At 36.5% G+C, this 72,089-nt stretch overlaps 1 long non-coding RNA gene across 2 annotated transcripts; it reads right to left on the bottom strand.

Annotated features, from left to right (window-relative positions):
- Window positions 1–40,390: 40,390 nt before the first annotated feature.
- Window positions 40,391–59,465, bottom strand: LOC121066354. Of its 2 annotated transcripts, XR_005817703.1 has the most exons (5): window positions 59,455–59,465; window positions 56,508–56,513; window positions 43,558–43,581; window positions 42,501–42,692; window positions 40,391–42,411 (listed from the first exon to the last, which is right to left on the bottom strand). It is a non-coding gene; the product is annotated as an uncharacterized LOC121066354 (long non-coding RNA). The 2 variants fall into 2 exon arrangements; XR_005817702.1 differs by lacking the exons at window positions 56,508–56,513; window positions 59,455–59,465 and having other exon boundaries at window positions 43,558–43,653.
- Window positions 59,466–72,089: the final 12,624 nt, after the last annotated feature.

The following is a 72,089-nucleotide window of genomic DNA, read 5'->3' as shown; positions in this document are numbered from 1 at the left end:
AACAGACCTCAGAATCAGATGGTATCAGTCATGTACCTTCCAGGATTAGATAAATGATTTTATGATACATGACTTTACTACAGTAAAGTTAGTATAGGATATGTGGTAGAAGATTCAATAAACTAGATATGACCATGCTAACCCATCCACATTATACATGCAGTTATTCTTCAGAGAGGCATAACGCAAACACATGCTTTCTTCCTTGCCAGTTTCTAAGGCTTGCCTGAAATATCCTTTGCATGTGCTCACCTTCCCTCAGTTACCTCATACTGAAGAACTCTTAGGCAAAAGACATAACTCTGTAATTAAATAATGTTTATAGGCTCTTTTTAAAAAGATTTTTAAACATATCCAGTAGATGACTAATTTATGAAATTCTAAATCATTTATACAGCTTATATTACTATTCTTGCAATATTTTTGTTTGAAACTTTTCAGGCTTTGTTTGAAACTTTTTCAAGCTTTGGAAAGAAGCAACTCTTTAGTGGTTATAAAATGAGTTTGAACATGTCATGAAGCTGACTGAATTTGTCAGACCATAATAGTTAATGGGAATTAAAATAATTATTTCAGAACAAAAGAGTCTTCTGTCAGACATTTTACATAGTTGTAGTTAGCATGCAATAGTCATCCCATGACAGAAAGACAATCATTTTTCTCATCTAAAAATTCCTAAGAGCTTGCCCGTTTTGGTTGTGCTACTCTAGAGGTAGTCTGTCTTAATAAAACAGTATTTCATTGGTCTTTACACTGATTCACAGTAAACTGTAGTTGCTTTTAGTAAAGGTAACTTTGAAATCCTAGAACCGTTACATGATTCTGATTTTTCAGTTCTGATTACCAGGATTGCCTGGGAAAATATGTTATAAATAGATCTTATCTGGTTTCTACGTATCCCTCTGGGCTTTGAGTTAGTAAAAAGTTTAAGTTTTTTTTTTTTTTTTTTTTTTTTTTTAAGTAAGAAATTAAATAATGTGAGAATAAACATTACTACAGAGAAATAAACGGTAGAAAAGTGCTTTTATTGTCAGTGCCTCTTTGCAATGCTAGATTATTTCAGCAAACATTTTTGATGGGTATAAAAATATAGCCTTATTCAAAATTAATTTTGAAACACACTTCTTGAGGGTAGTTTCTCATAAATTTTTTCAATGTGGAAGGGTTCTGGTGATGTTTATATGGTGCTTCAGGTATCTGTGATGGACAGGTACTCAAATCTTACTGAAATTCTCCTGCAAGTCCTTTTGAAAAATCTCAGGTCAGGAAGGTTACTCTGGAAATTATGTTCACCTCTGCATTTTAAACTGGGAAGATTTCCAACAATTCTTAAGAATTCTTTATTAAACTTACTAAGGGGACTCTGAAGGTCACCCTTTTGGAGAGAATCTTCAAGTAGGTAGGCAAATCATGCTAACCATTAAGGTACAACAAAATGGCCTAGTTTTGGCCATTTCCTTCTTGCTTTTATTTCCTAGAAAAAGAATACACTTTCATATCAGGAAATAAAGGCAGATAGGTATGGGATCAAAATAGAGGCTGATCTGTTAAGCTGTGTAAGTGAGAACAAAAAAGGAGCCAGAAAGGGAGCCAGAGGACATCCACTGCCCCAGAATATTTCCGTGTTCATAGTCACAGGTGGAAAAATAGGCTTCTACATAGCAAAAACACCACTGAGAGCAGCAGCAGGCTGAGTGCTGAATGCTGAACCTGCTGGGTAGAGGGCATTCAAAAGAGACAGAAAAGGCAGAGGAAAGGGAAACATGGGTAATGGAGATCAGAAAAAAAAAAAAAAGGGAAATTCTAAACATATAACACCTATCAGGGTGGTATAAATAGTGAAGTTATTTAGTTGGAATGAGAATTTAAAGGATCTTTTTGTGCTGGAAGAGAAATTAAGGTGTTGAAAATAGAAATATTTAAATTCTACATTGGATATTGAAAGATTTGAAAGTTTTCTGCTCAGTCTTTGTTCATTATTGTACAATTAACAAGTAAATAACTTTGTGTTCCTGATGAGACAAGGCTTCCATACACTATCAGATTAATAAATAGGGATCTATTTCTGAAGACACCTTATTTGTAAACTTCACATTTCAGAATCTCCTATGGCTGAGTTTCACTGATGAGACATAATAAATACATATGTGTAGAAATATATATATATCCACACATGTATATACTTAAACAGTAACAGTCCTTTAGGATTGTATTTCAGTATCATTTGTGGAAGATTAGAAAAATAAAAATAAAAATCATATGGCCATCAAGAAGCTGCAAGAAGTAAACAGACCTTTCAAAGTGAAGCCATTATTGAAAGGTAAGGGATTGTGGTTTGTTTGTGAATTGTTGTATGCAGAAGTGGATAGGCACACATCTGAACTACATAAAAACACAAAACCTGTGACATTTTAGACAGCAGATGGACACATTAAGCAAACAGGATTTTTTTTTAAGAACAGAAGACAGGAGCATTTTTACCTGAGAAAGCTGCTTCAAGAAGGTAAATATACACTAGATTTCAGACAGTTTTGAAGTAAAAACTTAATTAAAAGTTACTTTTTTTTTTTTGATACAGAGTAGTCTTTTCTGTCTTTGATTTAAAATAAAACCTGTTTTGGCACTTCTACAGATATACTTCATTGATGACAAAAACACAAAATTTACCTGCTTTTATTATGTAAGTAAACGTAGCAGCTTGCTGTCTGTACTCAAATGTAAGCTGAAATGTCTGAGTATTACATAAAAAAAGAACAAGTGTGAAATTAACATTAAAGCAATCATAATTTCATACTTCAGTGGGACTTGCAAAGTATATTGAGAAGTCCAGCTGAGTTAAAGCAACACTACAATACAATCCTATAGTACTTTTCACAAAGAACCCCTGGGTGCTCTTCAGCTTAGCACCATTCAAAACACCTTTAAGTAAAATTTTTCTCAGTAGCTCTATTTTTAAGTAGTTTTCTGAAAGCTGGTAAGAAAGAGCTTTTCGTATACAAAAATTGTACTCCTTCTGCCGAACAACGATATTCAATAACAATTCTAACTTCAAAGATGCCCACGGTAATAATTAATGTTTCCTTTAACAAAAGTTAATTAATAAGATGACGGTATATTAGATTAAGTACTGGTAAGAAAACGGCATAATTTCATGAAGAGTCAACGAAAACTGAAATAAACAAACAAACAAAAACCCTGTTCCAGGAAAGACATAGAATAAGAAGTAAGTGCAGCACTGTCAGCCTTGATCTCCAAACACATTTTGTTGGAGCAAAAGAAAACAATGAGCTGCAATAAGAAACACCTGGATTGATATATTGATATAACTACTAAAAAACCCTCAAGTTACTTTTTCTCTGTTTTGTTTTGTTTTGTTTTCCACCATGGGTCCGTGATCCAAAATAGCAAATGAACCATTTTTATTTGAAAAGCTCCTGTAGCTGCTTCTCAAGCAGCCTGTAAGCAGTGGTCAGAATCATTGAGAAGACATCATTGATTGGTTCTTTCTTTCATCCCATTCATGCTCATCTTTTTTTACTCTTAGATCTTTGTACTTTCTTGCCACCTTCAGCATATTTCTACATTGTCATTAAGGTTACCTTAGATACAGGGTAATCCCTGTTCTACTTCAATTAGTACCATCACATTATCACTTCTCTTGAGAGCAGTGTCATCCAGAGGAAAAAAATGTGTATAAATACCCGCGTTTTCACCACAGTTTTCAGTTTGTTTTTACTTACAATCTCTGCTTTAGTAGTGCATTGATAACATGGGAGATGAATAACCTAACACATTTCTTCTTTTTAAAGAAGACCAGAGGAAATACAGCAAATCATAATCTGTTAATGTTCCTATAGGTAACTGATGATAAACATATCAGAAAATTAAAGTACCAAAAAAAGGTGTAAACAATAACAGTTCCCAATTGCATGTCTCAGCTTCCAAGCTGAAAGCCATACAGAAAAAGTTTGATTCTCGTTTCTCAGAAGTGTCCTTTTATGCCTGGACAAACATTACAAGGTGACATTTAAAAAATAAACAAATAAAAACAAACAAAGAACAAACTGGATTGGGTTTACGTGGCAAGGTTTTGGTAGCAGGGGGCCATAGTTGCTTGTGAGGGACCCAGGCCAAAAAGGGCTGTGGTGGTTTTACTCAGGTGGGCGGCCACAACCGCTCTCTCACTCCCCCTCCTCAGAGCGGAAGGGGGAGAAAAATACCATGCAAAGGGCTCAAGGGTTGAGATAAGGACAGGGAGATCACGCAGTAATTATCGTGATGGGCAAAACAGACCCAGCATAGGGAGATAGAAAGATTTATTGCTTATTACTAACAAGCTAGAGAAGTGAGAAACAAAGGAAATAAACCAAAAACGCCTTCCCCCTCATCCACCCTTTTCCACCTCCTCCCCCTGAGTGGCGCAGGGGAACGGGGATTATGGTCAGTCTATAGCGCTTCTTCTCTGCCGCTCCTTCTCGGTCACTCTTGTCCCCTGTGCTGTGGGGTCCCTCCCACGCGATGCCATCCTTCCTGAACTGATCCGGCATGGGTTTCCCACAGGCAGCAGCTCTTCAAGAACTGCTCGAGATATGGGTCCATACCACAGGGTCCATCCCTCAAGAGTAAACTGCTCCAACCTGGATCCCCCACAGGCAGCAGCTCCTGCCAGGTCACCTGCTCCTGCATGGTCTCCTCTCCACAGGCCACAGCTCCGGCCCGGAATCTGCTCCCGCGGGGGTCCTCCACAGGCCTCAGCCTCCGTCGGTGCAGGTCCACCTGCTCCACCGTGGTCTCCTCCATGGGCTGCAGCGTGGAACCCTGCTCCACCGTGGTACTCCATGGGCTGCAGGGGGACAGCCTGCTTCACCATGGTCCTCACCACAGGCCGCAAGGGACTTCTGCTCCGGTGCCTGGTGCACCTCTACCCCTCCTTCTTCACTGACCTTAGCACCTGCAAGGCTGTTTCTCATTCTTCTCACTCTCCCAGCTGCTGTCTGGCCCAGGGTTTTTTTGTTTGTTTGTTTGTTTGTTTGTTTTTTCCCGTGTCTTAAATATGCTCTTACAGAGGCGCAAACAACATTGCTTATTGGCTCAGCTCTGGTGGTCAGCAACTTATCTAACATGGGACAGCTTCTAGATTCTTCTCACAGAAGCCACCCCTATGGTCCCCTGCTACCAAAACCTTACCACGTAAACCCACTGTACAAACAAAGCTCAATATTTTGGAAAATTAAATGTTATATCTGTGAGGCTATCGATGAGAACATAAGGAAACAAAAGGCGTGGTTCCCATTTGGATTCCATTTCAAAAGTCTGGGGGAAAAAAAAAATAAGACTTGTTTTGCTAGCTTGGAAACAAAGAAATAAAAAAAGAAATAAAAGTTCAGCAGATGTCGACAACAACTTTGGAGAACTCTATATATTGATGGTAAACACTGCTGTCGAACTGCACTTTAGTAAAAGAATGAGTTGCACTCTTTTGTAATAGATATCAAATGCTCAAATACTTCAGAAGTAAAAAGAGTAAAAGAATACCATGTCCTTCGAAATTCCTCTAACGCAATACCTGTTTGTGGAATCAGTAATATATTTAAGGAAAATCATTATCAGAAGAAGCACGGAAATTTTGCTTTATTCCAAAAAGCAGTGAAATTATCAGAAGCATTAACAATAGCAAAAATATAAAAAACAAAGTTTAAGTTATAAAATGATGAAAGTAGATGAAAGCAATCTTAGATTCTTGCAGAACTTTTTCTAACACAAAGGTTTAATTTACAACTTTTTTTGTAAATTTAAGGTGGCAAGATGCCACTATGTAAAAGCAGATAAGCAAAGAAAGCTTTGAACAGGAGACCAGATGAACCACTCAGAAATGTTTGTGAAATATCAAAACAAGAAAAAACATTTTATCTTAATGGTGAAGGAACAGACAGTAAATTGAATCCAGCTTTCCATCTTGTATGGAAACATACATAAAGTTTACATACATAAACATACAGGAGAGGTACCTTCAGATGCCCTTATCAAAACAGTTTTTCTCAATTGCAGTTTTTGCAACACTCAGCAAAAGCTGAATACTCATTTGTATAACAGTGATCACTAATCACTACTCCTTTTGTTGAAGAGGGAAAGATTTGCTGGTTGCAAGATGCTGTTCAGCCTCAGCCTCCTAGGACATCTGTGCTTCAAGAAATGGATAACTAAAGCTATGACTGTCTTTGGAAAAGTTGTTGTGCTAGGCAGCCTGGTGTGAAACAAGAACAGTTTGAAAGAGATTTCTTGTTCATTTTTGGTGGAGTACAAGACATTTCCAAAAGAATTAGATACTTATGAAAAAAACTATCTAACCAGGGTGCCAGAGTAATTGCTATTAGTCATATCACTTGTCGTTAATTGTCAGCATTATAGATATCATAACATACAAGACATAGGAAATAAAATTCCATCCCTGAAGATTTTACAGCCTTGAAGCTAGCCACTCTGTTGCAAATAAGTAATAAATTAATTTTAAAGATATTAAGACTATATATGCATTTTAGGATAGAAGGTCCCCATATTCTTGGTGCTTTTTGTTGTTTGTTTGTTTTGCTTTCTTTTGTTTTTATTTGCTGTACTTCTGCCTTGAGGCTTCCAAGATAGAGTATGCAATACTCTGAAAGATAGAGTCTTTTTTCAACAATTTAACAATCATTTTTTTCCCCTGCATTTCCTCAGCATGCTTCAACATGAGGCTAAATATGACAGCCTGTTCTGTATGGGACTAAACAATATGGATGCTAATCTTATTTTCATTTTGTGTGAGAAAGCTGACAGCATGGTGTAGAAATAAGATGATACACAAGTATAAACACATAAAAATTCAGCAGCTAGAAGATGCAAATTATGCCATATCAGCCAGTTTCTGCTGAGATATGAGAGCATCTTTATCTATCCACTTCCTATTTTCTCACTGCTTTCTACTGATGAGCCACAGTTAAACCTTACTTTGGAAAAAGGGGAAAGATTACTTTTAGAGAGTTTGATTATATCCAAGCTAAGTCATGTTAAGCATGAACATAGTAATACTCAGCTTTGTTTACATTAGGAAAACACAAAAAAGTTTCCCCTAGAACCATTATTAAATCCCATTCTATCTATTCCTTTCTATATCCAACCACATATAGAAACAAAAATAACTACGAAACTGGAGTAATAAAGGTAAATATAAAACTGTAGAATCCACAGGAAAGGGCATTATTACTACTGTTTTGGTGCATGAGTTTCAAATTTTATTATCTACTATATGATTTTAGAGGCAGTAAAGACCGCAGACATCACCACTGCATAAAAAAAAAAAATCATTGACTGCCAGTCCATGCCATTGTTCTATTTTCTTGAAAGTAGAAAAAAAATTTAAAGAAAAGTCAATATACTTTCTGATATTAGGTGTGTGATATACTGCAAGAGTGGATAGTTAAAACTAGAAAATATTTTTGATCTTCATATGAAGTACATACTATACTACACTCTAGTAACAATACTGAGACAACCTGTCTTCCTGTTCAAAACAACAACAACAATAACAACAACAAAACTTTAACAAAGCAAAACAAATTAATAAATGGCTTTCAAACATACAAAATTTACTGCTCTGTGTGTAGCTGTTTGCAACCTCTTGCTGTTTGAAGAAACACGTAGAAAACTGGATTGCAGGGATGATGCATCATCCTTAAATTATATTTCTATCCAACAACATGGTATTGATTCCACTCACTAACAGAGAGTAGAGAGTTGATTAGAGCATGAGAAGACAATCTTTTTCACATTTCCTATGACCTTAAACATGAGAAATGAGGAAACAGGTAGCTTGTCTCAGCAACTCCCACTGATAGTCAAAAAACTCTTCATTTTGACAATTTTCTTTTAACATTAGGTTATTTTATATGGACTGTGCAAAGTGGGAAATAACTGGAAGAGAACAGAGGAAGGAAGAAATAGTTGTATTTTGGTAAAATTCAGTAAAGGCTGGTAGGAAATACTGGTACAAGTACAAGACTTTGTAGTCACAGCTCAATACTAGTTACACTGAAAAAATTTAAAACAAGCAAATGTGAAAAGAACAGGAAAAAGAACTTTCCACTTAATCTCCTTAAATATAAAATGCTTGGACAATTCAAGCATTTTTGTTGTTGTTGCTCCTGCTACTGTTGTGAGCAGTTATTACTGTCTAAAAATTCTCTCGCTGATCAAGACCAAAATGCTGAATTGAAAGATGTCTAAGGAACTCTGTTAACATGTAGAAGAGGTCTGATGGATTTGCACTTTTTAAATTAGAACAGGGACTTCTGTGCATTAAAAGCTACTTTGGGATAACATATTTTATAGGTTGACTATGCTTCACAGGTTTATATCATTTTTCTGTCCTTATTCGTGTAGAAACTACCTACCTACCTTTATGTCAAAGACAGACCCTGAACAAGGGTGAAGAGTATAGCATTTTTAAATAGTCAGAAAAAAATACAATGTAATGACATACTTGCTATGAAATGATTGATTTATGCTAATGGAATCTTTATTTGTCCATCATTCTTCTGAAAAATTATGTGACTGTATTGGGTTTACATGGCAAGGTTTTTGGCGTTGGGGGGTGGGCTGCAGGGGTGGTCTCTGTGAGAAGAGTCCAGAAGCTGACCCATGTTAGATAAGGGCCAGTTTCAGCCAGCTCCAAAAGGGACCCGCTGCTGGCCAGAGCTGAGCCAGGGGGTGATGCTGGTTGGGCCACTGGGAGAGCAGATTGAAGAAAGGGAAAAATAATAATAATAATAATAAAAAATGCTGTGCTACAGCAGCTAGAAGAGAGGAGTGAGAACCAGCCCTACAGGCCCCAAGGTCAGTGCAGGAGGGCAGGAGGGCTGTGAGCGCCAGAGCAGAAGTTCCCCTGCGGCCTGTGGAGAGGCCCCTGGTGGAGCCGACTGTCCCCCTGCAGCCCCTGGTTCCCACATGGAGCAGATCTCCATGCTGCAGCCCGTGGAGGAGCCCCCAGTGGAGCAGGTGGATGTGGCCTGGAGGAGCCTGCGGCCCATGGAGAGCCCCTGCAGGAGCAGGCACCGGGCTGGAGCTGCAGTCTGCGGAGAGGAGCCCACGCAGGAGCAGGGGAGCTGGGGGGAGCTTCTGCCCATGGGGGACCCGTGCTGGAGCAGTTTGCTCCTGATGGATGGACGTTGTGGTATGGAGCCATGTGGGAGCAGTTCTTGAAGAGCTGCTGCCTGTGGGAAGCCCACACAGGATCAGTTTGGGAAGGATGGTATTCTGTGGGTGGGACCCCAGGCAGAGCAGGGGCAGAGAGTGATCCTGAAGGAGCGGCTACAGTGAAGTGTATGGACAGATCAGAACCCCCATTCCTTGTCCCCCTGCTTTTAGTTTGCTTTTAGTTTCTCACTGCTCTAGCTTGTTAGTAATAGCTAATAAAGTATGTTAATCTCCCTATACTGAGTCTGTTTTGCCCATGACGATAATTGTTGAGTGATCACCCTGTCCTTATCTCAACCCTTGAACCTTTTCAATCATATTTTTTTCCCCCTTCCCTTTGAGGAAGGGGAGTGAGAGAGTGATTGTGGTGGAGTTCAGCTGCCCAGCTGGGTAAAACCACCACAGTGACTAAAATTTCTGATATACAAATAATAATAATAATAATAATAATAATAATAATAATAATAATAATAATAATAAATTGTAATGTAGAAGTGGCTCAGAGATGAGCTTGACAAAATGTGATTTGTTCTAAAATGATGTTATTGTCACAGGGTTTGGAGCCATGGATTTTTTTTTAATTTATTTTTTTATTTTGTTTATATATTTAAAAGAACACAAACAAAAAACCTACTATGAGCAATGCCCTCATAGTAAAGTTTTTGAGAAGCCTTGACATACTAATCAAAACCTCTTGAATCTACATAAAATTTAGGAACTAATTAGAAGAGAGAGAGACATTTATTGTTCAGAACTTCATATATCTATTTCAACTTATCCAAGTTATAATAAAATTTACATGATTTTACTCTGTATTGTATATATATATATTTCTCTTGAGTATCACAGTGAAAAAATATGACTGCATGTTTCACATCAGTATCTGTGGTCAGTTCAATAACATTACAGGACAGCTATACTGTATTACTATACAGCTAGACTTTGCTGTTGCTCATATAATTATGTTCATGTAATTGCCAATAATATATCCTTGAGATCATGTACTGTGAACAATCTCTTACAAAACTGATTTAAAACTGAAGTATTTCATTCAGGTTAAATTTATGTTACTATTTCTTAGGATTAAAACTAAGCCTGTGGAATGAACATTTTGAGATTGGACAACTGCAAAACAAAAATGCACAACTTCAGGATGCCTCTTACGGAAGATGTTAGACTGAAGACAAGTTATTCTTAATTTCACCTTCAAACAGATTAAATTTCAGGGTTTACAACAGAATTTAAATTTTAAAATAATTTTTAACATATACAGTACTAGAGCTTGAATTTAATTTTAAAACAGTGTGTTTCATAATTTAGACTTCTTACCATGGATTTTTCATAAATGGTAAAAAAAAATCTGCATTTATGTCATGTCAGTATAAGCTTTAATATTTGATCAACCTCAGAACAAGACCACAGTAACTGACATGGTTACTTTACAGTAACTTAAAGAAATGGTAATGAATTCCATGACCTTCCGCATAGTGCATCACAGTTTCTAAAAATGAGTTCTACTTGTGTGACCTCAATTACAAAGAACCTTACTATCATGAATCAAACTAAATTCATTGTCTGAATTTATAACTTCAGTTTTGTTGTCCCAGTCATCTACACAAGCAGCCTTGTCCATTTTACATGGTTACTGTTTATGTCAGTGTAAGGCAAATCGCTTATTTCCTATAAGTCCTTCTTACAATCATTGTGGTTACTTGCATTTTAATGTTAATCCCAAACTTTGATTTCTGTAAATATTTTGTGTACACTTCGGTGGTTTTACCAGAAAAAAAAACTTTTTTTCATAAATTTACTTAGCTCATCTTAAAGCGTAGAAACAGATAGCTATACAACTGAATACATATTTCAGACATTAACTGTCATTGCATGACTGAACTATAGTCTACAAATTTCACTAGACACATGATTTATGCAATTTTGTTTTTATTTCTTAACTGTTACAGCTTTGTTAGAGTTAATCTAGGATGAAAACAGAGATGAGCTGACAGGAAATAAATTTAAGTCATTGGAAATTGATGTCTTTGGTTACTAAATTTCCCTTATTAAGTCCCTTCTTCACCTCTTACATATATTATGGCTTGATATGACAACTACTTGCCAGGACATTACTTAATGACCAATGCTAGCTCGTTGCTAGGAAAAAGAAAGCCAACTTTTCCAACATTCTTCAGTGAAGAAGCTTTACAATTTCTTTGTAAAATTGTGAATCCAGAGGAGATGAAGTAATCCAGATGAGATTTCTGATGTTCACATTTGTGACTAAATGTTGATCTTAAGCTTCAAAATCCCTTCAAAATCCCTTCAAAAACATCTTTATTTAGTCAGCACTTAGAAGTGTGTTTTTAATCTTGCTTTTTTGTTTGTTTGTTTGTTTTTTCTTGACCCTTCTTGTGACAGCACAATGGTGTTCTGCCCTGCTGCTGGTCAAAAGCAATACTTTTTCTTTCAGAAAAAGAAAACAATGTAGAGAAAATACCTGCAATTACTGTCTTATTTTTAAAATGGTAATAAGAGCAGTTTAAACTTCTGCCTTTGTCCCCGATGTCTCCTTTTCAAAACAAACATGCACATTTGCATTGCTGTAATGTCTATCATACGTGTATCTTACAACACTTCATAGTTATTCCATCATAAAAGATTTACTCTACTCCTTTGACAGAGGCACAGAGGAGAGGAAAAAAAATGCTACAGCCTGATACTGAATTATAGTTGGAACAGTGCCTAAGTTTCTGTTCCTCTGTTACAGATCTCTGATCAAAAACAACTGCTACCAAGAGAAAGAATTTAGATTTCTGATATAGATTTTGGAATCAGGACCTTACCAAGTCCATATATCTTCTTTGCACCAAACATAGGAATGCTCAGCCTGAAGTTCTAACACTGAAGATCCCAAAATTGTTGCTGCCAGAGACCGTGTCTACAGTATGATGTTGGACATTATAAAACTTGAGAAATTTAAGATACAGAAAAAACTCTTTAAACAAATACATGAAACTCACAAAACTCTTCATGTCATACTGCTCAGTAATTTGTGAGCCCTCCTGTTAACCTGTGTTCTCATGTATATGTGGTTCAACAGGACTCAGAAAACAAAAACAAAAAACAAACAACAAAACAAAAAAAAAAAAGAAAGGTCTGTGATAAGCTACATGGTAGAAAATACTTGAGGAAATGGCACTGACACTGACTCCATAATGTCTGCTTTGGCATCCTTTGTGGCTGACAGAAGGGATTTTTATTGTGCTCTATGTTCAGGAATAAAGTAACTCTCAGGAGATAACAGGTGACACTCTTCTCTGGAGAAGTTCATGCTTGAGAACTATTCAATAAGAAAGTTGCCAAATAGGTTTTTCTCGAGTATCTGAAAAAGCTGCATTTGTGCAGAAAACATTAGAGTGGGAGCTTTAGGTAAACTAGATGAGAGATTATAAATTTATCTGTGAAGGTCCTTTAAATTTGCTATCCTTCTGTTTCAAAATGATTGTGAGGTTGCTACAGAATATATGGTACAGTGTTCTCAAAAGAAGGAATTTGATTTGCTAAAACTAAGCACAGTAAATATCCCGATGCTCAGTCTAAGGTATGAATATCCTTGAATCTAATGTCATGATTATTAAGAGAAAGGGAGGATTTAGCAATTATCCAGATGACAAATGCACCAGGAATTACTTTATTGATAATATATTTGTTTTCTCTATGAAATTGTTATAACAACAGGTAAAAAATATTTTAGAATCATGTTCACCAACGTTTCATTAACATTTGGGTAACTAGCAGGAGCTGTAAACAAAACATGTTTAAGTCTGCACAGGAAAACTTGAATTGGTGAATCAATATTCTCATCTTCCTATAACTTTCTGTTATAATAGAAACAAACAAATCTTTCCCCTCCCCCCAAAAAAAGCAGTACATCTAGTTGGTTTTGGACTGAGTCATCAACAATGGAACACATTGCAGGTATCTGCAGGGTTTTTTTTTTGAAGGTTAGTCATAGTATCCACATACAGAAGTTCATAATAATGAAACATCTACTATATTGACATCCCAGAAGTAGAAAAAGAATGCAGTCTATAGAGTGAGAATACCTTTATTTAGAAAATATCAATGTCTTATATCTTTATTTTGGATGCTTACAGCTTACTTACATCATTTTAAGATGAGATGCAGACTCACTTGCACTAAATCAATAAAGAGTTCAGAGCATTTCATCTCCTCCTGTGCAAGATAGTGAGCCTCCAAACATGTCTTTCTGTGAGAATAAGGAATGGAGTTTCTAGATATCAGTTGACTGGGAACAGAAAGGGTACTGATAAAGGGATGGGCTTTGGAGCAACAATGGCTATTTTAAACAGAATACTGAGAAGTTTTATTCTGTTACAGATCTTCTCTGACAAAAGTGCAAACTTCCTGGAAATACTTTATTTTACTAAGCTGCAAAGCATAATTATTGAGAGCTTTTCAGGGAGCACTTCCAGTCCCTGTGACTACTGCAATTTGTCGTTACAGAAATTCCAGAGATGGGAATCTCAGAAGTGTCCAGTGGTGGCAAACTCAATGTAGACAGGCCCATGGAGGACACCAGGTGGCAAAAAGGTTTTCATTTTTTAGCAGACAGATGCAATCCATTCTCAAGAATCAGGCTCAGCAACAGAGGGATATTGTATTTTACATGGATGCAACACACATTGCTTACACTTCTTGGCATCAGAAATCTTGACCCTGGCACTTCTCTGTCAGGTGAATGCCCACTGAAAAGACAGTCCCTGTGGAGACTGGTTGTGGACAGCAAAGGACTGAGATTTGTTCATATGTTGTCACTATGCTGCACGGAAAGGGCAAGCTTAGCACAGGGCTAGAACATACTCAAAAGCTCTTCAGCACTTCAATCACCCCAGATCTACAACAGTTTATAATCTGTCCTTTTGGTTCTCATTTTCTGTCTACTGAAAACTTTCTTAATGCTTCCGTGTTATTTTCTGAATTCAAGACTTTAGAAGAACGAAGTGCTCTTTCTTTAAAAGAGACATGAGAAATATGCAAGTCCATATGTTTGATGATAAAGTGGCAGACAGAAATTATGCATGAAAACCAGAATCAAGAAACCCCCTCCAAACTCTATGCCATAAAAAAGAATGAACAACAGGAAAGTCATGCAGAGCTTCTGCCATTCACTCTACGTGTCTGGAATATTACAGTCTCTGTGGAAAAAAAAAAAAAAAAGTTCTGCCATAAGGCAATTTGCTGTGCAGTCTCATCGAAAGGGCCCAGATATCCAAACAGGAAGTATCATGAAGTTTATTGGCAATATTTCAGTAAGAGCACACACTGGCAAAAAAACACTTGAGCAACAGCATTGACAGCTGCCTGCCAAGGGAGAATTCTGCTAACAGAACAGCTGGTTTGAGAGAGGGAGGAAAATAACTTCAGGGACTGGAAGCCAAACGTTTAGTTCTTTCTCTGAACCAATCTCTTAGAGTCACAGTAAGATGACATATTGGGAGACACCACAGAAAATGAAATAACTTGAGCAGCAACAGCAAGACTTTGGAAATTGCTCTTACTCAGGCATAGTAAAAGAGCAACAAAGTACAGTGAAATATGGACAAATTTTCTCTCCCTAGAACTGCAGCCCATACAAGCTAAAGCCAAAAGAGTCGCCTGTTTTCAAACTTTGTGAAAAAATTTGATTCTAACCATTAAGGTTTTATGGTTTTAACTGGAATAGTTATCCTGGCTTGTATCAGGAATAGCGCAGCCAGTAGGACCAGGGAGGTGATCATCTGTACTCTGTTCTGGTGAGGCTGCACTTCAAGTACTGTGTTCAGTTTTGGGCCCCTCACTACAAGAAGGACATCGAGGCCTTGGAGCGTGACCAGAGAGGGGCTACGAGGCTGGTGAAGGGTCTGGAATACAAGGCTTGTGAGGAGTGGCTGAGGGAACTGGGGTTGTTTAGTCTGGAGAAGAGGAGACTCAGGGGAGACCTTATTGCTCTCTACAACTACCTGAAAGGAAGGTGTGGGGAGCTGGGGGTCAGCCTCTTCTCACAGATCACTAGCAATAGGTCAAGAGGGAATAGCCTCAACTAGCACCAGGGGAGGTTTAGGTTTGAAATTAGGAGACGTTTCTTCTCAGAAAGAGTAGTCAGGTATTGGAATAGGTTGCCCAGGGAGGTGGTGAAGTCACCATCCCTGGGGATATTTAAGGAAAGGTTGGACGTGGTGCTTGGGGACATGGTTTAGTGGGTGATACTGGTGGTAGAAGGATGGTTGGACCAGGTGATCTTGGAGGTCTTTTCCAACCTTAGTGAATTTATGATTCTATCTTGGTTGAAAGTGAAGTGTGGCAACTAACTGGTAACGACAAAGCCTATGAAATGGCCAATCAAACAACTGGAAAATCTTATTGTGCATTTTAGATTTGTGGTGTATTGCCTGCTATTTCAAAAGGAAGACATTGTGGCCCTTATTTGAGCTTTATGGAGAAGAAAGTACACTAGAAGAGGATAAATTTCCATCACAATCTGGTACATGCTCTGGAGTGCATACTTGAATTCTGAAGCTCACAGGACCCATGGTGTGAAAAAAAAAAAAAAAAAAAAAAAAGGAAAAAAAGATAAATGGAATGCTTACATATTACATTTATCTGAGAAAATAAAGAAAAATGCTGCAGTTGCAGGATGTATTTGCTTTCTGTGGCAGCTGTTCATGGACAAAACTTCTCTTGGGCCTACCAGAAAGTTATAAAAAATACTACATGATGGATATTGTCTTTTAAAAGGACGAATAATCACATTAGATTAAAGTCAGGCATCTCTTTACTACTAGTTCAAAGAGAACACACAAAAAATTGCACTCATTTTTTCAGGCAAGCAAAACCAGAATATTTTCATTCAGAGCTTTTCTAGCTACTATCCTCTCTTTATATGTCTATGTATATATATCTATACATATTATGAGGTTAGAATATCAAACTTGTTATTTTAAAACACAAGGAAAAACAATGACAGAAGGATTCACTACCACTGTGGATATCATAGTAGTTAACAGCAGTTTTTTCTTCTGTTCTGTGATTTGTGAATGAATGCCCAGTTTCCTGGTTTGACCTGTGCTAGATGCACGTCATTTGGGCTTGAAAAAGAATTTGAGATGTTTCCTAACAGTGATCTGGGTAAAGGAGAGAGGAAGAAAAATAGTCAAAAGATTAGACAAATAAGTAGATAAGAATATGCTTACAAGTAAACTTAAAAAGCAAGTCCAGTTTTATTAGTCTTCTTGTCTTATTAAAATAATAAATGCTTCCTGTTCCCAAATACTTCACTGACATAAATCTTTTTTCTTTTGTTAACCCAAATGCTAACATTCTATGGATAGAACCAGTTTATGTCACTCATTCCCCCAGGGGTAGATTTCATTATGCTTATTCATAGCAGCTAGTAAGTTACTCTGCGTGAAGATTAAATTAATCTAATGAGACCATTCACAAAGCAAGCAAAAACCAAAATGAGTGAATGTGGCAGATTATGACCTCTAAGAAGCATGGAGACCATTTAACCCAGTGTTTCAAAATTTGTCTCTGCTTCTAATTGCAACCCTACCTACCCCATACCATCTTTCAATAGCAATCTATTTTCTACTCACTTGAATAGAACAGGTATGAGCCACTTTAAGATGTTCTTAAAACAGATGACCTCAAACAAATATAATAGCTGAACATTGAAAAAGGAAGTACAAAAATCAGGGTGAAAGACCAGTACAGCTCTCACATGAACACAGACTAAATTTTCTGTTCTGACAGCTATTTCCACAGTAAATACACTTTTAGAATAATATTAACAAAACAGTCATCCATTCTGGATAGCATTTAATTAGTCCAAACTTAAATGAGCATCTTCAATGCACATATGGAGACTTTGACTTATGCAATAATTTCTATTGTCCCCATGCACATAGCATCACAGAATCAGCTAGGTTGGAAGAGACCTCCAATATCACATAGTCCAACCTCTGACCTAACACTAACAAGTCCTCCACTAAACCATATCACTAAGCTCTAAATCTAAATGTCTTTTAAAGGCCTCCAGGGATGATGACTCAACCACTTCCCTGGGCAGCCTATTCCAATGCCTAACAACCCTTTCAGTAAAGAAGTTTTTCCTAATATCCAACCTAAACCTCCCCTGGCGCAACTTTAGCCCATTCCCCCTCTTCCTGTCACCAGGCACGTGGGAGAATAGACCAACCCCCACCTCGCTACAGTCTCCTTTAAGGAATTTATAGAGTGTGATAAGGTCGCCCCTGAGCCTCCTCTTCTCCAGACTGAACAATCCCAGCTCCCTCAGCCTCTCCTCATAAGACTTCTTCTCCAGATCCCTCACCAGCTTCGTTGCCCTTCTCTGGACTCGCCTGAGCACCTCCATGTCCTTCTTGTAGCGAGGGGCCCAAAACTGAACACAGTACTTGAGGTGCGGCCTCACCAGAGCTGAGTACAGGGGGACAATCACCTCCCTAGACCTGCTGACCACACTGTTTCTTATACAAGCCAGGATGCTGTTGGCCTTCTTGGCCACCTGAGCACACTGGTGGGTCATATTCAGCCGACTATCAACCAATACTCCCAGGTCCTTCCCTGCCACTCAGCTTTCTAAACACTCATCTCCCAGCCTGTAGCGCTGCTTGGGGTTGTTGTGCCCCAGGTGCAGGACCCTGCACTTGGCCTTGTTGAACTTCATACAGCTGGCCTCAGCCCATTGGTCCAGCCTATCCAGATCCTCCTGCAGAGCCTTCCTACCCTCGAGCAGATCGACACACGCATGTAACTTGGTGTCATGAAGCTCCCTCATTCATACCAGCCCAGATATTTACACTAGCTTCAGATTTTCTTGCATATTCAAAGGGCAGTGGCAATCTTGGTCTCGCTTGTGCAGTTTTCCCAGTAGCTTCCACTGCTACTTTTTACAGTTTTATACATTTAACTCCCGCCAGCTGAGGCATTGTGAGCATCAAAACATTTTTGCTGTTGCTTTCCATGTCTTCCCCTTTACCAGCAGAGAAAATGGGGCTACTATATGTTTTATTCATTTTTGGTTCACTCTTTATTTATGCAGTTCTTTCTTCTCAACAGGGAGTAACTCCTGTAGTAGCTAGGACTGTGACTGGAGGCTGTATATTCTGGGATTTTTTCTTTATTTATTTATTTTTGGATGTTGTTTTGCTTTCTTTCTGCTGTTATTCTGATTTTTTTGATGTCCGATATCATCTCTTTCCAGATTCATAACCGTGTCCATGCCGTGAGATATCTAGCTTTTAAGCTTACAGTATTCTGCTCTTCACTGATTCACCTTTCTCTTCTTAGCACCATGATTTCTTATTTACAGGTATTAATGCACTGAAATCTGTTTTGCTGTCTTACCTGCACAAGTTGACAGTAAAATTGAAGGACAATACATTTGCACCTGTGATCTTTCTCATAAATACTAAGCTATTTTTCTGCAGCACCTTTGGGTATTACACATCAAAGTCAAATATTCAGCTATATTTCCATTCATACTGGAATTATATTGGAATGATTGAAGCAATCCACACTATACCCAAGTCACACAGCAAATACAGCATGTTGTGGTTTTTTTTTTTTTTTCATTCTTTTCTCTCTTTCTCTTTTTTTTTTTTTTTTTTCCATTTTTTTATGGAAAGTTGAGTCAGCCTAATATAGCTCATAGATGTCAAAATGAATAAGTCTTTCTCTCACTTCTTTCTCCTCCCCCTCACCTTGAACCTTATTCTGCACTAATTTGACCCTTCTGTAAGCTTCTTTAATGATATCTAAAAAGAAAATGGTCCCAATTTTTCCCCTATATAAAAATATATTAAAGCAGTTATGAAACTGTCTAATAAATGAAGAAGCTGGCACAGAATATAGCAAGAATACAAGGCTATTGATAGAGAAAGACTATCTGAAACAGCTTCTTAAGGAGCAGTGAACGATTAGATTACGTGTCTGTAGTTTATGGAACTGTATCCTCAGACCGATGCTCTTTCTTTATCAAGGGTGTGTCAAGATAGTGTTTTCATATAGAACAGACTGAATCAGTTCTATAAATGGCCCATTACCTCGCTGGATGTATGACAGGGCTGACCCACCCACACAACCTTGAAACGCACAGAAAACGTCTCTGGACCAAGAAAAAAAGATGACCTTTTTCCTTCCATAACCTCAAGTTCATATATATCAGCAACCTCTGCATCAACAGAAGTCACTGTCATACCAAGTAACATTAATACAGCATGGGAACAAAACCTGAACTATTCAGATAGTTACAGTCAGATTGGCCACCTCAGTGGATCCCAGATGGGGTGAGTTCTGTCGTTTCCTACATGCTGCTGGGTATGTTGTTTACGCATGTTTCTATTCTGTGACATAATTATTTGTACAAATATAATATTGATAACAGTAACATTTCCAAACACAGATAGAAGTGTGTAAAGGAACCAAATTTAAGCAAGTCTTTTCATCTGAACATGCAATGTGTGTGTCTATGTACATGTGTGCATAAATAAACACACGTGAATGCTCAGTTTCATGGCACATACTTATCAAAGCCTTCATTTTATTTCATTGCCAAGGAAATGGTCCTGAGATATGTTGACTACATTTAGGTAATATCATGTTCTGTTCTATGGGTACCTCACTCTACAGATCTTATGCATGTCGTGTGTCTTGCAAAGGTGGTTTTAATCTAAATTTATTTTTGACTGTGAATGCTGAATCTGTAAGCTGAGAAAGCAGTTAATTAAGAGGTCTGTTGGAACTCATAAACTAACAATAAAGGCAAAAGGGCAAGTATTACATCTTGACAATTGTCAATGAAGTTACCTTGACTCATTCAATAGTGAGTTCAGGTAACCTCTGCACTCCTAAAGTTATGTGGTTAACTTCAAGGATGCACTTTTGTTAAAAAGCTCTGATCTTATACCATTTCCATTTGCTTTGTTTTCTACAGCAAAAATGTTTTTGGTTTCCACGCCTGAAGCTGGAATATCCCTTAAAAGCATACAGGTACAATGAGACTGTAGGTTTTAATTAATTTCTGCAAACATGTATATTAAAAATAAGGTAAAGTTTTCAGAAGCAAACACGTAAATATAGATAGAGCTCTAAGAAACGAGAATCCTTGGATATAAGTACTTGAAATCATACTGGGAATTTTATTATCACATATTAACATTAGAAACTCATTCACCTCCCCTTTAACATGATTCTGGTGTACAAAGCGTCATTAAGTGCCATTAAACACATCATTGTGTTTGCCAATTTACTATTGATCAAGTAAAGTTCTGGGTTTTATTATCGTTCTATTATAATATTTTGTTAAAAGTCTAAAACTATATAGCAGAAACATTTTTCAGATCTAACTTCTCTATTCAGTTTATTAGCTAAACTATTTTTTAGTATTTGATTCAAAAGCATTAGTTTATTTGTTTTATAATAAAGTATAAAGGCATAAAAAGTCATATTTATGTGTAGCATCTAATGGCTATTTTACTCAGGTGCAGCATTTTCTTTTCTCCCTCAGCCTTTCAAAATGTATGAAGAAGACAAAGCTGCTGCTGACTGTCTCCATAGAGACACCATGACAGTATCATGAGAAAATATTTTTACTTCAGTGCTTAACAGATTTGCCTCCTGAGCAAAACCACTCAGTAAAGGAGATGCCAGGAATAGAAAAGCCATTCATTACAGAGTGCAACTCATTGTGATCTGCATTGGCTTGGTGTGCGATAAATGATTTAGCACAATGTTTAGAAATGTTAGAGAAATAGATTTATTTTTTTTTTCAGATTTGTTTACTTTGCCAAATTCAAGGCTTATTTAAGTTCAGTGTCTGGTTTAAATGACTCAAAAGAGCAGTCTATTTCTCTCAGTCTAGGAAAATTACTATTTTACTTGGCCCTGGAAATAAACTTGGTTAAAAAACTCCACCACCACCACTGCCAACAACAACAAGTAAGCTTTTTATTTGGAGAAGTATTCTGTGTAGTTTCAATGATAACTATCAGAAGGCTTTTTGATTCAGAAAGTAGAACTGGAAATAGAGTGATGACTGCTTGCAACATTACCATTTTTAAACTGGAGTTTGCATGTGAAGTCATCCATTTACAAGCTATATGTCAGAGGTGTAATTTGTGTTCTAAAAGACAGGCAGTTCACATAGTCATAGTAGTCTTCACTACTTTAAATACACAGATATTTAAAAGAAGTTCATCACATTGAAATGTCTTCCCTATTAAATATTTATAACTCTACCCCAAAAAAATACAGTGTGGAGTTATATAGTGCATATTAATATAAAGTGGAGCTGTATAGTACATATAATGCAAGTCAATTTAACATGGGAACATAAAAAAAAAAGAAGACAACAAATCAAAATATACACCACCACCACCCAAGATAATTTAGTCAACTTAGAATGGATTCTGTGAGACTACGTCATCTGGAACTTTGGATTTTAAATTGGATTTTAACACAGTCAATGAATGCTAAGTCTTATGAGATATCAATTCTTATTTTGCAAGGAGTTTCAGGCAAAAAGACATTTCAGACTGGTATTTCTATAGTTATATTATCAAGCAACAATGCCACCAGAGTGATCTCCTGGTTTTTGACTAAATACACAGTGATTTTGACAGAGGATAACTACCATTTAACTCTACCTACTCTTTAACTCTAGCATTACCACTGAAGTTACATATCACTCTGTTCACTCCCACTCCTCCTGGATATGAAAAGGCTTTCATGAGTCTTTTGATTGAACAAAAAAACAAACAAATAAAACCATACATCATCATCAATTCAGAAGTGCTGAGATGACTTCTTTACATCAAATTTGCATAAAGTTCTGTTCCTTTTATGATAATGGAAAATATACCAGGTTTGGTATATTTTCAGATAGAGAAGGAAAACCCTCTCCCTACTTTTCCAACTGTTTTAGAATAAAGATGGATCAGAGCATCTACAGTAATAATGATAATGATAGTGATAATGATGATGATGATGATGATGATGATGATGATGATGATGATAATAATAATAATAATAATAATTAATAATAAATCAGAGCACTAAGCAACAAGATTTCCAGTAGCACTAAGCTATTTGTTAAGCCATCTAAAAACAAAGCATGCTCTTATTTGTCATCCTATTATGGTAACACTGGTAGACCTGATGGATAATATAAACCAATTTCAGTGGGACTGCATCTCTAATGAAATTCCTATCCAATCTTTTTGTGCCGATTATGTCTTCATGTGCCAGTAATCTTAACACGTACGTATCTGTTTGTACTGGCCACAAACATTTTTAGATAAAGCCTAATAGGGTCATATCTAGAAAAAAAAAATACTAGCAGTTATCTTGAGTCATATTAAATACTTTCAAATAGAAAATTCTAGCATGAATATGGCAAATTTAAAATCAAATTAAAACCAACCTATCTTGAGGTTCTTTCTTATGATTCTTTTCAAATTAGCCAAAAAATTAGACCTGCAAAAGGGGAGAAATGATATTTTATTACACAGAGAGGAAAAGAAAATTAATTAAGATTTCAAGTTTCAGTTAAAATTGAATCCATAGAATATTTAACTATAATCCATATATAATCCATATAATATATACACATATATATATAACCATGTTTATAATTTTAATAAAAGTATATTTATTTTTATGTGATGTAAGATTTCCGTATTCCTACAATATGCCATTTTGGACAAAAACAAGATTTTTTTGAACCTTGAAGGTGAAGAATACTGAAAGTATATCATTATAGGTTTCTTTCAATATTGTAAAAAACTTTAGTTTTATTACTGTATGGGTTGTCAAATGGTGTAATAAGCTTCTCAGGAAACAGAAAAGTCTCCATCCTTGGAGACATTGGGTAAAACCCAGCTGGACATTGCCCTGAGCAATCACCTGTAGTTAATGTTGCTTTGAACAGGGTGGGTTGGATGAGGTGATCTCCAGAGTTTCCTTCCAACCTCATTCATTCTTTTTTTTCTTTTTTTTTTTTTTTCTGTGATTTCTTCCAAATAAGCAATGCTCTGCTGATTACTGTTATCAAAGGGGAAGGAGGAAAGAAATTTGCTCATCAAAGTGTCTGTTAATTGGTCAGAACATGAAAAGTGTTGATGGGTCTGTGTGACTGGGGAGGAAGGAAACACAGCCTCTTCTTGGTAGAAGCAAACCATAGCCAGCTGGTCGAAAGAGGTGATTCTCCAACTATATTTAGCACTGGTGTAGCGTCACCTTGAATATTGTGTGCAATATTCTGTCTAGGCTCCACAACATAAAAAACTATTAATATACCTGAAAGTGTCCAGCGGAAAGCAACAAAGTTCATAAAATGGTTGGAAGGCAAGTCCTGTGAGGAGAGGCTGAGGACACTTGGTTTGTCTAGTCTGGAGAAAAGAAGTCTGAGAGGCAACCATATTGCTTTCTACAGCTTCCTGAGAAGAGGAAGTGGAGAGGAAGGACCCTGGTAACCATTCATATGGTGTGAAGGAACTGCAAAAAGCTACACCAGGGGAAGTTCAGTGCAGTTTTATGTAGTTCCATTTGTTTCAAGAGGGTAAAGACTCACAATCTGATGTGAGATGAGAACAGAAGAAATATTTAAGTTTGAATCATTGTGTTGTACTTGCAAGTTGATCTGTGAGAAGGGAAGAAGTAAATGAAATATACTGCTATTTATTGTGGTATCAGATTTTATTTTAACTACAGAATTCATTATCTGGCCAAGAAGGTGAAGTGCCCTGTTATAAGATTAATTCATACCTGCTTGGTCAAGTTATAATAAGATAACAAACCTACTAAAACTAAATATTTAGATTCTGAAATTTCCAGGAGACTATGTGAAGTGAGTTTTGGGAGTGGACATTAGCAAAACTAAGAAGACATAGCAGTACACTTAACGGAGAAAAAAAGCACCAAAACAAATTGGGCAGAAGTGTGATAATACTAGCAAATTCAATAACAAATAACAAATTCAACTTCATTTCATTGCATTAAGCTTATACTTTAGGCATAAGGCAGGTTAAAAGCTAAATGGTAATAAAAGGTACTATATAATTAACTGGAAAAAATGTAGCAGTTCTATATTCATTTTTAGTGGAGAAAAGAGTGCAGAAGCTTTGAAGAACTACTCAAATGGATATGAGCAGGTTGTTTATGCTCACCTTTATTACACTACAATAAGAAGCAGAAAAAGGAGAACACTTCAATAAATCAAGACTGAACTTGTTATATGGCAATAAAAGAAGAGTATTTGACCTTGTATTTTGCTTAATTTAAAAAGAAATAAACAAAAGCCTTCAAGTATTAACTCACCAAAGGAGTGGAATTCATGCATTAACATGTAAATAAATATATTATTTCTCTATCTCTTTCCACCACTTGCTCATCAGCCCAGAAGCATCAGGAAGAAACTCAGATTCTCTTCTAATGATCATTTATAACATTTTTGGATATTAATGCCAAGTAAGAAGAGAAGCTGAGTTTCCAAAAGTATCCAAAAAATTTATGCAAGATATGCAGAGGATACCTATCTGGAGCCAAAAGAGCTGAAGGACCTCAAGACCTTAGGTGGCAATGCTAATGTCTGTCATGTAAATGATAGTCAAGATTGAAAGATGGAGCTGAGGAAGACTCTGACCTGTTAAGGTGCTGAATTTGGCCCTTCCTGATGTTCTTCACTTAGCATTTGTGTATCAAAGTTTGCTTACAAATTGTTTCCTTCTGTCTTAAGTGAGCAAAAGACTATTGAAAGTGATACTAGTGATTAGAATTACAGGTTCTGTTGCCAAGATACCTATAGTCTATATTCTTATATATCACCTACAGATCCCTTCATCCACCAAAAGCAGACTTTAAGTTCCTATTATTTAACTCCAATAAATACATGAGTTATGTTAAAGAAGTCCAGTATAGTCTGCTTTACAAACTACTTTTTCAAATTCCTCAAGTTTCTATGGATCATTTTGTCTCTTTCATTAATCCTGTCACACATATAGCATGACAGAATGTAGCTTTAAAATGAATATTATGAAGGTGAACAATAGCATTGTTTTTAAACTAAAAATAACAAGAACCTGTTATTTCCATTTGCCATAGCTCTGTGATACTGCCTGTTAAATGAAAAGTCACCAGCAAGTTGCATTTCAAGTTTGTCAAGTGTCACCCCTAACAATTTATGTCAAATTGTAAATAGGCATGCTCATTTGAGAAAAATAAAATAAAATGCAGTAATAGATTGCTTTAAAGAGATACTTTTCTAGTTTGAGAGAGAGCCACTTAGAAATGTAACTATATTTTTTTTTAACAGTGTAGCTCATATCATGTGCTTCTTTTTTATGTCTATTTTCCATGAACTTGTCATGTCAGTGACAGAATATTTCGTGACTTTTTTTTTTCCATATTGCTAACTTCAGGGACTTAACTTGAGGAACTGATAGTTTTTACCTTATTTTTCTACATTGTTTTGTCTGTGTGTCTTTAATTTAAAAACATCACCACTGATTTATCCTGTGGTGAGGAAATATGCAATTCTGAAGTGATGGTACCACAGAATAATATCTAGCATAGTGGGGTGAAACATCAATTTTATAATACCTTACAAACACTTAGGATATAAAAGTACTTTGAGACATACTGGAAGCAAGAGCATGTAGCACTTTGCTTCATTAGAGTGATGCACAGTTGTATTTGAAAAATACAGTCTCCAGCTGTATCACATGTGCTGACCTATATTGTGTACTATGTACTATGTGTACTATGCTTTATCAAACGAGAACAATTTTGTAGGAAAAAAAAAAAAAAAGTCTATAACCCCAGAATTGTTCTATAGTGCTAGTTGACATGAAATTGTAAATATAGAAAGATGTAATAAATCCATGCTGTTTAATTTAAGTTTTATTTATTGTTTCAATTTTGGGCAAGCTTAACAACATGGATCACTTTCTGAATTTATCTATGAGTCACATGGTAGAAGAAAAGTCATCTTTTTATCCACAGATTTCTCCATTACAAGAGTAACTTTCCCAGAATAATTCAAAATAGTTTTATTTATCTAAAACAGTTTGTATCTAAAGAAGCTAGAAGTGTGGGGGGGGAAGAGAGTTGGAGTGAGAAAGTATACAAATATGTTTATAGAAGTGACCAAGTCAAAAAGTAACCAATGATCCCCTAACACGTAGAATCATAGAATCATTAAGGTTGGAAGAGACCCTCAAGATCATCTGGTGCAACCATCACCCTACTACCAATGTCACACACTAAACCATGTCCCTAAGCTCCAGATCCAACCTTTCCTTGAATACCCGTAGGGACAGTGACACCACCACTTCCCTGGGCAACCCGTTCCAATGCCTGATTACTCCTTCTGAGAAGAAATGTCTCCTAATTTCTAACCTAAACCTCCCCTGGAACAACTTGAGGCCATTCGCTCTAGTCCAATCACTAGTTATCTGAGAGAAGAGGCCAACTCCCAGCTCCCCACAATTTTAGACTTTTCAGAATGGGGAAATAAAAACAAATATTTCTTGCAGTTGTATAATAAAATCAGCTACGAATAACACAGTGAATCCAATACAACAGGCTTCTAACCCTTAAATACAGTAATTTAGTTCCAAGACTTTTCTATGTGTGTGTATGTCTATGCGTGAGAGAGAGAGAGAGCAATAGAGAGATCTGATATAACTTGTTTAAAAGAGATGCTCTTTAGCTACTCTAGATGCTAGGAAATATGAACCCTGTAACTAAGTAACATAAGTCAGTAAAGTCTTTTTTTTTTTTTTTTTTTTTGAGGATATTTTTGTTACAGTACTATTCAATTAGGTTCCCTCTTGGATGGACAAGCAATACAGATTATTTATTTATTTATTTTCATCTACTTCTGGGGAGGAGAGAGATGCTATCACTTTGTCAAGTAATACTCAAGAAACAGTTATTCCTAGAACAGGAACAACAGATGACCTTGATAATATATATTTCAGTCACTCCATTGTCTCTCCAACTGAGATAAAGAATAAGGTCAATAAATCAGACCATCACTGTTTATCAGTCAAAGAAAAGGATTCTGCTGAATTTTCTTTCTCCTGTCTTCCTGTCCTCCTGTCTTTACTACTGCGAATGTCAATAGCTATATGGACTTAAGCTACTTTTTAAAAGGCTATTTTTGAAAGCTACTTCCAACATGTTTTTAAAAATACATTTTGTTCATTCTGAAAGCACAATGTCAACTTTTTCACTACACTAAAATAAAAATGTCAGACTTGTACCACCCAAATAATTGATGAGTGTCATTAATCTAGATGTTTTGTCCTGATCATACTGTATTTACTCTTCGTGTTACTTGCTGTAAGTAGAAAGCGTATTACTGATTAAGATAAAGCCATATAAAGAATTAATTACATTCAGTATGAATATGGAAGACAGAAGTGATAATTACACAAGGTCAGATTTTGACATGCTTAGCCACTAATTTTAGTAATGAATTCCCCTTATTGAAGATGAATTAGGTAAAGGTTGGAAACACTAGCCAGAAAGCTAGTTCTCTGAAAGCCAAACTGTTACCAGAATAATAGAATTAATTTCAGGTTCTTAATATTAATTTTTTCAGGTAAAAACACATACTAACTCTCCTGACTTTTTAAAATAAGAACTCTCATACGTTTGTATGCTTAGATATGGGGGTTATCCAAACTAAATTGATAAACAGAATAACAAGCATGCTATCATGTCAGTGTGGAAGGAAAAAAAATCTAGGATGGACATAGGTAATAAAGAGGCATGGAAATAAGCAATAAGAAAGATAAGCTGTGTAAACACAGAATGGAATATTTTCCATATGTTTTTGGCTTTGGTTAAATTACAGACATTACAATTATCAGGCATTATATTTTCAAATAAAAATGCATTTTTTTTCAGAGATAATTTAATTCTCTTTCCTGCCTGGATCTAAGAAAATTTTTAGAAGATTCTAAGAAGGTTCTGAGAATCTAAGAAGATTCTTCTAAATTCATCTTTATACTGAAAAGATTTTGTTAATAAATTTGTGACTGACATTATTGAAAGCCTAGATGTGCGCAGCCAGTTAATTTGACTTGAAATTTCAGTATATGAAATAGAGGTGGGAGAGAGAACCCTATTTTTCTAACAATAAAAACAAGACTGAGCAGCACTTACACTTCATCATATATTCACTCAAAACTTAGTAACATTTTCTTTAACTCCTGAAGCTTCCTTTGCAGACTTGGTTTGGATTTCAACTGTTATAAATATGCTTTATATGAATACTTAAATAAGAATATATCAATATTTTTCTCTGCAGCTGTTGCCTCAGCTCATAGAGAAAATAATAAATAAAGTAGGAATACCAAACATGGTGAATGTATGAACTATGTATTATCTCTCTTAAGATATATAAGCCTTTGATAACTTTTAGGTATCTTATTTTAACTTTTAGGTATCATATTCTACCCATAAAGTAAAAGCTAAGTCAGTTCTACTAAATGAGTATAAATAGCAGTCACTTAGGCCACTGAAACTGAAGCCTGAAAAGACTATTTACAAATGCTAAAAATGAAAAATCTAATACAAGCAGTGATTTGCATCCCTAGCTACTATGACATATCGATTTTACTCAGTGACTGATAAAATTTTAAATATGTGCCACAGATGGATTCTGAACTGACCATAACAACTCAAACAGAACTGGGGTTATGAGGTTATGGGGTTATTTGTATAAAAAAAAAGTCTGCACACAACTAACAAACAGTAGTTAACAAGAAAGATACCTCTAACAACAACAACAACAACAACAACAACAACAACAACAACAACAAAGACAACATTCTGGCATTGCACAAGTCCTTGCAATGCCAGTGTCTGAATTTTGTGCATGGTTCTAGTTGATAACTTAGAAAGGATACAGTAGAACTAGTAGATATTAGGAAAAGATCTATGAGAAATATCAAGTATATGAAATGGATTCTATATTAAGAACAACAAAATGAACTGGGACCATTCAGCCTGGAAAAGAGATGACTGAGGAGATAATACAGAAATCTACTTGTTCATAGGTATCTTAGAGATGAGCTAAGGTCAATTTTTCACCTTGTGATAGGAGATGCAAAGCTAGTAGGATTAGGTGCCTTTACCATACAGTATAAAATTCAGCTATGGAATGTCTTGCCAAAAAATCTGTGGATGTTAAAGGAGACAAGCTGATGGAAGAGAACTTCTCAGAGGGTTAGTAATTATAATGCTTTTCTCTGGCACAAGAATTCCTTGTGTTTTAAACAGCTGAGGCTGGGGTAGTATTCATAGAAAACATCACAATAAATCTGCACTGTTTGATTGATTTGTCAATTGTCAGTACTCTTGGTAGAAGGGTAACAAAGGAAAAAAGTTGTTGGAACTGATTTTCCTTCAACATTGGATTGGTTGGATTTTTTAAGATGGTATTTTCAGATCACATCAAATAGAGAAGGTTGGGAAATATTCCTTAGGCTATTACCATTATCATCTACTGATGTGAAATAGTTGTGTTAGAAATAGCTTATTTTTCTTTTTATGTTATGCAATCAATGACACACCTTTTTTTTTATTATTTTTTTTTCCCCAAGAGGGAAACAAACAACCTTCTAAGAAAATCACTGAAAGCAATTAATATTTGGCATTTTCTAATAGACTTCTAGCACATTGGAATACTATGGATGCAGTTTTAGCTTTCAAACTAAAAATAAATAAATAAATAGAGAGAGAGAGACTTTACTGTTAAAAATTTAAGGTTGTCTATAAGCTGTATGGCTGTAGTGATCTTTATTTAGTATCACTGAAGCAGCTGCTTATTCAGCAATTTTAGTGAAAGTGGGAAAAAAAAAATGTTTTGTAATTCAAACAGCACAGAAAATATCTGGAGGCAAAAAAGTGTCCAAAGTTGATTATCAAAATACAAGGGCTAAAACTAGAGCTGGAAAGCAGAATTATTTCCAGGTTCAGGGTGTAAGATACTGAAGTCTATTCTTAAGTTTTATTTTTAATTTTAAGATAACTTTACATTTTCAGTTTCTAGGTGATGTTGTGGTCCACAGTTACTGACATCTATGGTAGAACGTAACTTTTCAGCTTTTTTTCCCTGTATTTTTCATATCCAAAATATTACCTTTCACAACTTTTCCAATATTGAACAGACAATGTTAAATTATGCAGTGGACAAAAGGAAAAATCAAGAAAAAGAAAGGAAGTGGAATGGGAGAATGTGCTGCAAATTTTGAGAAACACCTTTTTCCAACATTATAAAATGTTACTGGACAAGAATGTAGCTCCTTTTCATCAACTCTGTTAAGCAGGAAAAGAGATAGTTTATATCAGTAGTCAAAATGCATGAGGACACTCACTTTTCTAGATATAAATGCGTGTATATACTTTTTTATGTCTAAGCAAATAGAAATATATTAGTCTAATTATAAATATAAACAAAGTTATAGTTAAATTTGTTATATTCTTTATACATTCTTATCTTATAGCCATATTTATAGTTATATATGAATCTATTACATAGTTAGCTATTATATATGCATGCATATATATGTGTGCATGCTTGTGTGTGTATGTGAATGCATATATATGACCTTAACAGCTTGAGGCTTTCTACTACTCTTCTGTGAGACTGAAAGAAATTAACACATCTTCATTTTTCTGGATGAGGGAGTTATGGAAACACAGAACAGTTTCCATTGAAGTTCTAGATCTGAGAGGACAACTGTCAACAGACTTCCGGAGATACTAAAGTTGGTGCCCATTTTACCCCCACAGCTCCCACAGATCTGTAGTGTGATGACAGGGCCGAAAACAGATCTAATGCTAAGCAGAGAATCTGAAATTTTTGAGTTTGGGCAGATAACCCACTGCAGGATATAAAGATATAGAATTATAGAATCAGATAGTACAATGCAAGGCATTTAGACAAACTTGACTCATGCAAGTAAATAGACTTACCAATCTTTTTTATATTGTTTGGAAGGACTACTTCAGTAGTGTCCATTCCATCAAATGAAACACTGAAATATTACAGAGCAAAAAGTATCTGTATTTTTTATTAACCTCTAATCAAAGTGAGTCTATAGAGAGTTAATTGCATTTCTGAAACACCCTATCAAGACAATGCTGACCCCATAGTTATGGTTTAGTAACGGTGCTCTGTTTTGGTCACATATGGGAGAACTGAAGAAGTAGGGGAACAGGTAACTATTATTATTATATTTTTTAATGCATTAACATGAAAATGTTTCCAGAGAGGGTAGATAGAACAATTTTATTATAAAGGAATAATTAAAGATTAATTACATGTTTACTATAACAACATTGTTTCCATCTCTCATCATGTTAAGTTTTTCCTCATCTTGTCAAAAATACTTTGTAAGAATGTCATTGCAAGGAAGCACAAGTTTTCATGAAGATATGAAAATCTTGTCTAAAAGAAAGAAAAGACAACCAGAAAAAAATCTTGAAAGCGTCTCCAGAGGGTAGCATAAATGTCCCTTATGTCCCTGCCTTATGTCCCTTCACAGAAAAAACATAGCAAACTGTTAATTCAGCTGCAGTTCAGGAAAATCAGTTAGATGGAAGGAGACTGTACTGAAAGAGACAGATCAAGAATTCAGTAGTCATGAAATGAGGAATGTGACTGTCACTATGATAAAGATGACATCGTTTTGACTTCATGGCAAGATCCTCAAGACATAGAATTGTCTAGAGAGGATATTTCTCTCTTCATCTTATTGCTCTACCAGATGGATGTATAAAGTTACAGACATGAGTAGGATAACAGTTACAAAAGGATTCAATAGTAATCCCGTGAAGATACGCTTAGGAATAAAATTCAAGTGCCATAAAATACTAAATAACTGTGATGAAGGAATATACAAAACAAGCGATGCACAATGCAATTAACTGATCATCACCCGCTGATTGATGCCCATCTGGACCCCAAGCAGTGGCACCCTGCCCCCAACCAGCCCTCCCAGTTCTCTTGTTCAGCATGACACCATACATTATGGGACACCCCTTTGGCCAGTCTGGAAAGCTGTCCTGGTTCTGTCCCTTCCCAGCTTCTTATGCATCCACAGCTTCCTCACTGGTAGGGCTGTTTAAGAAGCTGAAAAGTCCTTGACTAAAACATTGGTGTTTTATCAGCATTATTCTCATTCTAAATCCAAAACACAGCACCATACCAGCTACTAGGAGGAAAATTAACTCCATCCCTGATGAAACCAAGACAGGTTATCAAATCTCTCTAATAAGAAGATTAGTTACTATCTAGATGACAAATGAACAAATGAAGTCTCCTTTGCAAGTGTCCTGGCAACAGCATTTTCAGGTGGATAAGATAAAATTCCCCTGAACAACCATTCTTCTGAATTTTAATAACCAGCTGTCCCATGGTCCTTTGGGACCATGCCAGCTCATGCACCATCTATCACTATTAGATCCATTCATCTTAAATTGCGTATAAAATATGTCTTAACTTGTGCAAAAGATGTGGCCCTATATAATTATTCCATATAGATATCTTCCTTATACACTACTTTGTCAATTCTCCTGCAGGTGTCTCCAGGGGTGGTCAGATTGTCAATCCTGGATGTTGATCAACAGATTGAAGCAAACAAAACTGGGGCATAGCAGGAGATGCCTGATGTAAACTCTGTGGTTGTTTGAAATGTCAACCTGTATAACGCCTGCAACTGTTAGCAAATGCTTTTCTATGAAACCAGTTAGAATTTTTGTCAGTCCCCTTGTTCAAAGACAGTCCATTGTTTCATCTATCCGAAGAATAGCTGGGCAATTTACACACGATACAGGGGACTGAAGACTAAGTGTACTGGGTGCAACACAACAATTATAACTATACAAGAAATTAATTTTTATCTTTCTATCGCACTTACAAACTTAAATTCTGTAACACTTGTCACAGGCTCCTGAAGTTTTTATTGTTTCCATTGTCCTTTCAAGCAGCTTTTAAGCTTCCTATTCTAGGTTAGATAACAACAGCTAAACCACAAAACAGTAGATGAAAAACTATCAGAAAAGCTCCCTCCAAGGCAGTAAAGTCACGCAGGTGCCTAAAATGGAATTCAGCTGTTCATGTTATACACTGTGAAAGGTCACTTCAGTATACAACTGCTGAAACAGAGATGAAGTAACAGCAGAATGCTATTATTTTTCAGCGATGTACGTAAGCTCAACTGAGTAGCTGAGAAAAATTACAAGGTCCTGCACACAACCTGCTTGAGATGTTCTACACCTTAGTGTGGCATGAGAAGCTCTGTGAGCAATGAAAAGGAAATGTCCTCTGGTTCTGATTCCTCAGAAGTATGTATACCCATATCAGTAATGTGTACATGAAACAACGTGCGAATATATGATGAGATTGGTAATAGGTAAATAAAAGTTTTAACTCATTAAAACAAGAAAACCTACATTAAGAATGGTGTACTTTCTTTTTGGAAGGACTGAATCAAAATTTCATAACCTTTTCACAGTATGGATTTGAGAATTTGCAGAGATGTTTAGCTTTTGAGTTCTGGCAGGATCACTCTGGCACTTCCCTTATCCAGGTCTCCTGAATATCTGCTGAACTGGATTAATTTTCCCCTCCCAGCCCTTCATTCTTGTCTGCAACAATATCATCTCAATTTCCTTTGATGGGGTGTGGAGACTAGGGGTGATCTCCCAAATGCAAAGTTTTCATCTCCTTTATGATGAACCATTACTCTATTTTGATTTTACCTTTGTTGCTATCCGAAATTGATGTTTCATCATTCTATGACATTGTTCCTATGGATCATAATCCTTTAAACATTCTTACTCTGTGACCAACTATTTGTCTCTTCTACCTCTTGTCTATAAGCAAGTACTGTTCAGCAATACTGAAAATATTGGTGTATTATCAGTATTGTTTTAGTCACAGATACAAAACACAGTACCATATAGTCTCCTATGATGAAAATTAACTCCATTCTAGCCAGACAGAGTAGAGATATAAAGGACTTGCCACCACAAATTTTATGTCTTAACATCTAATATCTGAATATTTGAAAAGATAACTCAGAAATGAAAACATTTTTGATTTTTTTGTTGTTGTTGTTTTGTTTTTGGTAGGGCTTTTTTTTTTTTCCCTTAGTTTCTGTTCATGTGGAATTCATTCTGAAAGTTTAGTACAATCACATCACCAATTATTTATGAATTTATTCATCATAGAAACCATATTGGTTATCATTAAGAAATTAATCAGTAAAGGATTCCAACGTTTGATCTCCTACTGCATTGGAATATTAAAATGAGATTTAAGTCCTCCTAGGAAGACATCAGTAACTAGATATCATGAGTGAGGTGTGATTATTAAATAACACAGGCTAAAGAATGTTATGTAGGTGGTATAAATAGAAAATTCTCATGTCCTTAAAAAAAAAATAAATATACATTCCCTCTACAACATCTCACTACTTCTTAAAGTCACTGCTGCAAAACCAAACAGCTTTTCTGCAGCACGCTGTGCAGCTATCTAAATTATTTTACAGTACTTTCTCACTTTCCAGTTTTTATCCCAGTCTTTGATGATGGTATGTACAGGTGTTTTAAAGCTGTATATCATTTTCTTTCTGAACTTACCTGTTGAGGAGAAAAATATATCAGTCCTTATCTTTTTCATGAAAAAGCCTACAGGGATTATACAGTTTCCAAAAGCTCTTGAAATCAACAAGAAGTAGGTCAAACAACTCCACAATATTAGACAGTTTCCCTTCCACTTTTCTTACTTGTCAGAACAAAAGAAAAGTTGGGACCTTGAAATTAGTACCTTTACAAGTATCTAAAAATTCTATGTAAAATTTGGATTAAATCCTTGAAATTATTTTCATATAACCAAATAAGACATATTGGCATTTTTTATTTTTCTATATTATCACAAATTCTAGAACTTGCATTCAGACAGTTATGCACTGTTATTCACAGTTATGCACTATTATCCACAAAGATGGTTAAGAGATTGGAACATCTGTCATATGAAGAGGGGCTAGACTAGTGTGTCCAGTTCTGTGTTCCCCAGTACAAGAGGAACGTGGAGCTGGAAAGAGTCCAAAGAAGGGCCATGAAGACTTCCCTGGGCAGCCCATTCCAATGCCTTTCAGCTTCTCTCAGCAAAGAAGTTCTTCCTAATATCCAACCTAAGACTTCCTAGAGAAGTAGCAGAGTCTCCATCCCCTGAGATACTCAAAACCCAACTGGACACAGACCTAAGCAACCTGCTCTAGGTGACTCTGAGCAGTAGTGTAGAACAAAATTACCTTCAGAGGTCCCTTCCAACCTCAGTCCTGTGATTTTGTGGTTCTCACTTTGGTTCCTTCATTACTTTCCCTTATATCCTACAATACCTGAATTTAATCCAATCTTTGATTTTCTTCAGGCTGCAGCTAAATCTCACAGAACAAAACTTATACTTTGCTACAGGGAACTCTTTGGTTCATATACGCATATACATAAGACACACATTGACATGAATTTGTGTTTTATTTTGGTTCAGTCTTCATAATAAATTGAACTATATCTTGCAATTAGCCTTTGAAAGGAGGTAGCCTAGAACTACCAGAGCCTGAAAGGATTTGGTGTCAGAGTTTTCTGCTGTATAAAACAATACAGTTCAGCTTCTTGTATTCCTTAGGGTTTTTTTGTTTGTTTGTTTGTTTGTTTTTGTTTGTTTGTTTGTTTTCTCACCCTCTCTGGGCCCTTCCTGTAGCTGACAAGTGATAGTCTTTGAAGCAAGTGTCACTGTTGATCTGAGTACTTGCCACCTTTCAGATAAATGAATTCTCTAGCAGCCCAAGTGCACAAAGCCTGCAATTGCTTCAGCCCAGTTCCTGTTCACTTGCCAAAGGCAGGGCAAGTGTTATCACCACTTAATGGAAGAAATATATCTTATGTTAAACTGTCAAGAAGGCGTTGTTTTAAAGTGAACAATTCCAACACTTTATTTCACATGTACTGCTTAAAGATGTTGTGGTATAGGAAATACCTATTTCTGTCACACAGCAGTAACACTTCATATTCATCCTGTCTTTTTCTATAGAATCTGAAGACATTAATAACTGAAAAAACTATGACAATGAGCCTACCAGATTTAACCAAACACTTCATTTTCAGGAACACCAGGTGGAACACCTTTGAAACCTGCTCTGATCAACAAAATTAGGTTGCATATATTAGATTTTGCAGGGTGGTGGGCTTTGTTTGTTTGTTTGTTTTTGTCTTTGATTCTTTTCTTTTTCTTTTTAGTGGTGACTTTAGGATTATTTTCTCAAGTCTGATACTGAGTAATTCAAACAGATACTGAGCACGAAGTTCTATAACTAAATAACAGTGTATATGCAAAATAAGTATTAGATACCATATGTGCATTATTCTTGATGATAATGAGAACTAAGTTTAATTTATCAGTCTGTGTGGCAGACCATTTATTCCCATCCCCTTCTGTGTCAATTTTTCTACCTGTCTAAGTCACATGATGCCTGAGGTCACATTCTGAGACCTCCAGATATTTTAATCAACAGGTTGAGATGTTCATAAAATTTTCCCTGAGCAAGCAGTGGAATTGTCAATTAGTAGTGGCAGGTATTTTGAAAACATTCACATTGGGTAACATTTGTTTTTGCTGCATATTTCCTACTAGCATCTTAGGAAATAAATCTCATTCTGCTTCTATAGTACAGAATTATTCAGTACAATTTTTTGTAAAACATATTCCACAAATAAATGCAGAGCTCAACTTAATGCTTCAGAGAAGCACAGACCAAGCATATTAAGTGAGCAAAGTATCATCTTCTCACATTATTTCACTACTTCATTCCAACTACAATGATAATACTACCATTGAGTCTTTGGACCTGAGCAGCCATACTCTTTTAGGGCACCCAGTTTGTGAAGAAATGTAGTTTGTTTTTCATTCACTGAGGTTCAGAATATGTGGATTCTGCTCAAGAACCTGTAGGAAGGCAAGTCATTATATTACATTGATTAAAGTCATTGTTCTTCCATCTCTCTGCTGACTTCTGTCCAAACCAAAGGATCTGGGAAAGAATTATTGGTCTGAGCACAAAGCTGAAAGTCAGAAGTTTTATTGTATGTGGTGAAGAAAGACCAAGCAGACCAATTGTACACTTTTCCTGAAAGTTCAAGATGTTTCTAGATTAGAAGTATGACTAACATGAATAACAGCAGTTGAAGCATGACCTAATTTCAGCACTATTATGTACAAACTAATGACAGAAATTTAAGTGTTAATTTCATTATAGTAGAATTTTGTGTAAAAAATGCTTGACATGACACATCTTTTTCCAGTTTCAGTATTTCCCTACTCCAGCAAGTTGTAATGCAGTTCTCTTTAAAATTAAAATCTGCAGTAACAACTTCAGTTCTGTTGCTATTAAATGTTCTCTTGATGTATTAGAAATTGAGTACTCAAATATGAAACTGTTTAAATTTAATCATACTGAGTTAGGAATACTCTGTACTACAGAGCTATATGCACAGTGAATAATTCTGAAGCATAGTTATTGTGCAGAAATGCCCAGATTGTCAGGGCAGTCTTCCTTCAACAAAAACATACTTTTTTTAAGCAAATTTAAAATATGTCTGGCCAAGCTAGGGAAAGACATACACAACTCAAACCTGAAATTTAATGTCCAAATATTTCCTGAGCAGTTCTGCTCTAGTTGACTCAGCTCTGAGTTGAGGGGATTGGACTAGATGGTCTCCAGGACTCCCTTCCCACCTGAGCCATTCTGTGATTCTGTGAAAAATGAGTGTTAGATGTAATGACTAATTCTGACAGTATATCTAATTCCCTTAGACTAATGTAAGTTAAATTTCTACAATTGCAGTACTTGATCTACCAATGTTATATACTGACTTGTATGTCACTGTACCTTATAAAAATAACCATCTGTATTCCTTGAGTAGCCTATCAAGAAAAAAAAAGCCAAAATGAGGCAAGTAATGTCCATAACACCACCACATCCCCAGCAGTGTGTTAGCTTATTAGCTGTATAAGAGAATTTTTGATCTGCATACTGAAGGCCTGGTGGATTCAAAGGAACTTCTCAAGGAAAGGAAACAATCTGGGGAGCCAAGTGGAAAAACAGTGCTTTTTAGGTATAGCTGAAGGATTCATGCCAGCTCAATATATCAACAAGAGAAATCTACTTAACAAAAACTTTTTTGTTGGCGACAAAAAGGCTAAAGAAGAAAAGTAAAGGAAAGAAGTACATCTGGAAACTTTATTGAAAATGGATTTCATTTCTTCTCCCTAATATACATCTGAGGATAAATGTTAGTAGTAGGAAAGGGCAATTATACTCTGCTGAATTTGTTCCTGTTATGATTACAAAATACAAAATGATTTCCTTTCTCTTGAATAAAAAATAAAGATTATATTGTTAATAGGATTTTCTTTAAGTATTTAGCATTTCAAAATTATGGACAGCAAAAGAGAAATTAGTTTGTTAGTTCAACTTTGCATTGCCAGACTTGGAAATATTTTGGGTGTAGCACATGACTTAGAACATACAATCAGTTTGAGAAGTATTCAGATGTTCTTATATGTTTCTCAAACTAAATGCCCTTTAAACAAGAACAAATAATTATGTGTTTCTTGGTCATCTTTTCCTGAAGCTTACAAAAAGTCCTCATATAACTTGTATGTAGGTTCTGCCAGAAATTTTATGCAACTCATTCCTACATATATACCATGCCTTCCCCAGAACAAAGCCAGGAAGCTGCCTGATATTTTTATGCCTTTTCTAGACATGCTAGTTTTACAGTTTTCTGCCAAGTGACATTCTGACTTCTGTCAAATCAGAATCACGTCAAGTCAATCTCAGGTATGAAAATTTGTTCTCTAAACCCATACAAATAGACTCATTATTTATAGCTAAAAAGGTTTGTGTCACATTTTTGTTAGCTATCCGTACTCAATGAATGTTTAGTATACTACTATGAATATTAGAATAAATTTAAAATATGCACCTTCACATTCATGGAAATATACAGAATTGGCTTCATCCAGCAGCATAGGAGTACACTAGGACGTGGATGGTGCTTTCTATACCTGTAACAATTCATCAGAAATTTCTAACAAGTAAGGTACATTCCATCTCTCATGCTGATTCCGACTAAATTATTCTGGGCTATTTTATAATGTATCTGTAAGTTACAGAAAATGAAGAATACTAACAATTTCTTAATCATTAGGATCATTAAAAAAAGACTAAGAGCTAGATAATCTGCAGATAGATAGGTAATGTAAGATTTAGGATTAACTGAGGTCCTCAATTTCAAAGCTCCTTTCTGAAAAACCCTAAGTGCTGTCTAAACCTAGAAACACTTGGACACTTGCACATTAGCGTATAGTTCCTCTGAGCTGTGATGCTCAGATTGGTGCAAAAGCAAAGATGGAAGATTCTTGAGGATGGATGTGGAGAAGTTCCTGTTCTTTTGCATGGGATAGTAGCTTGCTCAACAGAGCAATGATAGAGTTGCCTGTTTAGACTAAATTGGGAAGACATCACCAAGAAACAGACAAGAAATTTGTAGAAGTATCTATGTGTCTGCCTAGAAACATGCCTGTAAAACAAATTGTTCCTATTTGTATTTGGAATAACAAAAATGGTTGGTACAGAGATGACCCTGGTGTGGACAAGAAGCAACACTGGAAGTGTCAGGGTTGTACAGCTTCTACCAGACCTCTCTAAGGCCATACAGACACATCCCTGTGAGTAACCATGAGTAATCAAAAAAGGACAGCAGTATTAGGAGAGAAATAGGAAAAAACTGTCCATGGAAGAGGTGATGTATGTGTGTATATTGGATATATTTAGGCATGAAACCTAAACACACCTTGACCTATCATAATCAAGAGGATAGTTGTAGCTATGCTATAAGCAATCCTTACATTATTTTTATTTATTTATTTATTTATTTAGGTAGGTAGATTGAGAATTAAAAGTTATATGTTATGAAATGTTAAATCTGTGCCCAGACTTTGTATTTTCCAAACAGTGAAAAAGGGGCTCCCTCATCCCTCTAGCTTGTTCTTTCAAAGTATATGAAAATGTTCTTTGCAGTAACCTTGAGAGTATTTCAGAGGCTACTGTCAGGTCTTCTGAGGCCATGTGGCAACTTGGGCTGAGCAGTAAAAGGAGTGAATAAATATTCTTGTCATTGTTTATGATGAAGAAGCTATACTGTTCTTACTCTTTTATTTATTATTTCATTTTTATTTTATTGGTACTCTTGAATGTCTACTGTATTCAAAGCCTGCACAAAGTATGCACACAGACATGTCCAAGACTAATACAGGATTTTCTGTTGAGGTCCCACAGCAACTAAAACTCAATGCAACTGCCTATCACTCATCAAAGCATTAAGTTCCCTACTAATCACAGCATCTAGCATTTATACCTGCAAGACTGTAACAACTCAGTGGTTGAAATACTTTATAAGCTAAGGAAATGAAATGGTTCTGGTCCCTTCAGTTAAGACAGTTTTATGATCTCCTCTCTGTTCTGGGTATCTTCTATGTACTTTAAAATCAGGGAGATGCGTAAAAATTCCTAGGAATAGAAAACAAAGTCAAGACCTCTCTCTCATGTGAGTATCCTAAAAAAGTCATGCTCCAGTCCTCATCAGTGAGCTTTGAATTTTTTATAAATTATGGATTGAGCAACAGCCCCTTGAAAAAGAGGTATTTGCAAACTATACTAAGCTATACTTTAAAATGCTTCAAAGCATAGATACCTCTGTCATTTAATTTCTCTCAGTAGTTTGACAGATGCACTTTCTGGGAGAGCAGATATCTGAAACCATTCTTTATAACTAAAACAGATGGAAAATATTCAGTAAGCCATAATTACATTTCCCAGTGGCTAGCTGTAGGCACCTTTCTCTGTACTCTAGTGTTTGTTTTAGATCCTTTTCTGAAATGAAGAATAACTCACAAGTTAGCTTAAGTAACAAGAAAAGCTTCTACTACTCTCAGCTAATCTGTAAACCACATTTCCTTCCCCATGAACCTGTTGCTTTTACAGCAGCAATTGGTTAGCCACACACCTGCTGGCTGGTAAATTTATCATCGAGCTTAATTGTCACTACTCCCTGTCTCTGCTAAGGTAATCTAAAAATCCTCTACAGTTTCTTTTAATACCAGGAATCTAAAGAGAAATTTGAAGCAGTGATTAATACGGAGGTTAGCTATCCATTCAGCCTCTGAAAGAGGAAACCTAAAGACAGGCTGGATTGAGAGCTCAGGATAATGTTTTCTGCTTCAGTTGCCTGACTTGCATTTGCCTGTCCAAGCACTGTGTTCCCAGTGAACTTAGGCAGTCAAGGCACACAGGCTATAGTTCTGGTCTTTAGACTGTGAAAGACACTCAAGTTCAGCAAAGCATGTTCAAATGTTCCACTAACCATACCTATTTGTATACATATATCTTCTATAAATTCTTACATGGTCATTTTACGAACCAGAGACAAAAAGAAAAAGTACTTTCAGAAACCATTGTCAGTCCAAACAGTTTAGAGAATACCACAATGAAGAAATATATCTAAAGATGTTTTGCAAATTTAATATGGCTTAGTCAACATGCAAAAGAAGATAGTGAACTTAATATATACAGGTTACAATTCCACTTCCATTACTGTCCTGGACAAAACATTCTTGACTTGGTGAATTTCACTTTATTTGATTTATCGCCAGTTAACATAGTCTTTTAATTACTGAATTGGGCACTGAGGAAAAATAGACATACAACTTACAGTCACCTAAGGTAACAGCTTTCCTCTCCAGCCTCAACTTCAGTTCAACACCTTTCTTTCCCCTAGGAAGTCTCCATTCCCACGGTTTCAGCAGTCAGCTCTGCCTTAGTCTGCAAGGCCACAGGGGTATTATGGCTCCACAGTCCCTCAGATCTCTTGTAGTACTACATGTCTTCCAAGAGCACATCTCCAGCTCTATTCCCAGCAATATCTCCTTCCATGTGTCTCCTGCACTTCTTCCTTTGGTTTCTGAAAAAAAAAAAAATAATAATAATAATAATAATTCACATCTCCTTGCATATTTCCTGTGAAGGTTCCTACATCCTGCAGCTACAGACCTTTCTCACTGATGTCTGAGAAGTGGTGCCACATGGTCCTTAGACTGGTTGAAGTTTTGGTCTGCAGTGGGCTGTTTCCATCTGTTTCCAACTCATCTGGACCCGGCTGTGTCTATTAGTTCTTGACCTCTTCCCGTAGAAGACACCCTGCACCTCCTGCTACTTAGCCAGTTATACCCAAAAGTTGGCTGCCTAGGAAGCAACACGTAAAAGTCTACCACGTTTTTAAATAAATACGGACAAGTATTAATCTACTCTGGAATTACCAGGAAATTAAATACTCCCCAGTTACAGGTGCAGGTCTCTTCTGTAATGCCAGTTTTTCTGACATCATTGAAAAGGTTGTTTATTAATGAACCCTAAATTAAATCATTTTCTCTTCCTAGATTTTTCTATTAACCTCTGAAGAAGGTTAAATAAGAAGCAGGAGGCCAAAATATTTTGTATCATAGCATCCTTGTATCTTTCAACTGCCTTCTGAACATATTTCAGACTAAACCTTCCCAAAGGCTTTTCCATGGGTATATTTATCACCAGGCCTTAAATAGTTGATATTATGCATAATTTTTATTAAACATGAAAGACTTTCTAATTAATTAGTTGATTAGTTGGTAAGCCTGTTTGTCATTGCTATCACCCCCAACATTTTTCACTGCATAACTGATAAGCTAAATACCTGACTATACTGAATGTTAATTGGTTTTTAATAGAGCATCTGCAGGAAAAAAAGAAAAAAAAAGAAAAAAAAAAGAAAAAAAAAGAAAAAAGTTGTAAGCTCCAAGGTATATGCCAATCAAAACATAATGGTTTTACTGGAGAGGATTAATACATGCTACTTCATAAGGTTTGAACTTGCCTCCCTTCTCCCTGAAAGTTACTTGAAAAGATAAAATTCTTACCCAAATGGGTACAGTTTGAATAAGATGTATTACTTCTTCCTGCCAGTCCTACTTACACAATTGCTCTCATACTGTTTCTTTAACTTCAGTGGGATTTTACGTCGGGGTAAAGTGACCAAGACTAATATAAGGCAATTCATTGTGCACAAACTGTTTACCTTGGAAGACCTTTTGAGCAGTACCTAGCAATACCAAGAAGAAAACAGGAAACAGAAAATTAGCTGTTCATCTTTGAAGAGAAGAAAAAATATCAAGGCTAATCAGAAGTATCAGTTCTGAGCAGGATATTTTTCAGTAATTTTTGAAATTATTACAGGTCTTGGCAACTGATGGAAGGAATTCTGTTTATTTAAAATATTCTTAACCATGACATTTGTAACTCTTATAAGGTTGTAGGTTTATGATATAATTCTTATAAGAATTCATTTCAATAAATACAGCCTTTAAAAAACACTTTTTTTATGTTGGGTAGCATTCCACTGGAACATGGAATATAATTACATTATAAGGGCACTAGGGTTAAAGAATTTCATATTTACTATACAATTCTTAACATTAAATATCCTGTAGAAGTACTGATTTCCTTCACCGCATATCTGGATCCACCCTCCCACACACACGCACTCTACCTCTAGCCATGCCAGAAGAGTTTAATATTTCTACATCTTTATGTATAAATTCTCTTCTACCTTCTACTCTTGCATTACCAGCTTTAACTTTTTTTTTTTTTTTTTTTTAATCAAGTTTCTGTCTTGAGCCCCGCTTTGTTCTTTTGTATTGTTTTTTATTTTTTGGAGCCCTAATTTTTCCGTTTCCTTAAGTACTGCTGTTCTTAGATTTTAAAATGTCATGTTGTTTTATCTTGATCAGTGTTCAGAAAACCAAAATGTTAACTAAATGCATTACAACATCAATATTGCTCTCCTATCTAATACCAGCCATAGATATTCAGTCTTGGCATTTTTGATGTTATCTTGTTAAAACTCTTGGTAGAAGAAATCTGTTATTTTCCCAAAATCTTTCACCTGACATCAAATAACACCAATTTGTCAAAGCCAAGCAAGCCTTTAATTATTTTTAGATGCCTGTTTTATTTTCAAATACATAATGTAGTTAGTTATCTAAATGATCCATTCTCCTTATCAAAAGAAAAAAAGAAAAAAAAAGTAGCCAAGTAGCTTTAAGAATACCCAAGTTATTTCAGTGAAGCATGTTTTCATAGTTAGGTGGGTCTCTCTACTAAAAAAGTTACATCATCTTAATGGAATAGGTATAACAGGGATTAGACACACATTAAAAGATTTATTCCAGTGCTTTCATAACAGTTGAAAGAATAGAAATCTACTTACTGTGCTTTTTATCACTTTCATAGAATCTCCTGAGGTCTACTAATAGCAGTGATATTCTTGTCAGTTCAAATTGTCTTAATTGCAAAGTTAAGGTTCTGGCATTCTGAAAAGGTTGATGTTTCTATAAGAGTATTTCAATGTGTGCAGCTAAAAACCTGATATCATAACAGGTGCTCATTCTGGGGAAAAAAATAAATAAAAAAAAAGACAGCTGTCTCTTATAAGTCTTTGCTTCTCTAAGTACTGGTAGACCTGATAGGTATTGTCACAGTGACAGTGTTTGTAGTGGCCTCCAAGAGTACAAGAACAAGATGATTGATAAGGTTTGAGAATAGAAGTACAGATGATACCAGAGACATCAAGGGTATAAACATCAGCCATAAAAAAAAAAAAAAAAAAAAAAAAAAAAGTTATTATTAAAGAAATGCAACCTTGAGAGCTGGGATGGACTGTTTTAGGGCAATAGGAAATGAGCAAAGAACATATATCCCACATGCATAAACATCCTTATACAGTGAAAACACAAAAGACATAATCAGAAACAGGAATAGTTCTTCCATAAGGACAATGGTGTCCATCCCCAGCAGAACTCTTTAATCTGCATTAAAATATTTTTATTTCTTTCTTGTTCTAATCGTAGATGATGGACGTGCTGGTACTAAGCCCAGCACCAGAACAAAAAGTATCAACAGAACTGGAAGTAAATTCTGCTTATCATTTGAGATTCAAACCTGCTTTAGAAGAATTAGAGCCACAACAGATTAGAAGACATAAGAACATCACAACTCCTACAATAAGAAGACCAAAGAAAGAACAGAGAGAGAAAGAGTTCTGCAGCATTCTTTCTCCCAGTTGAAACTGATCAATACCACTACTTAAGCATCAGCAAATCTTTCTTCTCCTTTTGAAAGAGAAAGCACCGCTTGTTGTTTTACCATTCATCACATTTTCCTTTTGCAACCCGGCAATTACTTACTACTATAAAACTGGGATTAACATATTAGAACATTAAAATGCAGAGTGTGTTTTTGTTTACTGTGTGTATATGTACGGGTGTGTATGTGTAATATATGTTTCCTGCTCTAGACTTGTCACACAAAGTGGCTGATACTGTAACAGCAAATCAGAATAAGCTCAGATGTAACATAGCTACTTAATAGAATGAACAGTTGACGCAGAAAGCTGCAAATTCTCTGGTGAATAACCTACAAATTCTCTGGTTGCCTCAGAGTTGGCATTTACATAATTATTCATTCTATCTCATAGTCTTTCCTGAAAGAACATAGTGCCTAGTTCTTAGATACATGCACTATATATCTTGAAAGACACTATACAACGGGAGCCAAAAGCAGACAGTGTTAGTCAGTTTATAGTTTTCAAGAACTAAAACAGGATTTTTTTCCAGCAGCATCTGAAATCCATGTGTTTTCTGGAATTTACACAAATTCAGGCTGCAGGAAGGCATTTCTAGAGACTTGATTATACTTAAGAGTTGGTACCTATTAAAGAATTGAAATACACTTATCCTTTTCTTCTTTATTGTATCTAGAGAATAGCAGGTTGGCTGATTCTTTGTTTAGCTTCTGAATAGTTCAAAAATTCACTGTGGAACAGTGAACAGAAGACTAAGGCAGTCTACACAATAAAAGAAATAGGTACCTATATTTAGGAGTGTTTCTTTACTAAATAAGAGCGGGACAAAAGCATGACATGGGTTTTCTGATCCCATTTGTAGACTCAGGGACATGAATTCTATCTCCAGTCCTGTGCTAGGCAGCCTATTTCTCCTTATGGTTAATAGCCTATTTCTCCTTTATGGTCTAATCATATTGACCCAGTCTTGCAGAGGATAGAGAAGCACTTCACTTCACACCTCACTATGATACACATATGGCAAAGTACCAACACAGCTCGTGGGTTCAAATTTATGTGTGCAAAATGCTGCTTTATCATGAAAGAGATTAAACACTGGAACAAGTTGCCCAGAGATGTTGTGGAAACTCCATCTTTGGTGATATTCAAAGCTCAACTGGATATAGCCCTGAGCTACATGCTTTAGTTAACCCAACTTCAGCAAGAATATTGGTCTAGATGACCTCTGGACAGCCCTACATACCTTACCTGTTCTGTGATTTTGTGTGAGATTAAAGGGCCTATTTTTTTCATTTTAATGTGAATTGAAATACCCTAGCCAATTCAGAGAAAACACTGTACCTAGAAGAACTAGAAATATCTACATAACATCAATGAAACCTCACCTACCGGAGGACTCATATTTTTTTTCCAATTTTAAAAACTGCTGTCTGATCAATATAGAGATATGAACCCCACTAAATAAACCTTGTAAAAGATTTGTCATGATATTACTGCACAGTGTCCTCATGAAGGCCTTAGTCTTCTCAGAAGAGGAAGCTACAGCTGTTGAATCAGTAATTCTAAAAGAAACTTATTCACTGACTTACTTCAGTCCAGTGAGCAAGAACGAAACAATACATCTAACAAATCAGTGTTTGGCTGTTCTAACAAGACAAAGGCAGTGAGCTGACAACTTCAGAAACAGCAGAGTAAACCTTGGAGAACCTCCTGGCTTAAAACCAAACATAACCAATCAAATAGCTGTGCAAATATACTCACAAGTCCCATTTTACTTGACAGCTCCCAGCAATCAAGAAATGTGGCAAAATGAACCATCAGAACTAAGATTTGCTCACTGATATCAAACCAGCTTTTGAGAATGACTGTCAGCTCTCTTATGTCATAAGGTTGGAAAGGAAGATGAGATAATGACAAACCCTTTTGTGCTTAGACAATAATCAATAATTGCTAAAAATGAAAGTATAAATCTGTAGAATGTTTTTGTTTGTGTCTTTTTTCCCTTGTTTTGTTTGTTTGTTCCTCCATCCCCAAAAAAAAACAGTAAATAAATACATAAAAATTTATCAGCATCAGCCTCCCTCAACACAAGAAACACTTCTCTGTTTTTACGTTTTGAGCCATGATGATTCTTTCCCCTTTAAAATTATAATTGTCCTCTCACTTCCAAATTTTAGAAACAGGTACCAACATTTTATTTTACTTTTTTCTCTCTTTCTGCAAAGGGAAATTTCATCTCATAATTGGAACAAGAGGACTGGCTACAGAAAGAGATGCAAGTGCCCAACAGCAAGGTTCCAAATAAGGTTCCAAATTTTCCTACCAGTAGGTGGAGCAAAAATGTCATTAATGTAGAGGCAAACTCTGAACTATATCTGCAGTCACCCACAGAGTGTGTTCCTTTTCCATTCTGTTTTCTAATTGCTCAGTCCAAGGAAGACAGCCTAATGCCTCTCGTTTTTATCCAGCCCTAAGAGTAAAGGGGGAATTCTGTCTGATATGGCTTTCAGAGGCACAACAAAGGAAAAAATAAATGCTCTGCCAGCTTCTGCTCTCCTACTTGCTTGTCTTCTCTGAGTATGATGGGAGAAGGACTGGGAACATGGCTCATCACAGCACGTCTTTGCATGTATATTCATGGACTTCAGTTTAGCTGGCGGTTGCTTTCCTTGTAGTCCTGAACTTGGTCCAATTGATTATCTCTTCATCCTTTAGATTTTTCATGCATGCTGTTTCATTTCCCAGAACAATGTTGTTTCATGCCACACCAAAGATAATACACACTCCCTGAAAATAAACTTATTTTTCTATGCTGGTTTTACTTATTCAGGGATGTGCTTATGCTCATGACAAAAACATGCTACAAAATTGTATATCTTTCAAATACACAGCCTCAAACCTGAAGCACCTCAACTGTTTTCACTCCAACCGTACTCAAGAGTACCTTAGACAGACTACCTTATACATTAAAAGATCTTGAAAGCATCCTTCAACTTTGTTATGCTTCTGTAAACTATGGATTAATGGGAATCAGCATGGGACTTGCTACACAGAGAGGAATACCTACAGGAATTAACATTTAAACCAAAAACTTCAAAATGAAAAGCTTTGTCATCTCCTGACAGGATCATGCCTGCTGTTTCTATGATTCACAACAAAACACGGCTTTATATTAAATCACAGCTGAGCACCAGGATGCAGATATTCAAGATGGCCTTTCAAAATGACATTGCAGCTTATCATCAGAGAAAAAAATGTAGTTAGAATTTTATTATTGGTCATTAGGAAATTCCAGCAGCACCCGGATATCTCCAAATACAACATGACCAACTTTGACTCTCTTACATTGGGATCTTCAGCAAATAACTTTATTGTAGTAATTTGTGTCAATTTGGGGGTCAGTTTGAAAGATGTTAATTGGGGCAAATTCACTGAATTTATTAGTGCTTTAGTTACTTCATCAGCTAATGTTAATTTCATCATCTAACTTGAAAGACATTAATTCATTTTTGTTCCATTTGGCTGTGTCTATTCACAAAAACAGACCTCTTCACAAGGCAGTATTTAGAGACTTTCTAACTGAAAGGAATAACACTGAGAGAAATTCTTTTAGAATTCTAATTACACGGTGAAAGTTAATTTTTAGTGTTTCTAAAATACAGGGCACCCAAGACTAAAAATCTCAGCTCTGTTGAATTACTATCCCAGAAAAACTCCAGTAATTTAGCACAACTTAGACAACTTTCTGATTTTCATTTTATTATTATTTTCACTTGGAATCAGTACAGAAGCTAGTTAAAGTTTACTTAATATAAACCAGTTAAAGAATGTTTAATAAATTATTTATACTAATACTATATGGAAAAAAAAAATTGGTCAGCATCAGCAGATTCACCTAGGCAGGGTATACAAGGTATCCATTCTGCACCACTTGCTTAAGCACTTACTATGTGCTAATGAGATGGATGAAATTTAACTGTGCTTTGAGATAAAGGTTGACAATTGCACTTCAAGAGTTTACAATTTAGTACATGAAGAAAACAGTCAGATCAAGGTTTCTTGTTTCCCTCCCCTCCTTCCCCCCTCTCCCCCCTTCAGTCTTGGTTTTGTGAAATGATGCACAGGAAAAAAATCCCAAATTAGTGTTTTACTGATACAAGAAAAGATCGTTAAGAACTTTACAAGCTCTTTCTGTCAAGCCACATGTTTAAGATTCCATACTTACATGTATGAATTTCAAAACTTGGTTCTGTAAAGCTTTGTGATCATTTCCTCAGCTATAAAAGAAGATAGTAAAGGACCCCCAGGGACACTGAGTTGAAATAAATTGTTAATGTAAGCATTTTGAATGAGGCTTCCATAATTTTAATAGCAAGTTCATTCCTTATTCTGCCCCCCCATGTCTTGGAAATATATATCTTGCTAGTCTTTGCTCCCACTATCCCACTATCTGAAAACAGCTCCTGACCTATATTTTCACTCACCTATATTTGACAAAGCAGTGACATTTCACTTTCTCAGTTTGTAAGCAAGTAGAAAAACTTAAGGGGGTTGTCTATATACATCCCATATTTAATGTAAAATAGATTAACAAAGGAAAAAGGAAAATATGAAATACTGATAAATTGTCAGAATAGAAATACAAAAGACATTCTTTGAAATGGCTCTCTCAATAATATTTCTTTGGAACCTGACTTACAGTAAGGTATCCGGAAGTATGTTGTACTAAAAGGATTCTTTTTATAAGAATTAATCATATATTGTCCATAATTTTCAAAAGTGAAAATGGCCAAAAGTTCTCTTCAAATTTAGCCTTAAAAAAAAAAAAAAAAAGAAAAAAAAAAGTCAACTTACTGAATGAAATCCTAACAAAAGAGCATAACAAAAGAGGTAGTTAACATATTTTACTATAGCTAACACAGTTAGTATATTCCATTAATTTTAAAATGTAAAGGGACTTTATAACAAAGTTAGAGAATTCAGCACCTCAGGATACCTTCTTTGGAAAAATTCTTAATCTCATTTGTCCCTTTCATAATAAATGAAATTTATTATGATAAATTAATACTATATAATTAATATATAATCAATAAATTAATAAATAAATTAATACTAAAAAATACCAGAATAATACAAATAAACCTTGAGAGCTCAACATCTGGCATCAGAGGTTGCTGTCCAACAGCAGTGGAAGGGAGATATCAGCAGGGGATGCTTTTGCTCATCCCTCCATCCCTCCCTCCCTTCCTTCCTTCATTCCTTCCTCCTGCCCATTGCTGCATGCTCAGAGAAGTTCATCTGATGAAATCCAAGATGAGGCAAAGACAGCAGATGAGTATAGCAATATCACCGCTGAGTGCTGGGAAGCTCTCCACCATATACCTATTCATATATCTCTGGGTAGCAGTGGGATGACTGGAGTTTGCCTCATACTCCAGGACACTCTCAGACAGGAGGTTGCCTAGTTCTTGGACTGCAGATGTGAATCTTCTTGATGAATGAAGGGGACTTCTGTGATATGGAAAGCTCATATTTGGTATTGGGTGTGTGGTATCACATATTCCCTTCTCTTTTGTTTGTAGACCCCTCTGTCAACATCCTACCAAAGCCACAGAATTCTGTTTGCAGTCCACTCCTAGCCCTGTCCTGTCCAATCATTCACAGCACTGTGGTAAGAAGCTGAGACAGTGGAAGGGAAAGATTATTCCCAGTTTTTTAACTTGCTATATATCCTGGTTTCAGCTAGTATAGTGTTAGTGTTCTTCCTTACAGCTGGTATGGTGCTGTGTTTTGGATTTAGGATGAGAATAATGCTAAAACCAATATTTTAGTTGTTGCTGAGCAGTGCTTAAACTAAGTTAAGGACTTTTCAACTTCTCTTACAGTCCTGTCAGAAAGGAAGCTGTGCATGCACCAAAAGCTGGGATGGGACAGAACCAGGACAGCTGACCCAAACTGACCAAAGGGACATCCCATACCATACGGTGTCATGTTGAAGAGTACAACTGGGGGGATTGGCTAGGGAGAGACCTCCTTAGCAGATCCCCCACTGCTTGGGGTCTGGCTGGGCATCGATCAACAGGTGGTGAGCAATTGCATTGTGCATAAATTGCTTTGTATATTATTATTATTATTCCCTTTTTTGTCTTATTAAACTGTCTTTATGTCGACCCATGAGTTTTTACCTTTTTTTTTCTTGATTCTCTTCCCCATCCAACTCTGGGGGGGTAGGGGAAGGGAAGGGGGAGGGGGAGGGGGGAGGGGAGGGGAGGGGGAAGGGGGCAAACATCTGTGTGGTTCCTAGCTGCCTACTGGGCTAAACCACACTATATTTTTTAAAATAAACAATCAAACATCAAACAAATAAACAAACCAAAAATTCTTCCTTGAATACCCCTAAACAGGAAAGCATGATGCTGGGAATGTTCCAGTCACTGTTTTCCACTTCCTTAGACTTCAACCTTTTAACCTTTTCTACAACAGAAATGCTTTCATTTAACTAACATAGGACATTAATAATGTTCAGCCAATACTGTCTGAATAAATAAGGAAGCAGAAACACTGAAGTCACCATTACCAAGGACAGCACTCTATCATGCGTGATGGGATTTATTACTGAAAAATTACTTCAGTATATTCTATGTAATTCCTTCCCATCAGGAATTTATTTTTAAAAAAATGCTTACTTTCTGAATTACAGTCACTTCTGACATCCAGTAGAACTTCTGCTTTCCTTTCTTTTAATGAAATTTGAATCACACAAGTGTCAGTAAAAATTAAGCTATGAGAGCCTTACACAAATGCAATTACAGTCAACATATAGAGGATGAACTCCTGACAGCAATATGCATTAGAGTTAACCTCCAAAAGCAAACACTTTTCTGTAGTGCATACTCATATGTAGCTTAGTTTAAAACCCCTTAAAAATATCTGGCTATCTAGTGGGTGGCATCCCTGCCCATGGCAGGGGAACTGAAACTAGATGATCTTTAAGGTCCCTTCCAATCTGAGCCATTCTATGTTTCTATGATAAGTTTATAGTTCCTTTACATGTTAATGCCTTGTTTTGCAAACAGGAGTTTGAAGAGAACCAAGAATAATTGTTAGGTATTTTTACAGAAGAAAAAAAAAAAAAAAAAAACACTTTCTCCTGCACATAGGTCTTTAACGTTCTACTTATAATGGCACAGTGGTTTTCTAATGGTTCATGAAACTCTTTAGGTGTAAGTGATTAACATTTGTGACATGTAGCCTCCAGACAGCTACTGCAACAAAATGTTTAACTTTGTGTTACTAATTTTTATTTTAAACCAATAAACCCCTAAAATATCTATGTTTGCAATTTTTCAGAACTTTCAGCTGTCAGTATTGAATGGGACCTTCTTCCACCTCTTTCAATGAGAGCATAGCAACGCTCATCAGCTGGTCTATGAAAATTAACAATGCACTTAACAAAACCTTTCAAGCTAATGCTCTTTTCTCTTCATTTAGAATTGAAACACTATTCAAGTTACCACTAGTCAGCTGGAAATTATTAAATCACTATGCTATAATAACATGATTGCATGCTCTTCTGTAAACTGGAAATTTTGATGGCATTCACAGCAGGCAGAGCATGTGTCCTTAGATATCTCTGCTACAGAGAAAGGAAAATAAATAAAATCCATCTCCTGTACCTGTTTAAGAAATTTGTTCTCAGTGTATTAACCGCAGTCACCTTTGGAACTGTCAGTTAAAATGGTCATGCTTACAGGATCATAAAGCCTAATCTTATTTAGGCTTAAAGTGAACACTAAAAATCTAGAATTTCAAAATATCTTTTATATGACTTAATTATTCTCATCTCTCAACTCTGAAACCAAAGGACATTTAGTTCTAAGTATTGGGTCAAACATATACGCTTAATATACGCTATCCACTGATGGAATTGTGAGGAAGAGACACACTATTGGGAAAAAAAATATATATATATATATATATATATATATATCCAAGTCATTTATTTAAAATACACATGGAGGATTTTACCATATTTTTCCTTACAGTTCTGGGTAGGCCAGCTGGCAACAGGCTGAAAGCTGGTAGGTAGTGCTGGTTCTGAACACCCGAACCCAGGCAAAACAAATGAATACTGAGTCCTTAAATCAAACCTTTTTTTTTCTTTTTTTCTTTTCCCTGCGTATGCATTCATATACTCAAGAACTGTGTGTAATCCAATTTCAGAAGGAAAACTAATCTTTTCAAGGTTTATGCTTGGGTATTTGTCACCATCACACAATGAAGTGGAATGGACTGGAATATTATAGTGTTTCATCCAAATACTATTCATACATGAAGGACTTTTTTCCTATCTCTTACTCAGGAAGGTTGAAGGGAAACCCTCCCTAGGAAACCTGCTACTCTGTTACTCACTGCTTAACATTTCTTTCATTTCTTTAAGCACATTATAGAAGTGCAAACTGTCTTAATAATGAAAGAATATATACCCAAAAGTTATTTCTCCGTCATGCAGAGAAGAATGTCACTTCTGGATTAGATTTATTGCTTTTCAGAAAAACACACAGCAACAACAACAAAGACATGATGAGAAAGCAGCGTGACAGTTAGAAATTATTTGGACAGCAATGCCAAAGCTGGTTACTGAAGGCTTACCTGTGGAAATTTTTTATATTAGTTGCATGCAAATTTATACAGACACTGAAAGAAAATTGGTCTTACTGAAAATATGTGACAAGGTAAGAAATACAAGTCAGAAAAAGTCCTTGTGAAATCATGTGCAACAATATGGAACAACACCCGCCTCCATCCTTGACAGTTAATCTAGATGAATAGTGTTCCTCTCCTCTACAGGAAGTGGAGCTGGTAATTCAAACAGGAGCATAGATTTAATGTTAAGCTATCAGAGACTCCATTAAGACAGGTCAGTTCATATTGTCCTATTTAAACCAGTTATGAACTAACTGGTTAAGAAAGGCAAGAATGTCTAGAGCATATTATGCAGTTTCAAGAAATAAACAGGTTAGGAACACTTGATAGTTCCCAAGGGAGCCATCCTTACACTCAGCACAGAACTCCAAGAAACAACTGCTCATCAAGAGGCAGGGAAATAGAGATACTCCTCAAACACTGAGAGGCAACTTGGGAAGGCTTAGCAGAATCACTATCATAGCTCCAGGCTGACAGACAATTTTTCCCTACAGTCCCCCAAAACAATGTGTATCATCTGGCTTCAGCATTGTATTACCCTCCTATGCTATAAGGAAGAAGGGCTGGTTTTAATATGCCTATAGGAAAGCTTGGAGCTTTCCAAACACTAGAGACTATTTATTTATTTATTTATTTATTTATTTCGGCACGGACATGAGCAGATAGGAGACTTTATGAGAGAGAGAAATTAAGCCTGATGTGTGAATGATAACAAATAACAAAAAGATTCCTGAGTGGCAGATAGCACTCAAGATACAGGTGCTTCAAAGACATTTGCCTTTTTCAGAGGCAAAACTTAGGAAGTGGTCCAATGTAACTCCACAACTACAGTCATCATTCTGTGAGCTCTGGGATTACCAAGGTCTGGTTTTCTACATACACATGCTCTAGTTTGACCATGACCTATCTTTCCCAGTACTACTTTACTTCTAGTTGCATACCTGCAAATTTTAGTTTTAAACTTCTACTTGCCAATAAATTCAACATTTGGAAATGGCTGTCCTTATATCTGACTTGGCAGAAGTGGTCTAAGAGCTTTGACACTCAGACACATGAGGAAACTTGTTTCTTTAGGGAACAAGCAGAGAGTTAAGGAGAGACATAAAGACACTCAGTGTTGTATAGAAGACAATTTAACAGTTCATTATAGAAAAAGTGCTCTTGATAATAACCTACTCTACATATTTTAATATTTATGCTTGGTATTTGATATGATCAGAAAATTTGACACCTAAGGACCAGTGACTGACTCTGCCCTTTTCTGGATTATTTTTCTTCTGTTGAATCTTTCAGAGTCCTGGAAGTGCCAGGGTGGTTCAGAAGATAATATACTAATTTAATCCAAGAAAGTCATACAACTGTGGCTGCGTTTGTTACCATTAAAGAAGCCGAAAACTATAGGAGCAGATACAACTTATTGCTACAGTGAAAATTGTGACACCCACCTGTTTGTTAGGAGTGGTATCACCTTCCTGGCAAATGATCAGGAAGGACAGATGCAAACTTCACTGAGAATCTGTTCCTGCTGAGATCTAGCATTTTTTACATTAAAGAGAAAAGAGAATCATGAACACTGGGAATTAAGGCATTAGACACCAGCTGTACATCTAAAGGATTACTTAATTTTTATTCACAGTTAAGGGTCTTATGGGGAAAAAAAAGTATAACACAATAGAAACGCTCAGTTTCTTCTTCATATAAGCTAAATTAACATGAACAAAATCTCTGTAAATATAAAGAGCTGGAAACATCAGGTAATAAGAATGAAAAGTCTAGTATCCAACCTGTAATAAGATTAATTCAATATCACTTCCCCATTTCTTACTCTCTGTCACAGGAGAGAATGAATGTTGAGCCATTTTCTGCCATCATAAGAATATTTGTCAAGAAAATGATATCTAGCACTTTCAAATGACTCACTTATTGCAAAAGTCCTGAGCTATTCTACTTTGACCTCCTCATGTTGAGTACTTAATTGGCTAGCTATTCTGTTCCTTCTTTTGAATCACAGAATCATAGAATGGTTTGGGTTGGATGGGACCTTAAAGATCATCCAACCCTCCTGCCATGGGCAGGGATGCCTCCCACCAGATCAGGTTGCCCAAGGCCCCATCCAACCTGGTCTTGAACACCTCCAGAGATGGGGCAACCACAACTTCTCTGGGCAATCAGTCTCTCACCACCCTCTGAGTAAAGAATTTCCTCCTAACACCTAATCTAAATCTACCCTCTTTTGGTTTGAAACCATTTCCCTTTGTCTTGTCACTAACTGCCCACATAAAAAGTCACTCTCCATCTTTTTTTATAAGCCCTCTTTAAGTACTGAAAGGCTGTAATAAGGTCTCCCCAGAGACTCCTCTTCTCCAGGCTTAACATCCCTGGTTCTCTCAGCCTTTCTTCATAGGAGAGTTGCCCTCTGATCATTTTCATGGCCCTCCTCTGGATCCACTCTAACAGGTCCACAACTTTCTGGTGCTGGGGGCCCCAGACCTGGATGCAGTACTCCAGGTTGGGCTTCATGACAGCAGAGTAGAGGGGGACAATCACCTCCCTTGACCTGCTGGACATGCCTCTGATGATGCAGCCCAGAATACAGTTGGCCTTCTGCACTGCAAGCACACACTGCTGGCCTATGTCAAGATTTTCACTCACCAGAACTCCCAAGTCCTTCTCTTCAGGGCTGCTCTCAACAGGTTCTTTTCCCAGTCTGTACTCATGTCTGGGATTGCCCCGAACCAATGCAACCTTGCACCTGGACTTGTTGAACCTCATTATTTTCATGTGGATCCATTTCTCATGCTTGTCCAGGTCCCTCTGGATGGCATTCTTTCCTTCTGTTGTATCAACTGCAGCACTCAGCTTGGTGTTGTCTACAAACTTGCCAAGGGTGCACTTGATCCCACTGCCTATGTCATTGATATCAAAGAGCACAAGTCCCAAGACAGACTCCTGGGGGACAGCACTTGTCACCAGCCTCCACCTGGACATGGAGACATCGACCACAACTCTCTGGTTGTGGCCATCCAGCCAATTCCTTATCCACCAAATAGTCCATCTTTCAAATCCACATCTCTCCAATTTGGAGATCAGGACATCAGGTGGGACCATGCCAAAGGCCATACAGAAGTCCAGGCAGATGACATCAGTCAGTCTTCCCTTGTTGACTGATGCAGTCACTCCATCATAGAAGGCCACCGGATTGGCCAGACATGCTTTGCCCTTGGTGAAGCTGTGATGGTTGTCTTGGATCACCTCCTTGTCTTGCATGTGCTTTGACACTGATTCCAGGAGGATCTGTTCAATGATCTTACCAGGCTCAACAATCTGCAGTTCCCTGGGTCTTCCTTTCAACCCTTTTTTTAAAATGGGAGTGATACTTCCCTTTTTTCTGATACTGGGGACTTCACCTGACTGCCATGACTTTTCGGATATGATGGAGAGAGGTTTGGCAACTACATCAGCTAGTTCCCTCAGGACCACAGAATATATATCATCAGGACTCATAGACTTTTACCTGTTCAGTTTGATCAGGTGGTCTTGAACCTGATCTTTGCTTAAAGCAGGAAAGACTCTGCTCACCTAGCCCCTGCCTAGAGGTTCAGGGACTTAAGAGACATGGGAAGCTTAACTGCCAGTGAAGACTGAAGCAAGGAAGTTGTTGAGTACCTCAGTCTTCTCCATGTCTGTTGTTACCAGTTCTCCCTTCTTATGATAAATAGGGAGTGCACTGTTCTTGTATTTTCTTTTCTTAGCAATGCACATATAGAATCCCTTCTTGTTATTCTTTGTTCAAGTTCAGTTCCATCTGTATTTTGTGCTTTCCTGATCTCATCCTTACACATCCAGACAGCATCCTGTCCTGGTTTTGGCTGGGATAAAGTTAATTGTCTTCCTAGTAGCTGGTATGGTGACATTTTGGATTTAAGATGAGAATAATGTTGATAACATACCAATGTTTTAGTTGTTGCAGAGCAGTGCTTACACAGAACCAAGGATTCTTCAGCTTCTCTTACAGACCAGCCAGCAAGGAAACTGGGGATGCACAAGAAGCTGGGAAGTGACAGAACCAGGACAGCTGACCCAAATTGGCCAAATGGATATTCCATACCATATGGTGTCATGCTGATCAATAAAACTGGGGGAAGTTGGCCAGAGCAGGTGCTGCTGCTCAGGGTCTTGCTGGGCATTGGTCAACAGGTGATGAGCAATTGCACTGTGCATCACTTGTTTTGTATATTCCTTTATCAGCATAATAATTATTATTTTCCCTTCATTTTCTGTCCTATTGAACTGTCTTTATCTCAACCCATGAGTTTTACCTTTTTGTTTTCTGATTCTCTCCCCCAACCCACTGGAGGGAGGAGGGGGACTGAGCGAACAGCTGTGTGGTGCTTAGCTGCCTGCCGGGTTAAACCACAACATATCCCTCTATTCTTCCCAGGCTACATGTCCCTGCTTCCACCCAGTTCCTGTGCATTTCCTTCTTACACGTCAGTTTGACCAGCAGGTCAGCCATGCCAGTTTCTTGCTTTCCCTGCTTAATTTCTTACACATGGGGATAGAGAGTTCTTGCAATCTACAAAGTGTCCTTAAGGAGTTGCCAGCTTTAATCAGTTCCCCCGTTCCTAAGGACAGTGTCCTAGGGGATCTCATCTGCTAATTATTAAATAGCTGGAATTTCGCTCTTTGAATGTTCAGGGTCTGGACTTCACTCTTTCCCAGGCTTATATTCCTTGAGATCATTAACTCAAGCTGGTCATGGTTGCTGCAGACCAGACTGCCTCTGATCTTAACCTCTTTAATGAGTTCATCTGCATTGGTGAGCACTACATCCAGTAATATTTCTCTTGTGGTTGGTTTGTCTAATACTTGGACCAGGAAGTTACCCTCAGTACAATGCAGGAGTCTTCTGGATGGCTTACAGCCTGCTGTATAGGTTTCCCAGCAGACATCCACATGGTTGAAATCCCCCATCAAGAAGAGAGCCTGAGAGTGCAATGCTTCTTGCAGCTGAAGCAGGAAAACCTCATCAACAGGTTCCCCTTGATCAGGCAGCCTGTAGGAGACCCGAATCACAAGGTGTTTTTTATTGGTCCAGTCCTTAGTTTTTACTCACAGGCTCTCAACCTGACCATGCCTGTAGCTCAGAGGCAGCTCTTCATAATCTATCCATTTCTTAATATAGTGGCCAACTCCCCTGATGCTCCTTCCCTGTCTTTCTCTTCTAAAAAGCTTCTAGCCTTGATTCCAGTGTTCCAGTTGTGTGATTTTTCCCACCATGTTTCTGTGATATCAGTTAGGTCATAGTTTTCTAATTGTACCATGGTTTCCAACTCCTCTTGCTTGTTTCCCATGGTGCATGCATTGGTGGAGAGGCACTTCAGCTGGTCTATCAGCTGCATCACCTTTTTAGAGGAGCTCTCCCTAATTCCTCTGGGACAATTCACAGGTATTTCCCTGATGCTTCCTTAATTGTCTGTGTTCCCTGGCTCTTCTCTGTCACTCAGAAGTACATCCTCTTCCCCACTGAATCTAGTTTAAAAATCTGCTAATAAGTCCAGCCAGCTTGCTGCCCAGAATACTTTTGTCCCACCTGGTCAGATGTGCCCCATCTGGTGTCAGCATACTTAGTCTCCTGAGAGTGCATCCAAGATCATAGAACCCAAAACCCTGAGCATGGCACCAGCCATTCAGCCAATCATTCACCTTCTTCTTGGGTCACAGTCTCCAGCTGGGAGGAAAGAGGAGAACACAACCTGCGCACCCAATACCATGAAGGTCTTTCTGAGAATCTTTTCTTTTCTAAGAATGTGTGGTAGTCTTCTGGCTTTAGCATGCTTAGGGGCTTCTTCATGATATTGCAAATGCAGACCTCTGGCAAGCAGCAAACCTCTTTAGATGGGATGTCTGGATGGCAAATGGGTGCTTCAGTACCTTTCAGTGAAGAATCTCCAATTATTAACACCCTTCATGCTTTGTTTGATGGCATTGGTTGGTTGGACCAACTTTGTATGGTTGTCCTTTCCTGCATCTTGACCATTACTCACACACACCACTTTTTCCAGTCCCAGAGCATTGTATCTGTTGTGCAGGGACACCTATGGGGAAAGGGGGATACTCTCTTCTTCTGCTCAGCAAGCAGAGATTAGTCCAGTCTCTCTTGTCTCATGAGACAGTAAAGTTTGTAATCTCAGGGTTGAAAGCTAGCTTACCTTCTCCTTGCCAGGACTTAAGACAGGGCTATTGCTCAGCCTGTGTTAGCGCACAATACCATGCATCTCTCTCTCAGATTCCTGGATGTTACACTATCTTTGTGAGCTCCTCTTGCAACATGGCAAGTTGCTTGAAAAGTTTGTCCAGCTGGGCACACTTGCACCCATGACACCCACCTTTGTCATCAGGCCCTAAGGGTAATTACAAATTCTGGAGTTCCCTGCAACTGAGGGAAAAACAAGAATAATTAACCAACAATAATTTAAGACATTAAAATTATGAGAGGAAAAGTGCACTAGTCCAAGAAAACATAGATATATTCTAAGATTTCTTACTCTAGATTCATTAATTGCTTAGAACGTATCAGAGTTATTATTAGTGCAACTTGGCTTTCTTTGTCACCCCCATCTATTACAGTATTCTGATTCCCACTCTACTTATGCATATTTAGAGATGTCAGTGCTCATTTCATTCCTGTGTTTAATTTTTTATTGTTTATTGTTTATATACCCTCACTTAATTTTTTGTGAAGTCCAGTTTAAAATGTTCCTTTCTTTATTGATATTTCTGAAAATGAATTATCAAACAATGCAAAATTCATCAAATATTATCACTGTGACAGAAAATTTTTGATGCCCAAACTGAGATTAGCATACTATTTAACATTGACATCGGAACTATTATAAAGAAGATATTTCCTTTCTCCTATTGCTACCGAAGAGATTTAATGAGCTGAGGAACACAGCAACATACTTCAAAAATCTTTACATAAGGAACTATACAAAAGGAGAGGGGAAATCCAGATCTACATAGCAGCCATTTCCTTAAAAGCAAAACAAAGTAAATCAAAATGAAACAGGAAAACAAACAAACAAAACACACACACACACACAACAAACAAACAAACCAAAAATATAGGACATCTCTTTCAGCAATCTTCCAATATGATCCCTAAAGACCTTCGAACTTGTCAGAGGGTTCTGCCTCAGTTTCTTCACTAGAATCTTGATCTGAGTCAAAAGTAACTATTGTGTAACATATATTGATCAAATCACTGCACGAAAGTAACACATGAACTAATTCAACATGAAATTATATATTCATTGTATTTGAAGTAACAGAGAAAATAAGTTACATGCATGTTGACTTTTTTCTCCTCTTCCTGAAAGTATAGTGGTTTTTTTTTGTTGTTGTTTGTTTGTTTGTTTTTTAAAGAACTTTATTTTTCTGAAAAAATGTAAGCAAATGAAATACTCATGTAGAGGCCACAAACGTCTGTAAGAGTTTCAAAACCCATATTGTTTAGGATGTATGCCCAGATTGGCAACTTAAGCACTGTAAATCAAATCTACCTTTGGTATATGTTTCATTACCTACGTCCTTTTCCTTTTCTGTCACTATACTGCTATAAGCAAATGGGTTTTACTTTCTCATCCACTGTATGAAAAAAAGTGGTTATTTAATGCCAGACTCATTAACAACAAAAAGCTATGAGGCCAGTTTCAAGTAGCTGAAGGAACAAGCCCTTTTACCTCAGAAAACATCCTCAGACATTCACCCAAAACAATTTAGTCCTGGAGTATCACTGTGCATTTACTTTTATCTTAATGAAAATTCATCAGGTTTGGATTAAGATTTCAATAACACTTGTAAACATGGTATCAATGATTCAAGTAAATCTAAGTGATGTTTAACTGCAAAGCTTCTTGTCATGTTTCTGATTTGGTTAAAGAAAGAATAGCAGTAAAGCAGACTATTCAACTAAATTAACCTCTGGTGCCTTACAAACAAGAGAATCTCTCTCACGATGATATGTTGATTAACTTATTTTTATGTACAGACGTACACTTATAATCAGTTACAAGCAATGCTTCTTAATGGATACTGCTCTAGATATTTTACAGAAAATTCCTCTCTTTATAAAAGCTGCTATAAATGAAAAATCGAACATAAGTAACGGATCATCTTTGACAAACATGAACTTCAGTTGCAGTAATGAAGAGTAACAAGATGATCATGAGAGAGTACACAGAAGGCTATGAATATATTTCCTGTATAGGTTCTACCTGAGGTCAACCTGAGATTCAGCCTCTCCTAGAGAGCCTAGAGAGCTTAGCTGCTGCTAAGGCTGACCTCTCTTTATAATGTCATGAACAGTCCTGTTCACACAAACTGTATGTTTGTGGTTAACAGGAAATTGAACCTTATTACCAAGCATTCACACCTACTTTTAATTCCAGCTGCTCTGTGTTTATACACACACACATATATATTTGACAGCAGGATTCATAAATTACAATTGTGCTATTAAGTTCTGTGCTTTATTGCCAGAAGAAGCCTTGATTGGCTGAAGTGAACTGTGTTCATTCATTATGGGTTGAATACACTCCTCACATTTTTTACTGAATGCCTCTTAAAGGCCACTCCCAATTAATAGAAAATGTAGATTTCCGCTCTGATATTCTAAGTCTTTAAACATGATGCAAGATATACAGGATTCCTGTTTTGCAGTGATTCTCATACTTACCCCACCTATCTGTCGGGAAAAACAACAACAAAACAACACCCCCCCCAAAAAAAAAAAAAAAAGAAAAAATCAACAAAATAAGGAATTTGCAAAAGTAGGATTGTTCACTGTGTTTCAGTCCAACAGAAAATCATTAATGTATTTTCAGAAACAGGTATTTTTCCAGCTGATTTCTGCTTTAGAAGTTTCTCATATTATGCCATTTTTCATTTGTTTAGGAAGAAAATAATGTTAATAAATTAGTGTTTATATGTTGAGGTAGCTAGTTTTTTGTTTGTTTGTTTTTAATCTATGTAAAGTTTAGCTTTAAAACATTACATCAGGTTTTGTTCCTTGCCTTTAGTATTGCAAATAAGAAAAATGAGACAAAATAAGGAGTTTGTCACTTGCACAAGGGGATAGAAATAAAGGACAGTAGTTTCCCAAATATTTAAAAATCCTTAGACTTATCCTGTCTAGTGGAAGGTGTCCCTGCCCATTGCAGGGACATTGGAATGAGATGATATTTAAGGTCCCTTCCAACCCAAATCATTCTATGATTCTAATCAATATAAAATTATATTTTATTATTTTATTATAAATTTTATTATAAGTTTATAATTATTATTTTAAAAATAAATAATGATGACAGAACTTCTAATTCATTTGAAAAGCACTATCTTCAGCTGTGAGATTCTCTGTTACCAGAAATACACTCATCAAGGCTATCAAATGCACGGGATAATCAGGGAACAGCTTAATAAACTCTTTTGTGGATAAAAGGGTGCTACATTTTGAACTAGATATACCAGTAAAGTAACATCGGTTATTTTCCTTTCACTGTGCCAAGGAGAAATCCAAATTTGTAACTCTATGCATAACAGTTTTCAATAAACTGAAAAAAAAAAAAAAAAAAAAAAAAAAAAACTCCTTTAATGATTTTAGAGGTCTTGATTTCAGTCCCCATTTTGACTGATTTGAACCTTTATCTCCAATCCAAGTTCCCAGTCCACAGACGCATAGTAAATTTATGCAGCTTTAATTTGACCTAGGTGAAACTATATTATAACTTCTATGACTAATCCCATCCAAAAAACAACCTCTGTGTCATTAAAAGTATTACTATTGAAAGTAAAAAAAAAAAAAGATAACTTAGTGCATTAGACAAAAGAATCCAAGAATTTTGAACTGAAAAATGCAAGATCCAACCTAAACATTGGATATTGACATATCCGTGTTCTGTTTTCTTCTCTAAATTAAGTATGTGAAAATCTGAATCAAGATCTTGCATTGCAAGTTAGCCGTCTGTTCATCAGAGTAGATCTAATTCTAAATGTTTTCTGGGGATTTGTTGGATTCAGGATCTACTAAACAATACAGGCTTCACAGAGAATATAATATGGCAAGTATTACTCTTATTGAGATTAAGGCATTATGCAGTATAGAAAATATTTATATAGATCATTACAATATAAGGACTTGAAATATATGGTTACACATGTATATGAAGACAAAATATTCATGATGAGTAACTATCAGTAATCACCTAGATGACTGGGCAAAAGCTAGACTTCTTCTATTAGTTCAGTTCAACTATTGTGCCATGCAGAGTTCCAGTTTAATAGGACCAAGATAACATCGTTATATCCATGCAGCAAAGGCAATTAACAATTCTGATAGGTGATTGAGTATCCTACGAGAACTGTCTACTTTCTAAACTTTTGAATTTCATCTCAGATTCCTCACAGATAGAAAGCAGCATTTTTAAACAGAGTTGTTATCTTTTTCTTCATCCTACGATTTCTTTGTTTGTACAATAACCTGCAGGACTATTTACATAATAATTAGTTTTTGGTAATCTTTTCAATAATCTGACATCATCAAACATTAAGAACACAAGATATTTATGATATATTCTACAAAATATTGCGTGTCTCTTTACCAGGGTAATGATTCAGTTTATTCCATGACTGAGAAATTGAATGCTTTCACTCAAGTGTCAGGATATTTGCTAAAAATGATCAATAAGCAACATCTTCCATAAGTGTACCTAAACTAGCCTGGAAGGTTAATCGGACTCTTACATATGATGATCTCTATCAGCTAATTTAGCAAAAAAAGGGGGTGCCTGAGAGAATAAGTCCCACCAGACTTTTCCTGGATAAGTAAGTTAGTTAGTTACAACACAAATCACTTAAGATGTTCTTTATATAAACCTGGTTGTTCAAGCAGATGCTTCACATGAAACTGTAGTGGGCTTATGTGGAAAGGTTTTGGTAGTGGGGAGGCTGCAGGGGTGGCCTCTGCAAGCAGATCCCAGCAGCGGCCCCATGTCAGATCAGAGCCAGCTCCAGTCAGCTCCAAAAGGGATGTGCTGCTGGCCAGAGCCAAACCAGGGAGCGATGTTGTTTGAGCCTCTGTGAGAGCATAGTTTAAAAAACAGAGAAAAAAAAAGGAAAAAAAATAAAATAAAATAAAAAAACACCTGTGCAGAAGCAGATGTTGAGAGAGAGGAGTCAGAAAATATAGAGAGAAACAGCCCTGCAGACACCAAGATCAGCAAAGAAGGATAGGAGGAGGTGCTCCAGTTGCTGCAGCAGAATATAGAGTCATAGAAGTTCCACTGTGACCTGTGCGGAAGCCCCTGGTGGAGCAGGCTGTCCCCCTGCAGTCCATGGGTCCCACATGGAGCAGATCTCCATGCTGCAGCCCGTGGAGGAGCCCCCAGTGGAGCAGATGGATGTGGCCTGAAGGAGACTGTAGCCCATGGAGAGTCCCTGCAGGAACAAATTCTGGTCCAGAGCTGCAGCCTGTGGAGAGGAGCCCATGGTAGAACAAGAGGTCTGGTATGAACTTCTGTGCTGGAGGAGTTCATTCCTGAAGGACTGTACCCTGTGGCACAGATCCATATTGGAGCAGTTCTTGAAGAGCTGTCTATGGGAAGCCTGTGGGAAGCCCACGCAGGATCAGGTCAGGAAGGACAGCATCCCATGGGAGAGACCTCACACTGGAGCAGGGGAACAGAGTGACCGTGCTTCTTCAAGCAGAAACACTGAAGTGTTATAGACTGCTCACAACCCCCATTCCCATTCCCCTGCACCACTCGGTGGGATGAGGTAGAAAAGGATGGATTGGGGTAGGTGTTTTTAGTTTGCTTTTAATTTCTCACTGCTCTAGTCTGTTACTGGTTGGCAATAAATTACATTAATGTCCCTATTCTGAGGCTGTTTTGCCCATGAGGGTAAATGGTGAGTGATCTCCCTGTCCTTATCTCAACCCATCAGCCTTTTTTTCATCATATTTTCTCCCCCCTTTTCTTTTGAGGAAAGGGAGTGAGAGATCCACGTGGTGGAGTTTAGCTGTCCATCAGTGTAAAACCACCACAGAAAGATAATATATGGAAATGAGGAAGCAGTACTAGAACACTTACTCTGAACTTTGTAAAAAGCAGACTTAAGAAGACTTTCATCATGCTGATGTAATATTGACAAGAAACAAAGGAGGTGACTTTTCCTTATAGTTACTCAGATTTTTTCCTTAAGTGTCTCAACACCTCAGTCTTCTCAAATAAAGCCTGACAGTGCACACTGTAAAGTCTTTCAGATGGAGACTCTCATCACACCTTTTGGAACAGAGATTTAACATTTTAGCTTTTGTATGACAGCATTTGTTGTCTGTACTGTTTGATGTGCTAAGCTTTGTTATTTCTCTTTAAGTTTTACGATATCCAAAGTTCCATTCCTCAATGAAGGAAAGATATTCTTACATGTTATTTCATAACTATACTACCTAGCTTTACAGCCATACAGCATAGTCAGAAGCCAGACAGATATTCAAAGCAATTCCTCATTTATATCGTGGAAAAGCTAGCCTCCTACAGAAACAAGCAACTAGGGACAGCAACAACTTCAATGAGATTTGCTGTCAGCTATCATTCACACAATTGTGCTTTGATGTCATTTTATCTTTTTGCTTCCTCCCACAACAGTTCCTTTTAAATTGTACTTAGACCTACTTTTACTCGTGTATGCAATATACCCATTTTTATTCAAGAAAAGCCTTAAGCAGCAGGCTGTAATCGAGACTAGTAGTTAAAGAAGTGTTGGAGCTACGCTGAGATTGAGATTCACTGAGTCTGAGATTGTCTCATGTCGTAAGACATGAAAACTCCTTTTAAAGGAATGCTCTCAATGCATTAGCTGAAATCAGATATTTACTGTGGAACTGCCAGTTGAATAAACATATTTAACAAGATGATGTTTTTTGTTTGTTTGTTTGGTTGGTTGGTTTTGTTTTTGAAAAGTGCTTCAAAGAAACCTGATAGAGGTGTGATTTAGATTTGTGAGTTGTATAGAGGTCTCTGCTTTCATAATAAGTCCAGAGACTTAAATTCTCCATCTTAAAGTGGTAAATATAGACCAGCAGTTCTCCCTCTGCCACCAACCCCCCCCAAAAAAATAAAAACAGACCCTGACATACATCACCACATGCAATTTGAAATACGCCAAAGAGAACTCTCTAAAGCCAAAATACAAGCATTTCTTCTTTCCTTTGTTTTAGAATCGAAGAATGGGCTTTGGTTGAAAGAGACCTTAAAGACCACAAAGTTCTAACCCCCCTGCCATGGAAACGACACCTTCCATATTTTCCCTTATTTCATATTTTCCCACATTTCATATTTTCCCACATTTCAGGAAGTTTTACAAAATTTAGACAAGCTCAACAAGTGACAGAATCTACATAGCATTTCTCTTCTTCAAGAAAGCAGGTTTAAAGTACTACTGAGAGTATGTAACATTAGTCTCTTACTGTGCAATTATCTGTAAATATAGCAAACCACTGAAATGAACTGGACTGCAAAGAACCTTCTTTTGCCCTGGAGTTTATCAGTGATCCTCTGACGCACAGATGAGAAGGTGACAAAATTACCAAACTTTAGTTTGGACAGTTTGGCAGGGAATTGGTAAATTATACCATACAAACATGACGGGAGCTACTTTGAACTACTGTGTTCAAAGTAAAGGCTCTGATACAATAACACAGTAGCACACAATCATGCAGTGGATGGAACATGAGAGAAGAGAAGGGTAAATAGCGTTATGCTCAAGCTTATGAAACTGCTAACAAAAACATTTTTCAGTTTGACTTGAAGTGGATGCATTGAAGTTAATGTGTATCTGTATCCATTACCCAGTTAAAATACAGGAATACCATAGAGATAGAGATACAAGCAATACACTTAACCGTATGCTAAAAACTCCATGGAACAATTATAATGCAGCAGCGGACTATCTTTACCACCTCAAGACTTTGTGAAAATGATCTTCAGTATTTCAACATAAATAGAACCAATGATTAAAAAAAAAAAAAAAAAAAAAAAAAGACCAAATAGGAATCAAACCTTGCAAAATCAATCAATAAAAATGATCTCTTGATTCCTTGCATATAAGAAACTATAAAAAATGTAAGCATTAAAAAACACACTACAAATAAAAGCAGAGTTCAAGCAGAGGCAGTTGCCAGCTGTGTTTCTCTTGCACAAACATTTAGCGATGTATTAAAAGAAAGCAAATGTTAAAGGAAAAATTCAAGATCCTAATATTGTATTAAAAACGATATTAGTAAAAGATACTACTAAGAGGATGTTAGTTCTTCATTCCAATATTCAGACAGAATGGCCTATATCGTCAGCTTAAAAGGTCAAGTTCCACAGATACTGAAATACTCCAGTAACATTTTTAAATGTCTAGAAGATCTTTATAGTGATATACAGGCTTGACAATTCATCTGAGAATAAAATTTTATGAACTTGTGGCTGATCAGCTCTTACTTCAGTCCTTAGGAACTAACAGAAAAAGTACAAATGCATTTCCATGAAGGGATGGCAAACTTTTTAAAGTGTAAACTAGTTTGTTGCAGAAAGTAAGGGATAGTACCCTTCTCTATAATATTGTCAACTACACTACTTTGCAATGGGAGATGCTCTGCCTCCACTATTGTAACAGCAGCAACCTAGCTATATCTGCTGAATGAATCAGCTCTCAAGCAGAAAAGATACAGAAAACATTTTGAATTTTAATTTCATTGGAAGGTTAAATGCTGCTGCTTCTATTTCAAGTTCAGCTTTGTATGATAGATTGCTATTTCAATGTGTGAGCTCAAGTTTTCATCATGTAAATACTTCAGCAAAATGCTAAACTGAAAGAAACAGTTTCCATTAACCAAACTACTCAAATAGAGACATACCCTTTTGCAAGTCAACAAGATAAAGTCTCTCATTGTTATTCCTGCTACGTTTGTCTTCAGGTTTCCTCATGTGGCTATTGTAACTATGGCAGAATATGTTTACAAGACTGTCACCTGCTCCACTGAAACTACCTTCGTCAGCCAAGCACCTTACAGACTTGTGTTTTCCTTCTGCTGGTGTTACAGTTATGCTTGCTATGCTCTACTGTCAAATATATTTCAAGTATTTTTATGTGTATTTTGTCCACATACTTAAATGGAACTACTTTTCCCAGGATGATTAACAGTGACTGTTTATATGCTTAGCGCATAGCATATTAGTGTATCCCACGTTAGTAAGAAGAAAGGGAAAAAAATGCAATCCTCCTGTTTCGACAACAGATTCTGGAAGAGTGATGTTTCTTTTAGGATAGTGGAAAAAAAATGTCTAAGTTGCTATAAGATTTTTCAGGATCATGACAAATATTAAAAAAAAAAAAAAACTTTTTTGTTGTAAAAATTTTCTTTCCTTTAAATGCTGGCTGTTGTGGTTTTTTTGTTGTTGTTGTTGTTTGTTTGTTTGTTTTTATTTAACATTCCCCAATAATTCTAAACTACAGAATATGGACAGAGAAGCTTTCTGCTACCTTGTCACATCAGCATTACTTACTCTACGTTTCTTTCCGCCTTAACCTGTACCGTCTCACAATACAGCATATTCCACATGAGAGACAGACACACCTAAGAGATATTTTTCCCCTGGCAAGTGACATTATCATAAAGGAAACGACATTTTAAATATATATTTTTAGCATTGTCATGGTCCTGATTATACCAGCATTTTTATTATTTTTTTTTAAATAGAAACACCAGAAATATGCTGAGGTCTGTTAATGTGCCACTCAAGATTTCAGGCAAGGAACTTAACATTTTAATGGAATAGGTATATGTAGCTATGTATGTGTGTATATTTGTCAGAGAGCACAATAAAGTGAACTACAATTGATTTAAGAACTCTGTGCTAACTTATTTACTTCGGTCTAATTTACAAGAGCTAGTTACTGTAGAAAAAATATTTTACAGGAGTTGGATCCATTGAAGCACTGGCTGTTCATCCAAATACAGAATCAAGGGAGACAAACATTTGCCCTTGATGCAGATTGCATTTCATATATTTCTCTGTTAGAAAGTATAGTCATCCAAGTCCAGAAACTGGAACAATCATCACAGAAGAAGTCACAAAGTTGAAGAAAACAGTAGGGTAAAGATTACAATGTAGGGACATTCAGAAACTAACACACACACACAAATCAGTAACAAGCTACAATTGTTAAACACAATAAATAAATTTGCTAGCAAAATACTTTGAGACAAGTACAGAAAGGGTTTAAGAACAGTTTTTCTTATATATACCACTAAACAACTTGTATAGAGCTATTAGACTCTGAAATAGATTACTTATATAGCAGTTAGCATTTGAACATTGGAAAAGCACTACACATGTTAAAAATTGCTACATTTTCTTAATCATGTTCCTAAGTTAGTGTACTTTAATAAAGGCGTATCCAAACATTTCCAGGGAAATAGGTGATGCCTAGAAATGATCGCGCAAAGTTAATAAGAATATATTTTTTCCTCAGGTTACAGAGAGTGAACAGATCCAAATTTACATAACTACTGAACTGCCAGAAGTCCAGTAGAAGTCATGACATACATTGAGATTAAACATCTGTACAGGGAGTAAAGCAAACATCTGGAAAATGACTACATGTATTATCATTTCATCCATTTTCTGGAAACTAAAACCTGGCAATTACACTTAGTCTTCTATTGGAGGCAAAATGGACACTTCATATTTGCTTGGCAGTTTATGTACTACTACTACTACTAATAATAATAATAATTATTATTATTATATAGGTGAAATGGTTGGAAAAAAAGCAGAAAAACAGTACCCAGAAATCTTATCACAGCCATGGAACAACAAGTTCAGGAATAACAGCTCAGTGCCCACTTTTTGACATGTTAATGCTCCTTGAGACCCAAGAATAGAGAATCAGACAGGGTATCAAGGTACTAGGAGAAAAAAAAAAAAAAAACTATTAAATTTTATTTAAATTATTAAATTTTATTTAAAATGGTCTTTATTTGAAATTCTATTCCATTTACCATTTAAAGACTAGATTCTACTATTCAGGGTTAAAGCTCTCATCCAGCACACAGGTATAAAGTCATCAACATCAAAAGTTGCATCTGATATCCAAATCAACCTTGGGAGAAGCAGAAGAAGATACAATTTGTATTACTCTTCCTACTCGGTGAGTTTTCAAAGCATCTGTCTGGTTCAGACTCCACCTTTTTCCCAAGTTACAGTTTGATTTTCTGTATAAAATATACCATACCTTTCATTGGACCAATTTGACAGGAAATTAAGATTACCTATTGCTACAGATTTTTATATAATTAAAAAAAAAAAAAAAGTTTGTGAAGGGACATATTACATCTTCTCTGACGCTTTAAAGACAACCAACACCATTGATAATACTTAAGCTGGCCATCAAGCCCACTATAAAGCCTATCTACTGCTAGTTAAATTTTAGTTTAGGTTGCTGGAGAAGAGCCAAAATCATTACTTGGACGCAAATGAACATTTGTGCTTAAAGACAGGTGTTACTTAAAGTAGCTTTGCACAGATTTTCATGAACAGATATATTGATAATATTATTTACAGTGTTGTTAGCTATTTCTGACAGTTTGCACTAAAAATTAAACAATAGGAAACTGTGCTAAGCCTTTCAAATTTTAATATTACTTTTTG

Source organism: Cygnus olor, chromosome 2 (assembly GCF_009769625.2).
Source record: "Cygnus olor isolate bCygOlo1 chromosome 2, bCygOlo1.pri.v2, whole genome shotgun sequence".
NCBI classification, from domain to species: Eukaryota; Metazoa; Chordata; class Aves; order Anseriformes; family Anatidae; genus Cygnus; species Cygnus olor.
This window is presented reverse-complemented; position numbering and strand designations above follow the sequence as displayed.